At 40.8% G+C, this 72,089-nt stretch overlaps 1 protein-coding gene across 3 annotated transcripts; it reads right to left on the reverse strand.

Moving 5' to 3' along the window:
- Positions 1-9,185: 9,185 nt before the first annotated feature.
- Positions 9,186-57,836, reverse strand: MALT1 (MALT1 paracaspase). 3 transcript variants are annotated; one of them, XM_083354799.1, is made up of 18 exons: positions 57,626-57,776; positions 54,067-54,128; positions 53,566-53,721; positions 51,500-51,621; positions 46,190-46,340; positions 41,610-41,788; positions 39,756-39,852; positions 35,377-35,409; positions 35,021-35,047; positions 32,569-32,598; positions 29,247-29,450; positions 25,092-25,269; positions 20,501-20,575; positions 19,227-19,354; positions 16,615-16,764; positions 14,821-14,978; positions 14,371-14,496; positions 9,186-12,648 (listed from the first exon to the last, which is right to left on the reverse strand). In XM_083354799.1, exons 3-18 carry the CDS (start codon positions 53,651-53,653, stop codon positions 12,196-12,198), a joined length of 2,199 nt encoding a protein of 732 aa, XP_083210925.1. In that variant the 5' UTR covers positions 53,654-53,721; positions 54,067-54,128; positions 57,626-57,776; the 3' UTR covers positions 9,186-12,195. The 3 variants fall into 3 exon arrangements, with proteins under 3 accessions (XP_083210925.1, XP_083210923.1, XP_083210924.1); XM_083354797.1 differs by lacking the exon at positions 54,067-54,128 and having other exon boundaries at positions 53,566-53,729; positions 57,626-57,836; XM_083354798.1 differs by lacking the exons at positions 35,377-35,409; positions 54,067-54,128 and having other exon boundaries at positions 53,566-53,729; positions 57,626-57,836.
- Positions 57,837-72,089: the final 14,253 nt, after the last annotated feature.

Genomic DNA, 72,089 nt, shown 5'->3' on the forward strand with positions numbered 1-72,089 from the left:
TGTAGGGAGGAGCTGTTTAGTACCCATATCTATTTATCTGTCCTCGAGTCGGCTAAAATGTATATTCACATAGGTTGCTCTGCCCTCACAGCCAAGCCAAGGGATTGCCAAATGGTGCCACTGTCGTACAGATTTAAGATGGGATACAAATTTGTATCTTGGTTGGCAGAACCAGCGAGCACCAATTGCTTACCATAGAGACAACTCTGTGTCACGAGTTAATCTGATCTTCTCAGTTGATGTAGTAGTAGATGAAGACACTGAAAGAACACACTTTGGATATAGCCTGCTGCTCTTCTTATATTTCAGTTTTGCTCCAGACTTAATTGCTCTTGGATTCTGGATCCAATTTTCCTGGCATAAATGTTAGACAACAATGGAACAAACAGTTCAATACAATAGCATAGTCCTAGGAAAAGGGGGACACAAGCTTTCTTTCTGGTGTCACCGATGTGAAATGTCTGACCTCTTGTGGAATAGTTTGGGAATGCACTCATCACCTAAGTAGAACTGAAATCATAGGGGTGATCTCATGCTTCTGAAACTGGAATGTGTCTGTCTATTCTCCTATTGTTATTCCCGTGCACAGATATTGATAAACTTGCCAAAAATATTGAAGGTTACAGTTATTTAAACTTTGCCCCCCAAATTAAGGGCTAAATATTTCAGACTTTCAACACAGATATTTTAACTCCTACAGATACCGATTCTAGAGACATTAGCATTAGGCTTGTTTTCATTTCAGATACTTCAGCACATACATAGGTTCCTCACTGAAATCAATGGGATATCAAAAGATTAAATTTTATATAGTTAGATGGAGAACTAGAAATGCCAAGACACCTTCTCAGTGTCCTATCATTCATCACAGAATGCAAAAACTGCCAATCAACCACTTCCTTGTACTATTTTCGGGAGGCATCCAGTCACAAGCTTATCTTTAGACAATGACAATTTAGCAGGCTAAATAGCCCTTAGCAGCATTCCCACCAGTATAAGATGAATCTCTCGGGGCTTTTCTGAAATGTGGCTGAACATATCAGTCATGTAAGGAATAATACTTTACTTCAGGGATATTATATTTTTTAAAAACAAAGGAGACAGTGGTGTTCTTGGCGCACAGCTGCAAGACGTCAGGGATTCGAACAACAGGACTGATGACTGAGATTTAGCAAGTAAGCTAACAAAAGAAGAGAGCAATACACACGCCTCCTTAATTTTGTTTTTGAAACACTTCATTTGTTAATCAAAGTTATTGGGATCAAATTAAAGAGCCCTGGTGGTGCAGCGGTTAGAATGCAGTAAAGGTACAGGTTCCCCCGCACATGCATGCTAGTCGTTTCCAACTCTAGGGGCCGGTGCTCATCTCCGTTTCAAAGCCGAAGAGCCAGCGCTTGTCCGAGGACGTCTCCGTGGTCATGTGGCCGGCATGACTAGACGCCAAAGGCGCACGGAACGCTGTTACCTTCCCACCGTAGTGGTCCGTATTTTTCTACTTGCATTTTTACGTGCTTTCGAACTGCTAGGTGGGCAGAAGCTGGGACGAGTAACAGGCGCTCACTCTGCTACGTAGCACTCGGGATTCGACCCGCCAAACTGCCGACCTTCTGATCGACAATCTCAGCGTCGTAACCCACTGAGCCACCGCGTCCCTCTAGAATGCAGTGCTGCAGGCTAACTCTGCCCAAAGTCTGGAGTTTGATCCTGAAGGGCTCAAGGTTGACTCAGCCTTCCATCCTTCCGAGGTTAGTAAATTGAGGACCCAGATTGTTGGGGACAATAGGCTGACATTATAAACCACCCAGAGAGTGCTGTAAAGCACTATGGAGTGGTATATAAGTCTAAGTGCTATTGCTATTTGACACAAAGTATTAGAGAGACAGGAGCACGTTATGGCCAAGAAATCTGCAGAAGGCTAGATCAATAGTGACACCAGAACCAGTTCTGGAGAATTGGGTGGACACAAATAGTCTGTCAGGGAATTGTGTTAGCTGCTATCCATATGAAGTCAGAGACTTTGACCTGAACTTGTAGTTTTATATAAACAATTATATTTTACGTTAATATTCACAGCAGACAAGTTAGTCAGGCGCACAGGAACATCATGAGGTAAATTTTAAAACAGCATGCGGAATACTACAGAAGAAAAAGGCAGGGAAGAGGGGAACTCCACCTTTTACACCCACACAACCGATCATAGTGTACATAGCCTCTTGCAGGAGCCAGCACTCTCAAACCAATCAACTACAGCTGTGAGTTCTGGCCCATTGTACACTTTACTGTTCCAGTGACTAAATTTAATATTCTAACATAGGCCTTTGAAGTTGAGTCCCAGTGAGAGGGAAAAAGTACCACATTCCAAAAGGCAGGATTCCTTAAGGTTGGGAAGAACTTCATTGCAAAAAGTATCCATTGGGACACATTTCTTCTGGAGTTTCCAGTTTCCTTGAGATTTAATCACGGAACCATGGAAAGCCAGAGAGGATGGAGAATGATACAGAGAAAAGACAGGATACCATTTGAAGTCATGATAGACCCTGAAAAAAGAACTTACAACCTGGATTTGAAATTTCAATGACTGTGCCTCACCTCCTGCAGTCACATTTATGACTGTTTGCAGTGCCCTACAGTCAGAGGACTGATTTACAGTGTTTTTGTTGAAACTCGGCATTTGCTTCTTACTTCTGGCAAAAAAACAAAAAAGCCCCATAGCAAAACAATGCGTTTGCTTAACAACTGCAGCATTTGCTTAACAACCATGGTGTTTGCTTTACGACCATCAGCTGTAGAAAAAAAAAGTCCTAAAATTGGGTGCGGTCACGTGGTGACCCGCTTAATGACTATTACGCCTTACAACTGTAATTAAGGAGGCTAATGCCTCCTTAAGTAACACCAGCTGCCTGCAATTAGTGCAGGTTCGCATCCCACCAGGCTCAAGGTTGACTCAGCCTTCCATCCTTCCGAGGTAGGTAAAATGAGGACACAGATTGTTGGGGGCAATTAAGCTGACTTTGTAATAATGCCGCTTGGGGTGTGTGTGAAAGCCATAATAAGCAGGCATATACATAGAATGAAGGCTGCTGCTAAGCTTGTAAGCCGCCCTGAGTCTTCGGAGAAGGGCGGGATATAAATGGAATTTTAAAAAAATTAAAAAATAAAATAAAATTATGACTGTAAGTCGAGGATTACCTTTATTCAGTGCTTTTTTTGTAAAAGAAAAAGGTGCCAGAACTCACACATGTCATACAACCCGCCTTGCCTACCCTACAAGGTTCCATCCAAAAAAGGTGCCGGAACTCCGTTCTGAGCGTTCTATGAGAAAAAAAGCCCTGCCTTTATTCATATCCATCATCTTGTAACTAAAAAAGGGAAAGGATGCTCCTATGCCAACCCCAAGGGGAATTTCACTTACGGTAAATGCTTTTCTCTTTTGCAAGGAAGTTGAAAAACACATGCCCTTCATCAGACTGAGAACCAGTAAAAAAAAAAAAGCTGCAGGGGAAATGTTCTGCCTGGGTTTTACTTCAAAATCACAAATGACCCTGACTGACCTCCTTGCCGGCAAGAACGTTATTTGATGATCTCCAGCACTTACTAAGCTTTTACTCTGATGGGAATATCAAGAAAATTGCTGAAGCATCCAGCAGACCGTTTTAAGATCTTGAAACCTTCTCCCTCTTCCTCACAATACAGTCATTTCTTTTCTGTTTTAATATTAGCTGTTTTGAGTTCCCTATACGGTGGCTCAGTGGGTTGGGATGCCGAGCTTGTCGATCAGAAGGTCGGCAGTTTGGGGGGTCGAATCCCGAGTGCCACGTAACAGAGTGAGCACCTGTTGCTCGTCCCAGCTTCTGCCAACCTAGCAGTTCGAAAGCACGTAAAAATGCAAGTAGAAAAATAGGGACCACTACGGTGGGAAGGTAACAGCGTTCCGTGCGCCTTTGGCGTCTAGTCATGCTGGCCACATGACCAAGGAGATGTCCTCGGACAAGCGCTGGTTCTTCGGCTTTGAAATGGAGATGAGCAGCGCCCCCTAGAGTTGGAAATGACTAGCACGCATGTGCGGGGGAACCTTTACCTTTACCTATGGGTAGAAAGGAAGGGTATAATGTGAAATAATTAAGTGAATCTACCTATAGCGAGATCAGTTCAAATACTGGTATATTCTTCTGCAGATTAGATATATACAACTTGGTCCTTGTGATATCCAGATTTACATTTTTAATTTTAGAACCGAGGGGAAGAGAGATGATAATATTTAACATCTATTTGAAATTCTCTTATCTTTCTAAAGAAATGTTTAAAGCACCCAAGCCTTTTTTGCAGTGTTAATACAGAATGAAAAATTGAATTTCATGAGAAGGGGAGTCAATGCCGTGTAAAAAAACAAATACAATGTCACTTTCTATGTTTGTCTGATGTGAGCTCCATAAAATAATATTCATATATTAATTCATTCTTAAGTAGAATTTTTGATGCGGTCACCAAGAGTTGACACTGACTTAATGGCACATGATCAATTAATCAAAATATGTCCAGACTTCAAAAGCAACAACAATTTACTCCCACAAGATAATAAAAAATAGAGGCTGTTAATCTATTAAGCATGAAACTGAAGCATATTAATCATGGGTATCCAACCTTGGAAACTTCAAGAATTGTGGATTTCAACTCCCAGAATTCCGGGAGTCAAAGTCCACAAAATATAAAGTTGCCAAGATTGGATACCTCTGATTTAGAATTGAACGTAGAAAACGGAAATGTAGGAATCACATATTGGAAATAGATTCAGCTGATGCCATGACAATGCTTATGAACTTTATGCTGGAAGGACAGGTTCCCTATTTTTGTGTGATACTGTGCCACAAGTGTTCTCAACTTGTTGTCCTCTGTGATAGTTGGCAGCTCTTATTACCATCAGCTGTGCAGACTTTGGCTCAGTCCTGGCAAGACTGAGTGGCTTAGGGTCTGGGCAGGTTTCTGGAGCTAGGAATATACCATCTTTAGTGCTTGATGGGGTGGCATTGCCCTGTAAAGACACTGTGTACAATCTGGGAATCCTTCTGGGTTTACAACTCCTGCAGAAGGAGCAGATGGTAGTCGTGGCTTTGTGCAACTTTGTATTGTGTACCAGTGGTGCCTGTCCCTGGATTGGGAAGCTCTATTCTCAGTCACTCCTGTCTAGGTCACCTCTCAAATGGACTACTGTGATGCACGCTACACGGGGTTGCCATTGACAAGTATCTGGAAGCTTCAGCTGATGCAAAATGTGGTGGCCTGGACAGTTATGTGTGGCCCTTCAACTGAATATTATACCTCTGCTCAGCAAGCTGCATTCGTTGCCAGTCTGGTTCTAGGATTAATTCTTGGAAGGAAGGACTCACTGGAGAAGAGCCTAATGCTGGGAAAGATTGAGGGCAATAGAAGAAGGGGACGACAGAGAATGAGGTGGCTGGATGAAGTCACTGAAGCAGTGGGCGTGAGCTTAAATGGACTCCAGAAGATGGTAGAGGACAGGAAGGCCTGGAGGAACGTTGTCCATGGGGCTGCAATGGGTCGGACACAACTTCACAGCTAACAACATGACCGCTAAAGCCTTATTTGGGGCCAGGCTTCTCCTCAGTTACATCTACTTCCCATTATATCCCATGAGGCCCAGCAGGAGGAGGTCCTTTCAGGGGTGTCAAACTGCCGGCCTGCCGGCTGGACGCATCATCCGGAAGCCGCGCTCAACCCATTGCCGGCAATGGCAAAAAGGCTCCGATACATTGCGCGACGTCATGTGACATCACAAGTTTGACATATCTGGTCTAGGAGGACTAAGAAGTCCCTTTTCTGCTTGTTGCCTGCTCTTTGGAACATCATCCCTCCAAAGGGAGATTAGCCCCAACTCCCCTGTCCTCCTTGAAGGCCCTGAGGACCTAATTTTGTCATTGGGCCCATGGTTCTCATGGAGTATGGAGGCTGCAAAACAGACATCCTGTCTGTGGGTTTTGAAATGCACTCTCCTATGTTTTTGTTTTATTATAATTTAACTGTTTTAACTGTACTTTTTAATGGCTTTGTTTGTTTTTTGTTATTTTAGTTTCCTGTGCCACTCATTGCATACGTGAGATGACTAGGTACATAAATCTATTAAATAAATACAAGAGGTTGGTGGCAGTTGTATGCAAATGTATATGCCAAATTCATATGCAGAATGCCAGATATTGGCAATTCAGTTGTTCTGCCACAATCTCTGTTTCAGATAAACAACCATCAATGTTTTGGTCTGTCTATGGCTGTGAGTTTCTGAAGGCATCCAATTAGCTCCTCTGTGACACCAAATATTGCACCAAAGAACATTACCCTGATCAAGCACATCATGATCAGCAGATGGCCTTGTGGACTAAAGCTGAGCTTTGTTATACATTTTGCAGAATTTTTCTACTCATTACAACTCCACACAGAGCTTCACAAAGATTTTATAAAACAGGATTATATTTCAAGGATCAAGGAATTATGCAGACTAAATAATGGAGCAGTAATAAATGATTGGAAGATGTTCCCAAATGGATAACTTCCAGTATAGTAGTACCAGTGCTTTTTTTTTAAGGTGCCAGAACTCACACAAAGCTCCGACTCCAGTCAAAAGCCCTTTATGGCATGGAGAAGAAACCGCTTTAGGGAGCTTCCGAGGCGCAGATCACTCACCTGGAAAAGGTCTGTCTCCTCTCTGCCACGGTTCCTGCTGCTGCTCTGATCTGAGGCCAGGGGATGCATACACAGCCCTCCGCGGCCCAATCCAGGCTCCAGAGGCCTGGAAAAGACCTCAGGAACCCGGATCCATGGCCGTGGAGCGATTTTATGGGGCCTCCCTGTGGCCCGATCTGGGCTCCGGAGGCCTTTTCTAAGCCTCTGGAGCCCGGATCCATGGCTGCGGAGCCATTTTGCAGCCTTCCAGCGGCCCAATCAGGGCTCTGGAGGCCTGGAATAGATCTTCGGAACTCAGGTGTATGGCCGCGGAATGATTTTGAGGCCCCCAGCCGCCCTATTCAGGCTCCTGCAAAATCATTCCATGACCATGGATCAGGACTCCGGAGGCTTGGAAAAGGCCTCTGGAGCCCAGATCGGGCTGCTGGGGGGGGGGCGGGTGCAAAATCATTCCGCGGCCATAGATCAGGGCAGAAGAGATCTTTTCTAGGCCTCAGATTGGAGTGGCAGCAGGAACCGTGGCAGAGAGGAGACAGATCTTTTCCAGGTGAGTCCTGCGTGGCAGGAAGGGGGGGGAAGCATGAGAGTGAATGCTGATAACTCACTCACGCTGGCCACTTAGAAGGAACGGGTTCATCCATTAAAAAAAAGATGCCGTAACGCCATTCCATGCATTCTATGTCCAAAAAAAGCACTAAGTAGTACTAAAAAGGTAAAGGTAAAGGTTCCCCCGCACATGCGTGCTAGTCGTTTCCGACTCTAGGGGCCGGTGCTCATCTCCGTTTCAAAGCCGAAGAGCCAGCGCTTGTCCGAGGACGTCTCCGTGGTCATGTGGCCGGCATGACTAGACACCAAAGGCGCACGGAACGCTGTTACCTTCCCACCGTAGTGGTCCCTATTTTTCTACTTGCATTTTTACGTGCTTTCGAACTGCTAGGTTGGCAGAAGCTGGGACGAGTAACAGGCGCTCACTCTGTTATGCGGCACTCGGGATTCGACCCGCCAAACTGCCGACCTTCCGATCGACAAGCTCAGCGTCCTAACCCACTGAGCCACCGCATCCCCTTTACCTTTAAGTAGTACTACAATCCCCATAATAACCAAGAAGCACAGAAAACATACCAATTAGCAATGTTGGTAACTGTAATGCAACAGAAGTTTGAGAAGAAGTGATCTCAAAGAGGTCTTCAAGCTTAGACTTGGTCATTGTTGGGTGGCTCATGAGCTTAACCACAGCCAGGGCCAAGCAAATAGGTTACTCCAGATGCTGCTGTAGCTTAAATAAGGAGGGCACTGAATTAACTGGAGTTGGCTGGGAGAGCCCTTAATGATCCATGCTCTCCCGTCTGTTCCCAGCATTCCACTTTTAACAGGAATAACAAATGGTTAAATGGTCAAGAGTGGAGAGATTTGGAAGTTGACCACATGCAAAACTTACTTAGATGGCTAGAGTAGGGTATACTTATTTACTTCTTGTGGTTATTAAAAGGAGCTACTGACAGAGAATTGAGTATATGTACAAAAGTTTGGTCATCAAAATAGTCTCTAATCAGTTAACCTATGCAGGTACCAGGGACGCGGTGGCTCAGTGGGTTAGGACGCTGAGCTTGTCGATCAGAAGGTCGGCAGTTTGGCGGGTCGAATCCCGAGTGCCGCGTAGCAGAGTGAGCGCCTGTTACTCGTCCCAGCTTCTGCCAACCTAGCAGTTCGAAAGCACGTAAAAATGCAAGTAGAAAAATAGGGACCACTACGGTGGGAAGGTAACAGTGGTCCGTGCGCCTTTGGCGTCTAGTCATGCCGGCCACATGACCACGGAGACGTCCTCGGACAAGCGCTGGCTCTCTGGCTTTGAAACGGAGATGAGCACCGGCCCCTAGAGTTGGAAACGACTAGCACGCATGTGCGGGGGAACCTGCAGGTACCTAGTTGGCCAAAGCAGGCAAAATGACCTAATACTGATCTGGACGTACCTTATAATCTTTGTTATGCATCTCCATTGATACTATCAGTGCCAAGTTACCTTCCCCAAACAACATAGGGAAAGCATGCTTCCCAACCTCTCTTGGTGGCTATAGGAAGTGCCTGTTATTTTTTTCTATGTAGTGAAGTAATGAATTCTATCAGTGAGTGTTGGTGTACACTCTCTGATTGGGCTAATCAGCATATCTGCATGTGTTGCCTAAGCATCTGTGCGTGGGTGAGAGTCTACTCAGTGTGCTTTATTTGTGCAGCAGATACATATACATTTGAACATATTACCATTGTAGATGCATGTATTGCCTCCGTTTGTTTCTGCTCTCTCCTAGCGTTGCGTTTGTGATTCTCTCCATGCGTATTTGCTCCATTCTGGATCTTGGCAACATTTCAAACTGCTCCCCATCTGCTTCTCCCATTAAGATGCAAAAGAGTATTCCTCCCCCCCCCGCCCACCTCAAGATTCTGTTCTGCAACTGGCAGCCAGATCCAAGTAATTTTTTTATCTTGATCTTCATTTTGCTAGTTTGTCCTGCCACACAAAATTTCATCTCAATTCCAATCTGTTTTCGAACAGATAAAAATACAGAAGGGTACAGAGAAAGAATCTCAAAATCCTCTACAGAATTTCTTTGCAACATTCTGTTGTCTTGGAAAGAATAAAGTGCCCTGCATGTGTGCATGAATAAATAAAAACTCAAGTCAAGGAATTCTGATAAATTATTATATTTGGATCTTTGGGAATACCTTAAATTAACAATGTTAAGAAAAATAACAAATGCAAAAAAAAATGAAGACTGAACAAGAATTAATTTCTTAATGGGATATTTCGAAACCTCTTTTGAGAATAGGCCGATAATTATCGGTAAATACTATAAAAAGGATATGGATGAAATTGCTTAAATAACTAAAGCTGACCTGGTACTTGAAATAGAATTAAGAATAAGCACCACCTGGAACGTATGCTTTGTCCTGAACAAGGGAGATTCTATCATGTTCTGGAATTTCCGATGAACAATTTGGGGACAGACAGGGTCCAGCAGAAACAAAACCCAGAATATTTTGGTTGTTTGGGGTACTGGAAGAGCAAAATCTGGAGAAGACTCTTCAAAATACTGTGGCCAGCCAAGAAAACAAACACATGTATTAATTATCAAAACCAACCAACCCAGAATCCTCGCCAGAGGCACAGATGACCAGACTCAAATTAACCATACTTCAGCCACAGTAGGCAAAGATCTAGCTCTCTTATTGTGGGAAAGGTGCAAGGAAAGAAAGGAAGGAAGAAGGTCTAAGTTACAGCAGTGATGGGTGCATCACGGAGAAAATCCGACTATGTTATCACTGAGTGGCGGCACCTACTTGACATACACAATCATAGCTACATGTCTATGGAGATTCTCAGTCATCCAGGTCATGGTTGTCCCAAAGATTGCTTTTTCAAAAGGCAACTGGATTTGCCTTTTGAAAAAGCACATTTCAGAACTGAGATGCACCTTTTCAGAACTCAGAACTGAAGAAGCTTCTTGAATGAGAAGTGAAATGTCTTCAAAGAAAAACAATAGTAGTCCAGTTGCCTTTTGAAAAAGCACCCTTGGGGTAATCCTAACTACACAAGCTCAAAATGGGTTTCGTAAGCAGCAGAAGGTTGAGTAGGGGGCTGGACTAGAAGACCTCCAAGGTCCCTTCCAGCTCTATTCTGATTGAAGCCATGATTATAAACCCTAATGGCCATCGTGGCTTGATCGAACAGACTATGTTTAAAATAAACAATGACTTAGCACAATGGATACACCCCAGGAAATGAAAGAGTTGGTGTTCACATGATTATATCATTTTGGGGGTGGGGGCGGGCACAGCCAGTGTGGTATAAGGGTTAAGCCATATTGTCTGTCAGCATAAAGGCCAGGGTTCAGCCACGGAAGCTCACTCAGGGATGTGGGACTATCAGTCCAGCCCACCTCACAGGGCTGTTGCAGGAAAATGGGAGGAAGGAATGGTCTGTATGTTACCTTAATTTCTGAATGAAATGAGGGATATAAATCCAGTAAGAGTTGACACTGACTTGATAGTACATATTTTTTTTTAAAAAAAAGGACAAGTCTGATGCACATTGCTTTTTTTTTCTTTCTTTCTGCAAGTGGCAGTTAGCCTATCTCATTGGATCACTAGCCTATGTATTTATTTATTTGTTAAATTTATATGCCGCCTACCTCACTGTGGGGCCACTCTAGGCGGCTTACAACAATAAAAAAGATGAAATGAAGAGTGTGAACATAACAAAAGTTAAGATATTGGAAGAATAAAATAAACAGTGAAAGAGAACACCGCGAGAAATACAGTAGACTACAGGCGACTACAAGCAGTTCTTTGTTACTGTTCAAAGTTACAACGGCACTGAAAAAAGTGACTTCTGATGTTTTTCGCACAAACACTGCAGCATCCCCATGGTCACATGATCAAAATTCAGATGCTTGGTAACTCTTATTTATGACGGTCGCAGTGTCCCAGGGTCACATGATCACCTCTGGTAACCTTCTGACCGGCAAAGTCAATGGGGAAGCCAGATTCGCTTAACAACTGCTACTAACTTACTAACTGTAATGATTCACTTAGCAACTGTGGAAAGAAAGGTTGCAAAATGGGGCAAAATTCAATTAGCAACTGTCTCACTTAGCAACCAGAAACTTGTGGTCGTTAAGTCGAGAACTACCTGTATAAGCATAAGGTTACCAAAAAAGAAAGATGGACAAGTAGATAGCAGAGAACAAGGAGGGAGGGAATCCAGCAGCCATTTCCAGAGTGGAACTCCTCCATTTGGACTCCAGGCCAGCCAGCAGAGCCAGGTCTTCAGGCTCTTGCAGAAGGATATGGAGGGTGGGGGCAGATCTTAGCATGCCAACTTTCTTACTCAACTGCCGCCACCGTTTAACTGGCCCGCGCACTCTGCCTGCCTCAGCAGTAACTGAAAGCAAAGCAAGTTGGTGCTTGGTAGCCCTTAACTTCCTTTAATATCCGCTTCTTTGGATTGTAAGATCATTCTGTGATGGCTTCTTTTCAGACTCCATAATAGGCCAGTTTGCTTCTTCCTCTCAAAACGTTGCTTACACGCATGCCTGCTCTGCCCATCGGGATCGCCTGATTTTCTGCCTATTTGCTACTCCCCCTCTCCTCACTGCCTGGTGAAGTAGATGTCTGATGTCAGTCAGCACGTTAAAAATTCTGTATCTTAAAAGACTTGTGCTTGTTCTGACAATCAACGTGCTGGGTTATTAGGGAGTCATTTCCCGCAGGAATCTAGTCTGCTGTCACTAAATTCTTTTTCATCTTTTCCCTCACAAGGGCTAATACCTGGGAACGTTCCAACCTGAATTTCCGGTTGTCTGAAAACATTTTTAAATCTCTTTCGCCCTCAGCCAATACTGTAAGCCCAATGTATGGATCCAGACAAAGAGGTCACCAGGCCTTAGAATTTCATTCCAGGGCGGTGCCATTGAAAATGCTACGCCAACCTACACAAAAACTTGTTTAAGGCTCATGAGATAGTTTTAAACTTCCGGAGAAATCAGATTCGAGTTCGTCTGTGGTCTCCACAGGAATATTGCTCAGGTCTGAATCGGATGAGTGTGACCATTTTGACTGCCATCCCATTAATCTATCTGGAACCATCAAGCAGTGGCATCTTGGTGGCTGCCTCAGCCTTTCTATAAGAGAAGGACTTGATTGGACAAAGCCTGTGTAAGAATGCGGCTGATTAAGGTGAGATGGGCAGAATCCAGCTGCTTGCGTGGCCAGTGGCTGGGTGGAGGAAGTGTTATGAGGCAAACAACAGCTCTGGAAGCAGCTGCACTTGCCAAATCCTTGGTGAATGCGCAATTTAGCAACCAGCGGCTTGCCGATGTTAACCACCTTTCTTTCATCCACAGCGTCCTCAAGTCCCATGTATTCATAATGCAGACAAACAGTGAATGTTAAATCTTCCTATGATTTAAAGGGAGATATATTAATATTGATAGCTTTTTGCAGCAGGCATTCAGTGTAATTCAGAATATAATGATTGTCATCAAACATCTCTATATTTCTATCATGAAATTCCCAAATGGATACCTTAAAAAGAAAAAAAATGATGCTGGCCATCTATTTCCAATGTTGTGGCATCACCATATCTAGCACAGGGGTTTCCAAACCTGGCAACTTTTAAGACTTGTGGACTTCTACTCCCAGATTTCCTCAGCCAGCCATGTTGACTAAAGAATTCTGGGAGTTGAAGTCCACAAGTCTTAAAGTTGCCAGATTGGGAAAACCCTGCACTAGACATTAGAAATAGATATGATGGTCTTATGCTGGCTTGCTCTCCACTAGAGAACGTATACAACCAGACAAACAAATGAATTTCACAGAAATAATTTGCTTTGAGAGGGAGACATTCCATGGAAAATTAAATCAAGAAATAAATATATTTTTCCCTATCCAGTGTAACTCATGGTAGATCAGTATTCTCCAGAATAAACTCCAGTTGTCTCATCTTATATACAGAAAGTTGTACTGGATCACCAGCCATTAGAGTGATTTGCAAATCAAATTACATTTTTTTTGCTAAGTCACACTGCAATTTCAATGGGCAATTTCCTCATTCAAAATAGTACAGGGAGTCCTCGACTTATGACCACCATCACAACCAGAACTTCTATCACTAGCCAATGAGGTCATTAAGTGAGTCATTACATGACCACACCTGATTTTTATGACTTCTTTTCCACACCTGTTAAGCAAAACCAGCTTTCTCCAATGACTTGGCTGGAAGCTGGTTGGGAAGGTTGCAAAAGGTGACCAGGACACCACAACTATAGTGAATACATGTCAAGTGCCTGAGTCATGATCATGTGACTGCAATTTCCGTGCAAAGACCATCATAAATAAAGTGCCATTGTAACTTGGAATGCTGCTAAACAAATGGTTCTATGTTGAGGACTACCTACAGTATATCTCAAATTATACTTCATTCCCAAATCATTTCTTGGCCCTATGCATATTTAAGACTTGTTACAGAAGCCCGTATTCTTCGGTACTATTTCTTTTTCTAGCAACTTCTCCATACAGTTTGCTTTACTATTCCAGAGACCACTGACCCACATCCAATGAATGAAAGGTGAAACATTCGCCATTTGGTAGCCTTCAATACACATTTCTTCTTCTTTTTATGATGTTGTAGACTCTTTTAGTGGTGTGGATTTGGGGGTGGGGGGGGGCGCGACTGAATGGAGCTGAGAATTTACCGACCGGATGTTCTTCCTGATGCCTATGTAGAGTTCAGAGCAGATATTTTCTCCTTGCACCCTGATCTTCACTGCCTAGGATTGAACTCTCAACCTTCCAAGTGGGAGGCGAGCGTCTTCACCTCTAGGCTACCCTGCCACTCCTTCAACATACATACTTTGCTTCTAAAGCTGCAAGCAAAGGATAACCTTAGTAGGTCTAGAACAGGGGTCTTCAAACTTGGCCCTTTTATGACTTGTGGACTTCAACTCCCAGAATTTCTCAGCCAGACAAGCTGGCTGAGGAATTTTGGGAGTTGAAGTCCACAAGTCATAAAAGGGCCATGTTTGAAGACCCCTGGTCTAAACAATAATTGAACGGCGTTGCTGCCACTCAGGGGATGTAGAAATATAAGAAAGCAAACCAAATTTGCCTGCAAGTAATTACCTTTAGCTTCTGTAGTGAACTTATTCTTGTGTAGAGGCAGTGTTTGGGCAAATCTTTTAAAAGTAAATAACTGCCGGTTTCCTCAGGAGTTCCTTTATTGGCCTCTTTCGGATCCACATCCAATTCCTGTAGAAATTGAAAGCATTAAAATGAAAATGATGAGGTGGTTAGGTTTTGCAACCCCCTCTCCTTCATTCTCATCCTTTATATCAGGAGTCTCCAAACTTGGCAACTTTAAGACTTGCAGACTTCAACTTCCAGAATTCCCCAGCCAGCCATGCTGGCTGGGGAATTCTGGGAGTTGAAGTCCGCAAGTCTTAAAGTTGCCAAGTTTTGGGACTCCTGCTTTATTATCATGCCAAATGTGTTTCATGTTTAAAGCAAGATATTTCTGTTTTGTACATATCGTCTTCCCAACAATAAACGTGCCATCTTCTGAGACTAACTTACAAAGGGAAAATCGGTGACATAAGCGTTGCAAACAGTAATTTCAGGCGGCTTCGTTACAATTCTTGTGTAGATGATCATGACATTGGAGAATTCTGCAGCAAAACCAAGCTGGATCCGAACCCCGCATTGAAACTGAAGGCACATACTTTCAGAAAGCTCTGAAAACAAGCACATATTTGAAGGCGGTGATCCATACCTGTTTCTCTTTAAAAACAGTCCTGCAAATAGCATTGTTCCTCATGCCTATTAGTCATGATCTTCCCCGAATTGCAGAAGTTTATGGTAGTAGTTCCGCAGTTTCAGATATAGGGAAGTGGTTTCCAACCACTGGAAGATGCTATCATATATTTTTCTGCCTTGCCTTGTAATCCACTGTTTCCTCCTTCCTCCCCTTGTTTTCTTACTAATAGCACCCTAAAACAACCTGTTACAGAGGTGAGCAACAATGGCCCCTTTGCAACCTGTGGATTTTAACTCCCGGAATTCCTGAGCCAGCAATTCTGGGAGTTGAAGTCCACAGGCTGTGAAAGGGCCATAGTTTACTCATCCCTGCCCTTGAAAGTCTCAGATTGTGAAAGGTTGCCTTGTAGGAATAGCAAGTGACAATTAGCAAATCTGAAAATAATTAAGCAAGGAGGGGAAACTATAGCTAGGGGCTATATTTAGTAGTTTAGGACAGGTGTAACATTGGAGGGGAGTGTCAAATACAGGTAGTCCTCAAATTACAACTGGTTATAGCAAACCCTCCCCCAAAGGTATTTATGCCCAGGCTCCAAAATTCCAACACTCCCCCCATGCAGTCACATGACCACATTTCAGGTGCTTGGCCCATATTTAGGGCCGACTGCAGCATCCTGCAGCGAAGTAATCATGATTTACATTTTTGCTGAAAATTGGCATTTAATTCTGGTTTTTGGCAAAATGCCCCATAGCAAATAATGGTTTGGATTAACAACTTGACTCCAGAAGTTATGGGTGTTCCAACACTGGAGGTTTTTAAGAAGAAGTTGGACAATCCTACAATGGTGTAGGGTTTCCTGCTTGAGCAGGGGGTGGACTAGAAGACCTGCAAGGTTCCTTCCAATTGTGTTATTCTATTAATTGTGGTGATTTGCTTAATGACCTCTGTAAAAAAAAGTCATAGATCAGGTTGATCACATGGGTGACCTGTTTCGTGTCCATGATAACTTACAACTATAAGGAGCAGGCTCCATTGTGGCCTTAAGTCAAGGACTTCCTGTAAATAAAAAGTATTCCAGAGATGGGGATGATTTTTTATCTTTATTAAAGCTATACCTGTTGTAGTTTTTCCATGATGATTCAGAAGTGTAAATGGGGCAGGATTGGGTACTACCAAAGTCAATTTTTTTGGAGGCAATAAAACAATTGGGGGGCAACAAAACAATTGCCAGCTCCTGAGTAATGGGGTAATATTGGCAAAGTAAATTAAGCAAGGAAATAATGGCATTTCCCTCTATATTTCATTTCCTTTGCTCCTACCCTCTATCTCTTCTCACTTCTGCATAGTTCAGAAGCTGATTCATTCCAAACAAATAACCTAATTTCTTAAGTACATATTTCTAGGCCATGAAGGAGCTACAGATTTATTTACTTAATTTTCTGCTTTTACAAATAACTCAAGGCAGCAAACCTATCCAATAAACAGTTGTCTCTTATTTTTCCCACAACAACAGCCCTGTGAGGTGAGTTGGACTGAGAGAGGGTGAATGGCCCAAGGACACCTAGCTGTCTTTTGTGGATAAGCAGAAATGGTTATTTTCACATTTACTGTACCATGCGCTTTCGCCCACTGTAGATTGCGTGCCAGGGCTTCTGCTGAGGTTACAGTTTGCTGAATAGGATCAGTTAACGCTCTCTTTTCAGATAAGCTGCTGCGAATCTCCAAAGCTTGCTTGCCTTTGGTAAGATGACACTTTCCCATATCTAAAAAAAACAAAAACCACAAGCTCATCTTGGTTAATAATTATCATGCTGTTTCCTCCCTATGAAAATATTCATTTGGTACAATAATTTCTATACTGCTAACCTTAAGATTCTAGGTAATACACATTATAATGAAACAATATAAAACAGGTATCCCAGTTGCCTCAGTTCATACAATTTAAACCAGACAATACAACAGATGATAGTCCCAGAACATAATCCCTGTTTAAAATGGAGTTTCCAACTTTTTCTTGAAGGTCAGAAGAGAGCCAGACATAAAGGTAGTCCTCGACTTACGACCACAATTAAGCCCAAAATTTCTGCTGCTAAGCAAGACAGTTGTTAAGCTAAGAAAGAAAGAGACAAAAGAGATCCCACCTGGTGGGGTTTGGATTCAGCAGGGCTGTGAACTCAGCTGAGCTTATGAAGAAGAATATTTGTAGCTCAGGGTTGAAATGAGGGGTTCTTGGTGCTCTGAGCTTGGTTGGTTTTTTTGCAGATATTTCATTACTCAAACTAGATAATATCTTTATGTTGCTGATGATGTTACCTAGTTTGGATAATGAAATGTCTGCCAGGAAACAACCAAGTTGAGAAAGTATCAAGGATCCTTAGCTGAGCTTCATTGCCATTTTGTCTACTTAAGGGCTGATTCTATTCTATTCTATTCTATTCTATTCTATTCTATTCTATTCTATTCTATTCTATTCTATTCTATTCTATTCTATTCTATTCTATTCTATTCTATCCTATCCTATCCTATCCTATCCTATCCTATCCTATCCTATCCTATCCTATTTCCATTCCCATTCTACTGAATGGCAGGAGTTTTCTAGGACTGGGGTATGAGATGAAGGCGGCTTTCCTCTTTATAAAGGTAAACACTGAACTGAGCATTTTTGACGACCGTGTTTATGGATGTGCCATGTTGCCTTGTCCTGGTATCCTTTTTCTATTCTCTGTTTAGTAGGCAGGCTTGGAGTTCCCAGAAAATTGACTATCAAAGGAATAACTGACCGATGCTTGGCTTCCCTATTTAATTCACTACCTAATAGCTATACACTTAATACCTAACTCCTTGATTTTCTGAGATTATCAGAGAAATTAGTTCCTATAAAAGAAATGACACCAAACTAGCAGCAGACCGTAAACAATAGTTGTGACTAGCTGCAGAATCTACATAAAAGAGCAAAGAGAAGAGGGATTTCCTTCTCCACTCCTCTCTTACTTTGCTCCCGCAACCCCCAAAATCAGCTTCGAACACATGAAGGCACATTAAACATTTTTTCATAACGCTAGCAGCAAATTCTTAGACAGGTTTCGTTTCTATTTACAAAAGCTGCAAAAAGGGATGATTTTGAATAGAAAAATGACAGATGCATGCTTTGCTAATTCTTTCACCACCACCACCGTTTTCACTGAAATTACCCCATTTCCTCACACAGTTTTGCTCAGACTTACAGATGCTTGTTTAAAATATGTATCTGTATTCCAATATGGCAAAAAAATCTACTTGAGGGACAATTTGGAGCAAAAAAAAAACCCATCCAGGTTGATAAGGGAAAAAAGTAAGCTTATATAAATAAGGCATACCTGCTTTATTCCCTAGCTCAGGGGTAGGCAACCTTGGCTCTTTTATGACTCGTGGACTTCAACTCCCAGAATTCCTGAGCCAGCTGACTCAGGAATTCTGGGAGTTGAAGTCCACGAGTCATAAAAGAACCAAGGTTGCCTACCCCTGCCCTTGCTTTTCACACAATAGTCTCTTGGTGTAGAACCAAATGAAACACCAAGTTAGGCTATGCAAAAGAATTGCCTGTATGGATGACAATTGTAATTAATGAGTCAGATATAGGAAAGAATTTATGAACTGATCAAAACCTAAATGTAGGGTAATTTTCTGGAGTGCATTCTTGTACGTCACTAATGGGTTATATTTCTGGTCCACAATACCTTTCCAATAAAGCCTTGCTTAGAATTTTCCTTTTAAGTAGAGTATATAAAACATGGGTAGTCCTCAATTAACAATGGTAATTGGGACAGGAAGCTCAGTCACTAAGTATGCTGTCACATGACTGCACCAAATTACAGTGGCATTTTTGGTACTTCTGATTGTGATTGGGTGAATCTCATATGGTTGTTAAACATGTTATATGATAACTGTTTATGACTTTCTACCAGATTCCCCACTGACTGCATGTCCGAAGCCAGCAGTGAAGTTTGCAACTGGCAATCATGTGGCCGCAGGATGCTGTGATGTCATAATTACAATCCAATTGCCAAACACCTGAATCACAACCACAAGACCATTGCAGCAGCTGCAATAATGAGAAAAAGGTCATAACTCCTAGTTCAGGGCTGTCATATCTTTAAATTGTCACTGAATAAGCACTTCTTAAGCAAGGACTATTATACAATTAATCCATAAACATTTCTATTTATTTCTGGTAGGTTTTTCTCACCTTCTGCTACACCATCCAGCAGCACAGTAATTTTCTTGTCCTCTAATAAGCGTTCCTTCAAAAACTTCATGAAAATTCCATTGGCCAATCCAGAGTGCTGAATTTCAAATGCTTCTGCCCCTTGACACCTTAACAATATATTGACAGGACGTTACCACCATAGATGGAGAGGCATCTTTATTATGCAGCATCTAAACTACAATGTTAAACTTCTGAGGCAGTGTTGTTTCAGATGGTGCAGCAGGAATATTTTTAATTATTCAAGTTGACCAGATAGGTAGAAAATAACTTAGTATGTCAACAAGCCACAGACCATCTAATTGACTCTTTCAATGGATGGATGAATGAATTGGATTGGATTGGGCTGGATTGATGGAAAGATGGATGAATTGAGTTGGATTGGATTAGATGGCATGGCATGGAATGGCTTGGCTTGGACTGGATGGATGGATGGAAGGATGGACTGACTGTGCAGGCCAGCTTCATCCTTCACAGTGACCATTTGACATACAGGGAAATAGTCTCTACAAAAACCTATCTGCACATAATAGTATTTCTTTCTGAGATTGGATTGATGGATGAATGGATCCTTCCCACAAACTGACTCATAAGAGAAATGAGTAGCCATAGTGTCAGAGGGCATAGATGCCAAGTCTGAAAAAAGAGTCCTCCAAGTTCTGAAAACCAACAGTTTCCACAAACAGAATCTCATCTGGATTCTAGCCCATCTCTGTCATGGATACATTATATGGCATTAAGAAATCTCCCTCCATTTTTCTTCCATCGAAGAAGAATAGCTGCTATTTTGAATTTCTAAACATACTCTGAGACTTAACATGTTCTTTTCTTCAACACAGTGAGAAAACAATGTAGGTAGTGAGATGTCTTAAACTGAACTGAAGGCTTTATCTCCTCATTTTACCTTTAAAAGCAAAGTTATTTCTTTACTTCTCTTCTGTGGCAAGGAAGAGATGAGACATTCATAAGTTTAATATTTCAATATTTTATAATATTGAAAGTCATGTCCATGACTCAGTGACAGAGGAACGAAAAATCTCTCTTGATGCCCCTTCAGTGTTTAAATAATGATCATGAATGAAAACAGATTTTAACTTCCAACATACATATTATAAAGCTTTGCTAAAGCCCCAAGCAGAATTTTATTCATGTAATACCCATTTTAAAAAACAAAGATTACTCATATTATTATTAGTTAGAAATTGAAATAAGTTACCACATTTTAAAAAGATAAATACTTTAATAGCTATTCTTACGTGGCATATCCAAAAACTATGTTAGCTGTAACCTTCAGGGCATCCAAGATGAGAACGGTATTGTCATATTCATTCCTTCAATAAACATAAGAATAAAAAGGATAAAAAACCCACTGAATTGGAATAGAACAGTCAAACAAGAATAGAACAATTAATGTTTTTATGACCCATGTGTATTATTGTTAATTTCCAAATATTTTTCTTTCACTCCCTTGGAAGAATCTGCCAATGGATACTTAAGCAGAAGTGTGAAGTGCCTCCATCAGCTTGGTAAACAACTCATGTTGCTTTTTAATTGAAGGAGAGAAGTCCTGAAGAACAGAACTGGAATCTGAATTTCAGTCTTTCAAGTCATTTCATTTCTTTGGACGTTCATATATAGCAAGGACCCAAAAATCTCTTTCAGCCAGTGAAGAAAAGAGATTTACAATATTGGGTAATCACATAATGAAACATACAATCCATTCAGAAAGTAGTCAGACCCTCTTCACTTTTGTCAGTTTTGTTATGCTGCAGCCTGATTCTACAGTTGTTGAAACTAAATTTTGTTCTCATTAATCTACACTCAGTATAAGCTGACAGACTTATCAAAAGGTTTTATGACAAACACCCCAACAAACCAAAAGCCAGCTCCTAACTTGTGTTTGTTTACATTACAGGATCTGTTCTTTTGTAAGGGGGGCCAGGATGTCAATGCTGCAAACATTGACATGTTTTTGCACTGACAATATAGTTATTTTAATTGCTTCATTTGGGAGGGAGGAATCACCCAGAAGTTGTGATAAGATTGCAAAAAGCCGGGTACAGAATGGGAAGTGAAACCTCATATGTAAAACTAATTGGATAATGTGATTTATGACATGTAGATAAGGGCAGGGATTGTGTGTGTGTTATGATGGGTTTGGGGGGAGGAGATTTCAGATTCTGGCATCCCTCCATGAGTGCCGATGTTTCATTTCATTACTAAGACTTTTTAGATAAATAATATGCCTGCAATTTGTTTGATTTGTCTTATTCATTGGAACCATGACACAGTAGCCCAAAGTGAAAACAAAATTTTAGAAACGTTTATAAATTTATTTATAAATGTTTATAAATTTATTAAAAAGAAAAAAACTGAAATATCACATTGGCATAAGTATTCAGACCCTTTGCCACATCACTTGAAATTTAGCTCAGGTGCTTCCCATTTCACTTGATTGCTGCTATGTTTCTACACCTTGATTGGAGTCGACCTGTGATAAATAAACTGAATTGATTGGACATGATTTGGAAAGGCACACACCTCTCTATAGAAGGCCTCACAGCTGACAATGCATACTGTAGCAGAGCAAAAGCCATGAGGTCAAAGGAACTGCCTGCAGAGCTCAGAGACAGGATTATTACAAGGCACAGGTCTGGGGAATGCTACAATAAAATTTCTGCTGCACTGAAGATTCCTAAAAGCACAGTGGCCTCCATAATTACCACATGGAAGAGGTTTGGCACAACTAGGACTCTTCCAAGAGCTGGTTACCCAGTCAAACTGAACAATTGGGGAAGAAGGGCCTTAGTAAGAGGTGACCAAGAACCTGATGGTTACTCTGGTGAGATCCTATGTGGAGATGGGACAGAATTCCAGAAGGGCGACCATCACTGCAGCCCTCCACCAATTTGGGCTTTATGGCAGTGGACAGACAGAAGCCTCTACTCAGTGCAAAACACATGAAAGCCTGCTTGAGTTTGCAAAAAAGCACCTGAAGAACTCTTAGACTGTGAGGAGCAAGATTTTCTGGTCTGATGAAACCAAGATTGAACTGTTTGGCCTCAATTCTAAATGGTATGTCTGGAGGAAATCAGGCACTGCTCATCAGCTGCCCAATATCATCCCAACAGTGAAGCATGGTGGTGGCAGCATCATGCTGTGGGTTGTTTTTCAGTAGCAGGGACTGGGAAGATTGGTTACGGTTGAGGGAAAGCTGAATGGAGCAAAGTACAGGAATATCCTCAATGAAAACCTGTTCCACAGTGCTCAAGATCTCAGACTGACTTGAACCCTACTGAATATCTCCGGAGGGACCTGAAAATGTCTGTCCACCGACAATCGGCAACCAATGTGACTGAGCTTGAGAGGATTTGCAAGGAATGGCAGAAAATCCTCAGTTTTTTTCCTCTTTAATAAATTTACAGACATTTCTAAAATTCTGTTTTCATGTTGTCATTATGGGATACTGAGTGTAGATTAATGAGAAAAAATGAACTTCAACAATTGTAGAATCAGGCTGCAGCATAACATTGACAAAAGTGAAGGGGGTCTGAATACTTTCTGAATGCACTGTATGCCTCTGCATTCCAATTTTTATCTCACTTAGTGCTTGCTTCACGTCTACACCCTTATAAGCCCTTTCCTATTATGTATTAAGTATTCTACATATCAGACAGCAGCTGGTTTATTTTTATTTTATTTTAATTCCATTTATATCCCGCCCTTCTCCGAAGACTCAGGGCGGCTTACAAGCTTAGCAGTAGCCTTCATTCTATGTATATGCCTGCTTGTTAGGGCTTTCACACACACCCCAAGCGGCATTATTACAAAGTCAGCTTATTGCCCCCAACAATCTGGGTCCTCATTTTACCTACCTCGGAAGGATGGAAGGCTGAGTCAACCTTGAGCCTGGTGGGAACTAGACAGCTAAATCACCATTTCACTGTCTGGTTAAAATACTGTTATAATCTATTTTCATTGAACTGGTGTCCTGGACAGCTTGGTGCAATCACTCATATCCAGGGCTTTTTTTCTCATAGAAAGCTCAGAACGGAGTTCCAGCACCTTTTTTTGGATGGAACCTTGTAGGGTAGGCAAGGTGGGTTGTAAGACATGTGTGAGTTCCGGCACCTTTTTCTTTTACAAAAAAAAAGCACTGCTCATATCTAATTTACTACTTTATCCAGTGTCCTTGAAGAGACAGTTCAGAGACTTCAACTAATTTAGAATGCCACTGTTATTGTGGTGTTCATAAGTGTAGTCATATTATCCCTTTCCTCTGAGCTGACTGCTTATCTGTATGGTTGACTGAATAGCATTGGTCTTCAGAACTTAACATAGAATAACAGAGTTGGAAGGGACCTTGGAGGTCTTCTAGTCCAACTCCCTGCTTGACAGGAGACTTTATACCATTCCAGACAAATCATTGTCCAATCTCTTCTTGAAAACTCCAGCGATGGAGCATCCACAATTTCTGGAGGTTACCTGAGTAATTAGGCAACTACTTCTCAGTAGTTGCGTGCTTAGTCACTGAAATTATGCAATGAGCAACAGTGATTATGTGTGATGTTCAGGGACGGATGCACAAGTCAGAATTCTTTCTCTAATGATGCCAGCACTGCTGACTACTTGCCTATGGAAGTATGGCAAATACCTTCCGTGGTTTAATTTCGTAAGATGCAAATCAACATCCTGAAAAGGGCAAAGCTAATCTTATATATTACTAGAGCAATATAGCAGGAAACATATACTTAATGACTAGGGACATCTTTATGACAATTATAGCAACTCTTGCAAAATGCTCATTCCCATTCTGTTGGCTTTTCTAAACTTAACAGTTAAAATATAAACTTTTCTGCATTGGAATGCACCTATAGAAACCAATGGACTGAATTAATCATGACTGACTTAGATCCCATATCGGCTTATTCTAAAGCTGACTAAATGTCAATCCAATCCACTGTCGATAGTAAATAATAAAGTTGCTCAAAAACAAATGGCCTGAGCAGATTTACAGAAGCTTTGAAAATGTTTGAATTGGACTTAAATAAGTTGTGAACAAAGAATAATCAATATGTGCAACTCATTTTATGGATCACAAAGGAGAGGAGAGGTGGGCCTGTTCAGAATTTTAAAGACCATCTCCTTAGTGAACAAAAACAGAGTTGGTGGATGGGTGATGCCACACAGGACAAGGACACCTGTCTTTCCAGCTAAGTCTTCTAGTAATTTGAAAAGAAGTTGAAGGATCCTTAACAAGATATTACTATAACAGGGGTGTCCAATCTTGGCAATCTTAAGACTTGTGGACTTCATGGCTGGCTGGGGAATTCTGGGAGTTGAAGTCCACAAGTCTTAAAATTGCCAAGGTTGGACACCACTTTGCTACAGGAAAATAAACCCTGCTCTATCATATTGATTTTGAGCTTATATCAGCTGGAAGGAAACATTCAATGTTCTTAAAAAGCTTGGTTTGCAGCTGGTAATCATGTTATATCTACCATTTAACTTTGAAGGCAGATTAAGTCTCTTACACAACAGCGAAATATAACTCCCAGGAAATACTTCTTTAAAGGAGAATATCTGTAGCTCGGGGTTGAAATGAGGGGGTCCTTGTGTCAAGTTCAGAGTGCACCAAGGACTCCTTCTTTTTATTCTGTATTATTTTGCATTTGTTCTGAAAACCAAGTTTTTTAAAAATAATTTTCCAAGTACTGGAAAACTGTGAAACACGTATCTAGCTAGCTGATTTAACAAATGTTTCTTTCTGCAGAATCCCTATAGTTATGTATCTTGGGCCCTGAATTATCAGGATCGAATTCTTAAGTGATGAAAACAATATCATACCGTTTTCTGCACATATCCAGTAAAAATACGTTGAGGCCAGTATCCTTCTCTTGCATCAGTTTGAGGATGTTTTGCACACATAGACAGTTTGCAGCTCGATAGGGATTTGGAGCATCAATAGGAACCATAAAACTATTACCATAATTTTCATAGCCATGCCCAGCATAATATAGTAGACCTGGGGTGGGGGGAAACCAAAACAAATTTAACAATTGTACTAAGCAAGATTGCTAAGCAACCCTATTCATTTAATTTCACTGCTAAACAAGCAAGGAATCTAGGCTGAGATATTAGGACAGACATGTCAAACACAAGGCCCGGGGGCCGGATCCGGCCCACGAAGTGGTTTCATGCGGCCCGCGAAGCCATCCTGGAAACAGTGAGGGAACGGCCCCCACTGCCTTGGCCCTGGCCCAGAGACCCTCCTTCTGCCAGAGACCCTCAGATCTGTCCCACTCCAGCCCAGGCCCCCATAGGCACCCATGATGCGAACGATGTAGAGCTGGCCATGCTCACCCAGTAGGCCATACGCACTCTAGCCACGCCCACCCAGTAGGCCACGCCCACCCTGGCCATACCCACCCGGCCCCCTGAGGGCAACCGCAATGCTGATGCGGCCCTCAATGAAATTGAGTTTGACACCCCTGGATTAGGATAAGGACCTACTTCAGCTGATTGTAAAGGATGTTGTGCTTTAATGCAGCCTTCTTAACCCAACATAGTGTTGCATCAGTTTAAGGATGTTTTGTATTGAACCTCAGTGCTCATAATACCCAGATATCACTGCCGCTGGTTGCTCTAACACCATCTTCCCTTGATTTCTTTCAGAGTGCAAGGAATGTTCACTCAATTAAACAAGAAAAATATAATGCAGAAGCAGACCACTTCCGTACTGTGGCCAAGAAATCTGCTACAAATATCTGTTAAGTGCCCAGGAGTCGAGCTTATTTTGACAAAAATGCTTCTCTAAAGGAAGTGGTATTGAGCCTCTACGCTTTCCTGCACAATGCAGCTTGAATAAATGGAAGGGAAAGCTACTGAGTATTTTTTTAAAAAAAAATAAATCTTTAGCTATAAACTGTATAAAATTTGTGGGTATTGGAGAAGTTTGCTTCTATGGCTATGCAAAACATTTTTTGTTAAATAATCTCTAGATAATATCATGATATGGACTCTGAAGAATCCATGATAACAAATGTGGTTTTCTTTCTGTCGTGTTTGGATTTTCATATGTTGCGACCTAGAACTTTAAAAATATTTGATAACAATGTTAAAATATTTTTACATTTACCTGGCCCACCAGGAGGAAGGCAGAGCACGCAATGAGTTTCACTGATTAGGGACTGCCATCTAGTGACACCACGAAAAAGGGTTTTCTCACTGGTGGTTCCTTCTTTATGGAGTATCATTCCCCCTAGGTATGGTTGGCCCCCATCCTATTGCTTTTCTGAAAGGCCCTAAAAATATAGCTTTGCCAATGGGCCTGGGGCCCACGGACGGAGACGGATCCAATCAAGTGGCTGATTCGATTGTGTTGTTGCTGCCATGAGAAGGTTTTTTTTTAAAAAAAATCAGTTTTATTATACGGTGGATTTTCTAAATTTTGTAAGCTGTCTACAATTACCTATGTGTGAGTTGGGCGGCTATACAAATTCGATTCAAAAATAAGTAAATAAAAACCAAGAACACAATGGTAATGACACAAGCATGCCTGAGCCTGATCAGGAAGCAACTGCAACATCACATCGATAAGACGCAAGTGATCTGAATGTTCCTGACAAGCCTGCTTAAAAGGATTTTCAAAGAATGTGGTGGTGGTCTGAAAGTCTGTGAGTGCTATTACAATAAATCTTCCTGTCAAGAGTGATTGTTGGCTCAGCAACATGAAAAGCTAAAGGCATTCTGAATGTCAGATCAGGAAGAACTAAGAGAGTCAAGCGTAAAGCCTCTGATCAGTGAGAAAGCTGGATACGTAACAACTTCACATTGCGTGCTAGCATCTATTGCAGAGACACGTCCAACTCGAACTGATACGTGATTATATTTATGTACTATCAGGCGCTGGGCTCTTCCTATCCTCCCTGGTGAAGTATTTGTAATGACAACTACGAAAAATAGAATAAACTGGTGAGATTTCAGAGACATGCATTTCTCAAACAGTTTGAAAAAGTAATAGGCATGTAATAGGAGTATGAATGATTTGAGAGGTCGTAGCCCACAGCCTCTTCATTTAAAAGATTGTGCCTGGCAAAAAGACACGTGAGAGGGATGCATTTGATAGAACAGACCATGCTTGATTAAACAAGTATACACAAAATGAACGGGGGCGGGGGAGAAATTTACAGCCTGAAGGCTGCATTCCAACTTAGAAACGGTCTTAAACACTAGACCCAGGGCTTTTTTTGTTATAGAATGCTCAGAACGGAGTCCCGGCACCTTTTTTGGATGGAACCTTGTAGGGTAGGCAAGGCGGGTTGTATGACATGTGTGAGTTCCGGCACCTTTTTCTTTTACAAAAAAAGCACTGACTAGACCACAATGGTGGGAAGATAAAGTCAAATCAAAATTTGTCTTATTCATTCGTTACATTTGTAAATGGGCATTCCAAATTTTATAACCGATAAATTTATTGAACGGCATTATCACATTTTAAGGCCACTTCTTAGGTACTTCCTAGTAGCATTATTAAAAATCCAAGCATGAATCTGTTTAAAATTCAGTGCCCAAGCATAGTTACTTAGGATGAACAGCAAGCATCGTGACATGATCTAAAGATCTATTTGAAATTCAGTGAACATAGAGCCATCCAATGAAGCAGATCTACTCTGGAAATTATCAAAAAAAAGTTAACACTGACTGAAAGACTCTTGAGGGCGTCAGATTACCCTGAAAGGATCCTAACAAAATGTAATGGCCAGACCATCACATAAAATCAACATAAAGTAGGACTTTGCAAACAGTAAAATGCGAATTGAAGATAATGTTACTTCTTTTAGAAAGTAAACAATAACAAACCATTCATACCATTACGATTAAAAGTTAAGAGACGCTCACACACAAAAAAAGGGTCAGGTCAGGAAAAAATTATAAACCAGGATCCAGTCTGGGTCAGTCACCGAGGTTTAGTCTTCCAAGCTTTTGGACTTGAGAAGTTTCCTGATGGTGGACTCCAGCACAAGTCTGAAAGCTCGGAAGACTAAACCTCTGGTCCTGGTGACCGACCCATAATGTTGGATCCCGCAATATTATCCCGGGACACGTATATTCACTTTCATTCATAATTTATAAACCAAATGGAGACACAGATGAGGCCTATCATCTGTTAGAGAAGGTAGCCACAGACTGCATTTCTGCCTAGAGAGAGGCCTGAGATATATCCTTGTTATAAATTTTGGACAGCAATATGGAATATGGCTTGCCCACCACGGTGAATGGAAGCTTCACGTGTTGAACTTCAGCCACATTCAGTGCCAATTTAATCAGGATGGCAGTTTTACTTACTGTACACAGGTAGACCTCATTTAACAATCAGTCATTTGGCAACTGTTGTGACAGACCCTCCCAAATGCTACTGTCAACCTGGTTCCTGAGTTCCAATGGCTACACACAACCCCATGGTTACATGACCTCATTTTGGGTGTTTTGACAACTGACCCGAACAACTGGTTGCACCATTCCGTCCCCATATGACTGTGATTTTTGACATCTTTGATTGGTTTCCCCCCAAAACACCCCTAGGAATACATTGATTTGATTAACCACCGCCACATTTGGTTAACAACCACTTTATTCACTTAAACAACTGTGGCATTAACTTAATCACTGCCATAAAAAAGTCATAAAATTGAGTCTGATCACATGAGTGCTTGACTTACAACATCATGACTTCTGGGCTCCATTATGGTTGTAAGTCAGGGACCACCTGTGGTAGATGCCTACAACTAAACACATTTCTTATATATTTTATAAAATAAGACTATTTGTTTACTTTATTAGAATCAGAATCACAGTGCTAGAAGAGGCTATTTATGCTATCAAGTCCAATTCCCTCCTGAATGCAGAATTCAAATTCAACCAAATAAGGTAACCATAGAAGATACATTCTGGCAAAATATCAAGCTCATCTTGTTTGGCCACCAGATCACACATTCTTACCGTAGACACCTTTGTCCAGGAGCAGTAAGAATTCATCCACTGCATTCCGCATCTCAGGCTCGGTCAGATCCAGCAAGGAGACCACTTTAAAGTCCATCTGCCTCAGCAAGTTGGTCAGCTCATAAACATCCACTAACGGAGCCTTGAGCTTGGGATGGTTATAGTAGCTCATGTTTCCCATCAGCAGTGCTACCTTATCTACCGCTACAAAGGCAGAAAACAAAGCATGTTTCTAAATAGCTTTTCCATAGTATGCATGCAAGGAAATTACATGCAAGGTAATTCGTAGGCAGACTTCATGGTATCTTATACATAAGTAACTCCCCATAAAAATATGTAATGAAGCGTACTTAGAGAGAGGGAGGCAAAGCATGTTAATATCAACTACAGAAACAAGGGCAAATATCAGTCTAAGATTTGATTCAACTTCAGGTTCACTTCCTGCCTTGTTTTAACAGAATAACAGAGTTGGAAGGGATCTTGGAGGGATCTTCTAGTCTAACCCCATACTCAGGCAGGAAACCCTGTATCATTTTAGACAAATGATTGTCTAATCTCTTCTTAAAAACCTGCAGTGTTGGAGCACCCACAACTTCTGGAGGCAACTTGTTCCACTGATTAATTGTTCTAACTGTCAGGAAATTTCTCCTTAGTTCTAGATTGGTTCTCTCCTTGATTATTTCCCATGTACTGCTTCTTGTTCTGCCTTCAGGTGCTTTGGAGAATAGGTTGACTCCCTCTTCTTTATGGCAACACCTTAGATATTGGAACATTGCTATCATGTCACCCCACAGTCCTCCTTTTAATTTCTTTTCTCCCCCCCCTCATGTTCCTTTAATATTGCAGTGTAGCTCAGAGCTTTTTACATCATGACAACCAAAATTGGATGCAGTATTCCAAGTGTGATCTTCTCAAGGCATTAAAAATGGTAAGAATTAATCATTTTTCTGAAACCTTTGCAAACCAATTTCTTTGCCTTGGACTTATATTTACAGTTTATCCTCGCAGCTTCAGCGATTAAACAAATAGTTTATAGATGAAATACTGTACAATCTGTCAAGGTCTATTTCAATAACAGCCATTTCACAGAGAGAGTTACAAATGACTGCACACTCTAAAGAGTTCAATTATCACCTATTTGGGGTGGTTGATACAGCACAGAGGAATTTAATACGGGCCTATTTTTATGGATAGGATTTCATCCAAAAAGAAAGTATACATTAGCAACAGCCTGCAAACTATCAGATGTAATATAAACAACAAATAGCATGAATTGTACTTTCAGTTGGGAATTTCTGCATTTTATTAAATGCTCTCTTATTGTTGATCAAAATTGTGAATAAGAATTCCAAATTCTTGACTCATCTTTGAATAATCTCGTGCTTTCCTGAACAGTTTTTATAATAATGGTGGGAGCATCACTTTTAAATCACATGTGCTATTAAAATATGTAGATTTATCCTTATTACCGGTATTTATTTAGATTCATATTCTGCCTTTTTCCCAGGAATTTAAGGTAGCTTACAGGGATATCTCTCCATAGAAGCATAATAAAAGACCTCTCATCTGAGTTAAATTTTCTTTATTTTCTTTCTTTATGACACATTCAGGTTGGTACAGCAGTGGGAAAAAGACTGATGGTACAATTTCTGAATGTGCGAGAGCAAATTCCACCTTTGTATTTGCTTAATATAATTGCAATAGCCCAACTAGTTTCCATTGCAATGAGGATCTTTATGTAGCATCATACAAATAGTTTGCATTTTATTGTGCTTTTTTTACTGACATTTTATTGTTCATGGCTGTACTTAAATCCCCTGTATAAACCATGTTTGTCTGAAATCAATTATTTAATTTAACTATTAGGAGTTCTGAAGTTAAAAGAAAGCATTTTTTTTTAAAAAATGAATTATTTATAGAATTCAATAATTTTTGAACAATGATGAAGGTATTACCTATAAAAGAACATGAATGTTTTAAAATTTAATTTAAATTTTTAAATTTAAAATTTTAATTTAATGGGTTGCTGCAATTGTATTAAACAAATGTAGTTAATGATGGGATTTGCTCCTGCAAATTCAGACTTTGTATCATCAGTCTTTCTCCCACTGGTGTACTGGTCTGGACCTGTCAACTTTGTGTAAAGAAAATTCAACTTGCACGAGAGTTCTTCCATTAGGCTGCTATGGAGAGGTACCCCAGTAAGCTAGTATAAATTCCGGGAAGAAAGGCAGAATATAAATCGAAATAAACAATAAGTAAGGATAAATCTACATATTTACATTTGTATACCTAGATTAGAAAAGGGATGCGGTGGCTCAGTGGGTTAGGACGCTGAGCTTGTCGATCAGAAGGATGGCAGTTTGGCGGGTCAAATCCCGAGTGCCGTGTAACAGAGTGAGCGCCTGTTACTTGTCCCAGCTTCTGCAAACCTAGCAGTTCGAAAGCACGTAAAAATGCAAGTAGAAAAATAGGGACCACTACGGTGGGAAGGTAGCAGTGTTCCGTGCGCCTTTGGCGTCTAGTCATGCCGGCCACATGACCACGGAGATGTCCTCGGAGAAACGCTGGCTCTTCGGCTTTGAAACGGAGATGAGAACCAGCCCATAGAGTCGGAAACGACTAGCACGCATGTGTGGGGGAACCTTTACTTTTACCTTTTACCTAGATTAGAACTTATTTGTTTCCTTATTCCTTATTCCTACTGCTAGGCAAAGACAAAATTAGGAGGGTGGAGGAAGTCACAGTCCAAATCATTATGAATTAGGAAGGATACTGTGGTACCACAAAACATGAAATAAGGAGATTTGGTTAGATAATATATAACATGGACCAGATATGCAGACACCATCAGACAGCAATAGGATATTCACATCAAAGTATTACAAATTACAAATACAGAATCTTTTTACAAAAGTCTTTTAATTCATTGTTGAATATTGAAAATACTGATTTTTTTCCTAAACTTGCCTAGAATCATATTGCTGTATTTCTTTTTTGCTTGGATAAATGGGGCAATCTGGTATTGAGAAGTGAGTTTTTGGAGAACGGGAGAACTTCTATAATTTGTTGCGGAAGACTTTTGGCTTGGATCAGTGTTTCTCAATGCTGGCAACTTTTAGGTTATGTGAACTTCAACTCCCAGGAATTACCTGGCCAGCCATTCATATCTTAAAGTTGCTAGCGTTGGGAAACACTAGCTTAGATATGCATCATCTTTGTATTATAGCGGCTGGGAGTTACTGTATTAATGAGATGGATGGCATTTTAATAAAATAAATACATATTTGCCTGGTTGGAAAAAAAATATTAAGCTACTTACCAAACTGTCTTTCAGTTGGTTGTTCAAGATCTGTTTTGCAAAGAAAGAATGAAAAAAGTTTTGGACATCGCCAATGTCAATAAAATTTACAAATAATCAAATGTTTTTCAGCTTGGATCACTCTTGCTCTTAACAAAGGAAATGTTTGTTTTTTTAATTTTTAAAAAAGTTATATACACTTAGAGTTATCACAGTTTTACTTCCTGTTGGAATTCTGTTTACGTCACTTTTAAAACTGAGCATTACTAGACTGATCTGTGTTATAAAGTCAAAACATTATTGGATAAATATTACAGGTAGTCCTCAACTTACAAATTGGGAGCAGAATTTCTGTTGCTAAGCAGGGCGGTTTTTAAGGTGAGTCAGGCCCAATTTTACATCCTTTTTTGTCAGTCTTGTTAAAATAATCACTTCAGTTGTTAAGTGAATCACATGCTTCTTAAGCGAATCTGGTTTTCCCCCACTGACTTTGCTTGTTGAAAGTCAGATGTGAAGGTTGTAAATGGCGATCACATGACCCAGGGATGCTGCAGCCATTGTAAATACAGGCTGGTTGCCATTTTGATCCTGTGACCGTTGAGATGCTGCAATGATCCTAAGTGTGAGGATCAGTCATAAGTTTTTTTGTGTGCTGTTGTAACTTTGAATGGTCACTAAACAAATGGTTGTAAGTCAAGGACTACCTGTATGAAGGTTTCACAAGTAAAATTTCAATCTTCCCTATTCCGAATAAATAAATAAATATTGAAATAATTATAATTTTCTGGGCCTGGTAGAAGTAGCTGTCTGTTTTTTAGCTACCTGCTAGAATGACATAATTATATTTTAATTTAATTAATATATTATATTAAATAATTGAATAATGTTTGGAGTTTTGTGAAATGTGGGTACGATAAAATCTGTTCAGAAAAACCAATGTTCCATTTATCAGGCCAATATAAACAACAAATACAGACACATAATAGACATAGCACTTAGACTTATATACCACTCGATTGTGCTTTACAGCATTCTTTGTGCGGTTTTACAAATGTCACCCTATTGCCCTCAACAATGTGGGCCCTCAGTTTACTGACCTCAGAAGCCTGGAAGGCTGAGTCAACCTTGAACTCATCAGGATTGAACTCTTGGCTGTGGGCAGTTAGCCTGCAATATAGTACTGCATTCTAACCACTGTGTCACCATGGCTCCTAATTGATGGTAGCCACAATCTGTTTCCAATATAATTTGTGAAGCCCTCTTTTGATATTTTTATCTAATGGTGGAGAGAAATATTCCTAATAATGTTAACATCTTGGAATTTTTAGACTTCTATTTCCAGAATGCCAAAATCAGAATTAAGCCCCAAGAAATTAAAAATTGGATCCTAATACTTACTACAGTCCTGCTGTTCCCAAGTGTTGCATAAGCTAAGGAAACGCCTTGCAAAATTATTTACTCTCATCTTATCAGTCATGAAAATATTCCAATAATGCTATTTACTGAGAACTTAATATGTAAATCAGAAATATCTTTCCAAGCTCATTATATAATCCTAATGTAGCTTTCAGGGATTCTAATTCCTGCTTTTGAGCTAGTAAAAGATTCTTGTCCATTGGTAAATTAAAATCAGCTTCTATGCCAGATGTTGTTTTTCGTTCTTCTATTATTACAGAATAATTCACAACATTAAGGATAAATATACACCCATAAAGACATATCATGCAAAAAAAAGTGGCTCAGAACCCACAGCAATATTTGTCAAAATTCAAATATGTAAGAGACCCAACATGATTTTTAGACAGGGAACAAAATGCTTGGCATAATTCTTAATGGAAGTATCATTTAATAATTCCTTGGAATTACAAAGCACTTGATTATATACCTGTACTAGTTTTAACATGATCAACAAAGTGTGATTCATTTCAAACTATCTTCACTTAGTATCTGGATCATCTTACCATATATAAATAATACAGTAGCTGATATACATTAATAGTTGATATATATTTCTTAGGGTTTCTCTCCACGGTTAAAGCAGAAACTACCTGTACATAGTCACTCAATGATTCAAGTCTTTAGCTACTGAAGGAGAATTCTCCTAATGAACTTAGGAGGTCAAAATAGCTTTGATTCGGCCCACCATATGAATAAATCAACTTATTACATTGGCTATACACTTAATTTCTACTTTTAGTTGGACAGCAGGCCAAGGAAACATTTAAATTGGTGGATAGCCTGAATATATGTACAGGTTGACTATAAACTCAATGACATATTTAAAGATTAAAAAAATAATAAGCACTATCAATAACAGTATTAAGCACATTTCTATTAATGAGCAAAGATCCTAAAGATTTTATATATGTTATCCAGGACAATATACAGTACATGAACATATATGAGCAAAGATCTGCAGTTTTTATATGTTATCCTTATATGTTTTATATATTATCCTGTACAATATACTTACCAGGTCTTGCAAGGTTATTTACTTCCTCTGAAAGGAACAAAGGAAAATGAACATACAGGTTAGATAAATATATGAAAAGGGATTTATCAATTAACCAAAAATTAAAATTAAAAATAGAAGGAAAATGTTTTTTTTAAATGCTTACAAAGTTAGTGGCAAAGAAAAGGACTGGCTTTGTATAATTAGTAGATGTAAAGAAGAAATGAAAAGCACGTGCAAGTATATGACACTATATTATATTGGCATTCATAGACTAATACAGCACAACATTCCGTTTTAGCTACAGATCCCAGAATCACCAAATTGTCAGTATTTAGGTTTTATCCGAAAGCTGTATGGTATTTGATTAATATTACCTTCTGTGCATTCTACTGGAATAGATTTTCCACCTTGAGTTTCAAGAGAAAAGAATGCTATAGTGAAGCTCCTGATTTTATTCATGACAGACAATACACATAGGAGGTAAGTTATATTTACATGTCCAACAAGTCCACAGCCACAATCCATTACTGCATAATTCATACTTAAATGAGTCTGTCAAACTGTGAGAAAAATGGATCTATTTTTTTTGGCCTAAGCATCTAATAATGACAGATGCAATATTCTTATGAGGATATTTAAAATTTCAAACTTGGAAACCAAAACCCTTGAACAGAATCACAGAATAAGTGTATGGGGTTTTTTTGCATCAAATTCATAAAGGACATGCATAGGCATTTAAAGTATTTTCTTCACTGCAGACCTTTATTTTTCTAAGAACATGGAGCCAACCTCATATTTATAATGGAAAAGCAAAGTCAGTTATTCCACTGCCACTGTTCAGAGATCCAAAGGGAGCGAGCTTAAGCAAATGACCTTGTCTATCACATAGGCAGATATGCTATAGATAGAGGGCATATGGAATGGACCTGAAGAATAGGAGGAAGAGCTGCTATGGGACAACAGGCAGATAAGAGGGCATCAGCCAGGGTTGAGAAAATAATGAGTAAATATTTCAGACAGGCTCCTCCCTCGTTCACATGAAGAAGGGAGGGAAGGGGAAATGTATTCAGACTTGCAAGATTCTATTACGGCGGAGCTTTTCAACCAGTGGTACGGGTACCACCTGTGGTACATTGGCACCTGGCAGGTGGTACGCAGCCATCCTAGAAAAGTGGTAGCAGGGGAGGGGAATGAGCTGCACCAGTGGCAGCACCGCACAAACCTGAGGGAGAAAAGGCTGGAGCTGCAGGGCTGTCAGGGCTCAGCAGAAGCACCAGGATCAGTGCCGCTTTCCAGCTGATCGGCGCTTCTTCGGGGCTGTCAGGGCTCAGCAGAAGCACCAGGATCAGCGCCAGGGACCAGCTGGAGCTCGGCGCTGATCCTGGCGCTTCTGCTGAGCCCAGAAGAAGCGCCGATCAGCTGGATTGTTGCAGCATCTCCAGGGTCTTGTGATTTACATTCAGATGCTTGGCAACTGATTCATATTTATAACGGTCAGTGTCCCAGGGTCATGTGAAGTGACCAAAACCTGCTGCAACCACCAGCAGATGGGGGGGAATAAAAACCAAACACCCCCCACCCCACCCCCGCTGCCAATCCTTAACAGAAATGCTGACAACAATGAAAACCTTGGACAGGAGGAAGAGTGCCACCAGGTGGGCAGGCAAGTGTCTTGCTCGGCTGTGGCTTGGGGGGCACTTTTTTCAGTGCCATTGTAACTTCGAACAGTCACTAAGCGAACTGTTGTAAGTCGAGGACTACCTGTACTTTATCACGTTTTTCCCTTTTTTATGGTCATTAAGTTTTGGACACCTTGCAAGGCGACTGGTGGTACTCGGATGTTGCCATATCCTAAAAGTGGTACAATGGGTGAAAAGGTTGAAAAGCCCTGTATTACGGTACTATAGCTTTACAATAAAACAGAACCAATCTACATGGCACTGGTTTCCTAGTCCTCAAAGTTCTGACACATATAAATTAGCATGCCTGGCTGAGAGTGATAAAGAGAGGACACAGAATATTGAGTCGTCCAACCAACAGTGACTACAGCACATTATAAACGTAAAAGGTCTTGTAGAACAATGAACTGTAAATAATATAAACAACTGTAGATAAATGCAGGGTGTTACAGAAGGACAATATAATCTCAATTCTAGAGCAGGTTTTGACTGTCTACCTATTTGAAATCCAGTCTCTTTCATACAATTAGAAACTAAAAGTTGAAGCAGGCTGTTGTAGCCTGACTTAAAATTGATCATGCATGTTTTATGTAACAGTACACATAGATAATATGTTATACTATATATTTTCCTTTGCGATGCATAAGTTAAAAAGTAAAAAAAAATATGAAATTGGTGTTTTTCCCAATGGTGTTTTTCCAAAAGGCAATTGGACTTCCTTGATTTTTTCCTTGAAAACTTTTTGCTTCTCATCCAAGAAGCCTTTTTTAAAAATATACTTTATTGATTTTTTAAAAAACATAAATCACAATAATTGGTGAACAGTGTGTTGTCTGGGTTACATTTGTAAAACAATCATTAACAATTGATTTCTATAATCCATAATCCACATAATGGTTTTACTTGATTTCCTCTTTTCCCAAAATATTCTCTTTTGCAAACATTGAGTTAATACAATTCTTATTGTTTTGATAGATAACAATTAAATATATAATTTTTCCCAATATTCCTAAAATAATAATCGCATTAATATAATATTTCTTTTCTATCCAATTATTCTGGTTGCCTTATCATAGATCCTGTTACAGTCCTTATTTTAATTTGTTTCTCCCACCAAATTCTAGGTATTCTTACTGGTTAAGATCTTCTCAAAAATTAATTACATTTAAAAATTTAACTCTATTTTTCCATATGAACCATCTCACACTTTTACATTTCTTAAGAAACAGATAAAACAATGAAAAAAAGAGAAAGGGGAGCAAAGAGTAAAGAAACATAAAAAATAATGTACTATTTAAAATATATATCCCTCCTAAGCTAATATATATTTATTTCCTAAATTTATTATTTTTAACCATAATTAAAAATATGTTTAATCTTTAAACATTTCATTTAATACATCTAAGTCATCTAGTCCTTTAACTCTTATTCAAAACATTTTTATCCATTATAATTTTCTTAAATTCAATCACATTTAAGTATCTGAAACATTTCCTTCATCTCTAAGTGATCTCAAATTTTTTATATTACTCATATCAAGAAAGAGAACAAAAAAGGGAAAAAAGCATACTATATTATTTAGGGAATTCATCCCTCTTAGAATGACATATATATAATTTTTTTTTGAAATTTATAATTCTCTTTGTCTACAGCCCAGATTGTCTTTTTTTGTCAGCTGTTCTTTGTTGTTAAAACTTTGAAGGTCACAAACACAGATTAGCTTTTCCCAGGTTTTGCCAAGTCTTATATTAAAGTCATAGCTGTCATAGTCTTCATCCACCACTAGGTGCCAGCAACTATTTGTTTTTCAATTTCCAAAATAAACAATTATCTTTAAAATGAGAGTCTTAACCATTCAAACAATTTTAGATTTACCCAGATTTAAGTTTTAAATTACAGGTTTTATATTTATTTCACTTCCATATATTTTAATCCTCCATAAAAAGATTAATTCGTTGCTTCCGTTAGTATAAGGGTGCAACGGAAATCCTCCTCCTTCCCTTTCAGAGCTATTCTGCTTCTTAGGGATCTTTTCCAGAAAAATAAATGTAGAATAGAAAAGAGAAGATCGAATTCCACACCCAGTTTCAAGCACGCTGTTCACAGTTGTGCTGGTTAGTGTTTTTGGATTTCGGTTGCTAGTAGCTTGGGCTGGTCGATGCAATATGGTCAGCCTTTCTTCTGTTGGATTAGAAGGCTTTCCCCAAGTCGAACGGAACGGCCGCCGCCATTCCAGAATCGCTGGAGCACCCTTCTTTCGTTGCTTCTCTGGGGTGACTTAGACCCGTTTAGGGTCCCCAGGCAGGGCGAAATTAGCTGCGGGGATGCAGAGAATCCACAAGTCCATGACCGGTCGCTACCGTACAAAACTGTGAGTCCCCCAAGAAGCTTCTTTAGTTGTCTTACTAAACTGAACAAGCTTTTTGGACGAGAAGCAAAACATTTTCCAGGAAAAAAGCCAAGAAAGTCCAGTTGCCTTTTGGAAAAGCACCGTTGGGACAACCATGACCTGGATGACTGAGAATCTTCATAGACATTACGGGTATCCTACTTATATATCCTTAGCAGAATGCAAATAGTAGGTAATATTACTGACATTATATCCCTTTCCCATACAACATGAATAAACATCAGGAAATCAAGTGAACATACGGTAGCATGCTTACAAATTTGATAACCAGCATAGAGATACTGTCATTTCCCCCCTGCCCCTGGCATAAAGTTTATCCTATGCTGGTGGCAATCTTATCTCTTCCAGAAATGACATTCAGAGGAAAACAATAATTACACAGTTTGAGCAAGATCTTCTGCAAGCGAAAAAAAATCTATAAAATAATTATGATTGTTACAAGAATGGCAACTGTATCGGTGCCCAGTATCAACAAATAAGAACCTAACGAAGTTCAGACCTTAATTTTCTATGGAATAATTTCTTAAGATATATAGAAAACAAGTCCTATAAAAACTGCCATGTTAATTATAGCCGATCCCATGAGTAATTTCTTATGTTGATATCCCAAGCTCAATTACATGTCACTTTACTACTTAATTAAATTTACTATAAGACTTCTTACCTATAGTTACTTTCACTTTTCTGCTTTCTTCATTTTCTCGATTGTTGTATACTCGACACCAATATGTTCCTTGATGTTCAATGTCTACGCAGGATACCTTCAAGAGTACCATACATTTTCTAGTAAGTTTACCGTATTCTCCGAAGTTCATTTTTTTTTATTCCAGCAATACTACTGCATACATTTCAATAAAGTTTGCATTCTGGCAGCCTGAATCTGAAGGTACAAATTCTACAGCTTAATTCAGTGAGAGGAGAAACTTTTGCAGACAAAGGCTCATGTAATGGAGTGTATCGCCATTAAAAAAAATCCTTCCTTACAGAGGAAAAAAATGTTGTTGCAGGTTTTTAAATGAATTGTGCCTGATTTTACAACCTTTCTGACCACAGTTGTTAAGTGAATCTGGCTTCCCCATTGACTTGGCTTGTCAGAAGGTTGCAAAACGTAATCACATGACCCCGGGACACTGCAACCGTCATAAATATGAATCAATTGCCAAGTGTCCAAATTCTGATCATGTGACCACGGGGATGCTGCAACGACTGTAAGGGTGAAAAACAGTCATACGTCACTTTTTCAGTGCTGTTATAATTCAAACGGTCACTAAACAAATGGTTGTAGGTCGAGGACTATCTATATATCCCAATACAGAATGCTGGTGCCTATTTTTCCCTTTAAAATTTACACTACGTTAAATATGCACACATCTTTCCAAACTTTGAATCAGTCATGCCACAAGAGAAAACAGGTAACTCTATTTGCTATACAAATTTAAGGGGAAATACAGGTAGTCCTCAACTTACGAACTGTGCCCAACATTTCTGTTGCTAAGCAAGACATTTGCTAAGTGAGTTTTGACCCACTTTACACCCTTTCCTGTCACAGTTGTTAAGTGAATCACTGCAGGTGTTAAGTTAGCAACACGGTTTTTAAGTGAATCTGGTTTCTCCGTTGACTTTGCTTGTCAGAAGGTCACTAAAGGGGATCACATGAACCCACAGGTAATCATCATAAATATGAGTCAGTTGCCAAGCATCTGAATTTTGATCACATGACCATGGGGATGCTGCAATTGTCATAAGTGTGAAAAACGGTCATAAGTCACTTTTTTCAATGCCACTGTAACTTCGAAGGATCACAAAACAAACTGTAGTAAGTCAAGGTCTACCTTTAATAACTTTCTACAGTCAGCATTAATGCCCAAAATAAAACTATTCAATTGTTGTTTGTAACTTATGATTAATGATTGTAACTATGATTATGACCTATGACCTATTACTTGTTATAATTACACTGTGAGCTTGTGTGTCCAATCACACTTGGCCAATAAAGAATTCTATTCTATTCTATTCTATTCTATTCTATTCTATTCTATTCTATTCTATTCTATTCTATTCTATTCTATTCTATTCTATTCCATTCCATTCCATCCCATCCCATCCCATCCCATCCCATCCCATCCCATCCCATCCCATTCCATTCTATTCTATTCATTCCATTCCATATTAAGCATTTCATAAAACTAATACTAAATTAAAGGAGGTCATTGCATCAAGGCTCATACATAGTCTTGCATCAACTTTGCAGTCATGCTAAATAATTGAAAGCCTTGGGTTTAGCCTTTCAGCCAGTAAATACTTTGGGAAATAGGATACAAGCAATTAAACTCACTTCAGAGTACAATATTCCACAGAGAACCAAGCAACTATTATCAACATGCTAATGGCAAAACATTAGGGGGTTAATGAACATTTTATTTTATTTACTGAATTTCAGAGTTACTCTTGAAGAATTTATTTCGTGCTATCAACTCCTCATCACTGTAGCTGTGGGGAGGGGAGCAAAAGGACTCACCACATAGGCCTTTTTCTCTCCATTAGGAAGTGGGAATTCCTCCTTGTACCACTGGTACTGTGGCATAGGATTTCCTGTGGCTTCACACTGAAGAATTAACCTTTCTCCAGCCATCAACTTCTGAGATTGCGGATGCAGGCAGATGTGTATTTTCTTTTCAGGCAACTTGAGGTAGCTTCCTTAAAGTGAAAATGTTTAAACATTTGTGAGATAAAAATCTTTTCAGCAAAGCAAGAGAGATATGCCAGATTTGCAGAGCAGAAGCAAGTCAGCAAAGAACGGAAAATTTCTTCACCCACAACCAGTTCCTTCCCAGCGACTTCCTCCTTTATTTGCTGCATCTAATTTAAAGGAAATGGATGGTTTTGAGAAGAAAGCAATAAACAGTGTGGGCTTGTTCCTTTAGAGCAGTGGTGAGGAACGATGGCCCCTTTATGACCTGTGGACTTCGATTCCCAGAATTCCTGAGCCAACCAAGCTGGCTCAGGAATTCTGGGGATCGAAGTCCACAGTCATAAAGGGGTCATTGTTCCCCACCCCTGCTTTAGAGAGGGGTGTTAGAGTAAATTCAAAACACTAAATTGAGAAAGTAAATTCAAAACACTAAATTTAAAAAGGTACTGCAGATAGTCCTCAACTTACAACTGGTTACTCAGTGACCATTTGAAGGTACTACCTCCACAAAAGGACTTATGACTTGGTTTCGAGATTTGGATGCCTGTCCCCTAACCCTACCCCCCCCAACATGGTCACAGGACTGCATTTTGGACACTTGGCAACGAGCCCACTTTCACAGCCATCTTCCGTACTCTGATTTATGGTGTTTTTGCCAGAAACTGGCCTTTTACTTTGTGTTTTCGGCAAAAGACACCCCATAGCAAACAATGGATTTGCTTAACAAAGCTACATTCCCTTTATGACTGTCACATTTGCTATTATTACTACAGTCGTATTGGGAGTGCCAAAGCACTTCCAGGTTGAAGGGATTAGCCAATTATATCATCATTGCCCAGTAGGGTGCTCTTACATGCCCCTGTTAAGTTGCCCACCAAAGTGGTACCTATCTATCTACTCACAGTCTCCTGCTTTCAAACTGCTGGACTGGCAGGAGATGTAGTCAGTGGTGGGAGCTCAGCCCGCCACATGCAACCACTGGGTCTCAAACATGAGCTTGCCAATCATCAGCCCAGCATCCTAACCAAGTGAGCAACTGCATTCCTTGCCATATTTGCTTAACATCTCCTGCAAAAAAGTAGTAAAATCGGGGTCCGGTCACATGGCAATCCACTTTATAACTGTCATTACTTGGGCTCAATTACAGTTGTAATTCAAGGACTACTGTAGTTGCTTAGGTGATTTTCAATTCATATTAAATTATTTGCCATGTTCATGTTCTGAGAACTTCTCAGTGGTTAATACATTTTCCACTATTAAAGCAAAATATATTCCTGTAGGTAACATATATTAATGAGTAGATGCTAATTCATTGCAGAAGTACTTGATTATGTATGGTAGAAATGAATTACAAATATGGCTTCACTCCTATTTCATGCACCATAAAACCTACATATAAAAGTGTTAGTAACTACTGCCTTACTTAATTACATATTCCTCTTTAATGAGAAATAACCTTACTAGAGTTGTAAAGTACTGTATTACCTTTTTGGACAGGCAATTGCTTAAGTAATTCTCCACCAAGATATACAGTATCTGAGGAAAACAGTTTAGTGACTTATCATTTTAATATTACGATTAGCAGTCAAATGATACTGTCTTGCAAGAGTGATCAGAAATTGCACTTAATCCAGAACAATACAGCTAAATTAGATGGTACAGAGAAGAAAACATATGAAGCAGAAAGCAATATCTTAATCAAGGACTTACCAAAGAGAAAAAACCATACCCTCACCAAGCTTCTGTATACACACAGTCCTCGACTTATAAAAGTTCATTTAGTGACCTTCGAAGTTACAACAGCACTGAAAAAAGTGACCTATGACCGTTTTTCACACTAATGACCATTGTAGCATCCCCACGATCATGTGATTTACCATAGTTTCCGGCGTATAAGACTACTTTTTAACCCATGAAAATCTTCTCAAAAGTCTTATACGCCAGGTGCTGAAAATTTAGGGACAGGGCTGGCTGGAAAACCTGGAGTGGATCTCCCATTTAGTCTGCGCAGGGAAAGCGGGACCAATTGGAGAAGAGGCTGCAGTCTGTGATTTTTTACAGGATGGGGTCTGGGCGTCTATTCTTCTAAAGTTGAAGAGCAGCTGTAGTATATCCCAACTTGAAAGGCAGGTGGGGAAGGCAGCAGCCAGAGCAGCGGCTTAGCTCTAAGGACACATTTGACTCAGGAACTGGGCGGGCTGGCTGGAAAACCTGGAGTGGATCTCCCATTTGGTCTTTTTTTAAAAATCCCATTTATATCCTGCCCTTCTCCGAAGACTCAGGGTGGCTTACAATTTAAAGCACAAATCAATGTGCTTAGCAATAGCCTTCATTCTGTATATATGCCTGTTTATTAGGGCTTTCACCACCCCCCCAAGCAGCATTATTACAAAGTCAGCTTATTGCCCCCAACAATCTGGGTCCTCATTTTACCTACCTTGGAAGGATGGAAAGCTGAGTCAACCTTGAGCCTGGTTGGATGCGAACCTGCACTAATTGCAGGCAGCTTGTGTTACTTAAGGCTCTGCGCAGGGAAAGCTTTAGAGTGAATTAGGAAAAGTGAAAAAGTGAATTAGGAAAATAGGGAATGGCTGCTGGAATCAGGGGCTGCCATAAAGAAGAGGGAGTCAAGCTATTCTCCAAAGCACCTGAAAGCAGGGCAAGAAGTAATGGATGGAAACTAATCAAGGAGAGAAGCAACCTAGAACTAAGGAGAAACTTCCTGACAGTTAGAACAATTAACCAGTGGAACAACCTGCCTCCAGAAGTGGTGAATGCTCCAACACTGGAGGTTTTTAAGAAGAGACTGGACAGCCATTTGTCTGAAATGGTATAGGGTTTCCTGCCTTAGCAGGGGGTTGGACTAGATGACCTCCAAGGTCCCCTCCAACAACTTCTTCTTCTTCTTCTTCTTCTTCTTCTTCTTCTTCTTCTTCTTCTTCTTCTTCTTCTTCTTCTTCTTCTTCTTCTCCTTCTAGTTTAATCCACTTGCACTGTTTTATGTTTACATGTTTGATGACAAACAGCCTTATGTTTATAAGTGACAGTTTTCCTACTAAGCACCTGCATGTCATAAGCATTTGAATTAAAATTACCATATTAAAATCAAATCTGATGTTTTTTAATTTTTATTTGGTGTGCGTTGGAAGAGGGGTAGTCTTATACGGCGAGTATAGCCCAAACCCTATAATTTAAATGTAGGGGGTCGTCTTATACGCCAGAAAATACGGTACATTCAGATACTTGATAACTGGTTCATATTTATGACGGTTGCAGTGTCCCAGGATCATGTATGTGATCCCCTTTTGTGACCTTCCGACAAGCAAAGTCAATAGGGAAACCAGATTAACTAACAACGGTGTTACTAATTTAACAACTGCAGTGATTCATTTAACAACTGTGGGAAGAACATTTGTAAAATGGGACAAAACTCACTGAACAAATTTCTCACTTAGCAACATACCTTTTGGGCTCAATTGTGGTCGTAAGTCGAGAACTACCTGTATAAACAGGGATACACTCATTTTCTATGTAATATGCTACCTATTTGAGTAATGTAACATCTGCAAGCAAACAAGTAAGCCCACAGAGTGCCAAGGACCACAGTTCAATTCTGAGCTACAAATACTCTCTTTTACTGGACAGCAATAAGCATATCTCAATCTTACATCTTTTGAATTGGTTCCAAGTGTTATTGGGCTCAATTCAGGATGTAGATCTTATCAACAAAATGGATTTAAATGCTTTCTTGAAGGATCAGAAAAGCCATTTGTTACTGATTCATTCAGTATTAGATGGTTTTTAATATATGACCTAAAACATGTGTTTTTCAGAAAGTTATATGCATAGCTAATCAACTTGCTTTAACATGAACTTTTATACTGTGTTAAGATCCTTCTGACTAAAAGGTAATCTAAAAATAACTTAAAAATCACTAAGAAACAAGCAATGAAAGATTTCCAGGCAAATACTGAGAAATAATACATTTTAGGCTTTAGCAAGTCTTTAAACTTGCATGGACATGTGCCCCTCCAAAAGTGCAAAAAAGCTAGAAAACATTATCTCCAGGACAGATGCTTTTTAACTCAGCTGTTGCAGTCAAATATACCAGCATGGGCTCATTAAAAGTTTTTAGAAATCTATTGTAGTTATAGCCTAACTTGACAGAGATTTATGAATTGTGTTTCCTGAAACTGCAGCCATAGAGAATAGAGAGAATTCCACAATCAGAGACTCTATGACCTCATAATCAATCACAATCATCCCTAACCCTTATGCCAAGAGAAAAAAAACTGCAGAAATATAAAAACATTACTGTTACAACTTTAAAATGAAAGTAGGAAATCAGTACGCCGCCTATTTACACCTTCTTGTCATTTCTACCATGTTCAAAGTCTGTAACCCACCATCAGAATCTCTTTGGCTATCACAAACATCCAGCTGTGCCCACTGGCTGAATTCATAGGAAGAATCATTGTTCACTCGACATATGTATAATCCTGCATCTCCTGCAGTCACTTGATTGAATATCAGTTCTGGGGAATTCCCATTTGGAACCTGAATTAGGATACAACAACAACAACAACAAAATGATTGCACACATTGCCACAATAAGGAAGATATAGCTGGTTTGGTTGATTGTTTGTTTAAACTTAGAGTGACTGGCAAACTCAGCCATTGTTCTATGTTGAGCATTATTTGTAAACCAATAGAATAGAGGTTCAGCAAAGATCAGTTTGGAATTCATGCATGTTCATTGCCTGTTTGAAACAAATTAACCAGGAAAAATGAAATCTTAAGCACTCAAAATTTTAAAATATTATTGATTTAATTTCTATACCATCTCAATCCAACTTACTCTTGTCCTGTCTCATCTAACAATTATATTGCTATGTTATCTAACAATTAATCTTCATTTTGCAAGAAACTCAGCATAAATATTATCAACACAGCTATAGTGTTAAACTAGATTAAGATGGAAGACAAAGATATGGTAAAGGCTGCCTGATAAACCTCTAGATGAGCAGGGAGTTAATTGATGGTCTCTCCAGTTCAGGACCAAGACTAAGAACACAAAGAGGAGCTTCTAAGGCATTCTTGAGATTTAGTAAATACGAGCCAGCAATGTGCTGCAGCTGCCAAAAAAGCCAACACAGTGCTAGGCTGCATTAACAGAAGAACAGAATCAAGATCACGTGAAGTATTAATACCACTTTACAATGCCTTGGTAAGGCCACACTTGGAATACTCCATCCAGTTTTGGTCACCACGATGTAAAAAAGATGTTAAGACTCTGGAAAGAGTACAGAGAAGAGCAACAAAGATGATTAGGGGACTGGAGACTAAAACATATAGGGAACGGTTGCTGGAATTGGGTATGTCTAGTTTAATGAAGAGAAGGACAAGGGGGGACATGATAGCAGTGTTCCAATATCTCAGAGTCAAGCGATTCTCCAAAGCGCCCAAAGGCAGAACAAGAAGCAATGGATGGAAACTAATCAAAGAGAGAAGCAACCTAGAACTAAGGAGAAACTACCTGACAGTTAGAACAATTAATCAGTGGAACAACCTGCCTCCAGAAGCTGTGAATGCTCCAACACTGGAAGTTTTTAAGAAGAGACTGGACAGCCATTTGTCCGAAATGGTATAGGCCAGGGGTCAGCAACCTGAAACAGTGAAAGAGCCACTCGGAACCGGTTCCCTCACAAAAGGAAAAACTGGGAGCCGCAAAAAATGTGTGCGCATGTGCGTACATGCGTGCATGTGCAGAACAGGGTTTGACTGAAGAGTGGAGCCAAGGCGAGATATGCACTTACCGTGCATATTTGAATTGATTGGTTGAACTTTTTTAGTCCCACTTTTTTTTGGGGGGACTGCACATGGCAGAGGACTGGGAGCCGCAGGAGACGGCTGAAAGAGCTGCATGCGGTGCCGGAGCCGCGGGTTGCAGACCTGTGGTATAGGGTTTCCTGCCTGAGCAGGGGGTTGGACTAGATGACCTCCAAGGTACCTTCCAACATTATTATTATTATTATTATTATTATTATTATTATTATTATTATTATTATTATTATTATTATTGTATGTTGACTTTTCATCCATCCATCCCACTACCTTATAAGTCATACCAGTTATCTCTAGGCAGTTTACAAAGCATAAATAATTTGTAAGGCAATGCAAGGCAATAGAAATCAAGGAAATAACAGTAAGATTGTTAAAATCCACATCAGGGAAACATAAAACCTCTTACATAATAAAGGATAGATCAACAAGTGAGGTAAAAAAAATACTCTGCAGGAAAAGCCAGACCTTGGAGGCTTCCTGAAGACAAGAAGTTGGGGCCATAAATAGTTTGGAGAAAAGCTGTTCAAAAAAGCAGGGACCCATTTCTGACACATAAAGACACTATAGCCTAAGATTATACATTAAAAATAGCATAGAAGTGAAACACCCATTTGTAGCTTTGGCTCAAAGAATTCAATATATCCTTTAGGTCAGGGGTCTTCAAACTTGGCCCTTTTATGAATTGTGAATTTCAAGTCCCAGAATTCCTCAGCCAGACACGCTGGCTGAGGAATGACTTGTGGACTTCACGTCCCAGAATTCCTCAGCCAGGCACGCTGGCTGAGGAATTCTGGGACATGAAGTCCACAAGTCATAAAATGGCCAAATTTGAAGACCCCTGCTTTAGGTTCTCTGTGATTGCCAAGGATTCAATTCTGTAACATGATTTATCCACACTCAATTAACTATTACTTTTAAAGTGCTTCATAGAATTCATTTCTTAGTTCAGAAGGGTATTTTCTATAATGGAAACCCACAGATATTTTTTCACCCCCAGAAATTAATTTAACTTAATACGTTGAGGTCAAAAGGAATTGTTGTGACTCAGGGTCAGCCTGTGGGTCCAACAGCCGGCTCCGATGTATCGGAGGACTCAGATGTGGGGGAGGAGGGAAACGAACCGGCTGATGATGATTTGGAGACTTTGCAGAGTCCTCAGCCGGGAACCTCTGCTCAGCTGTGTGAGCCCGAGAGTGCGGAGGATGATGACCCACAGCTGGCCCTGTTCAAGGACGCCCGACGCAGGAGGTAGTCGAGCAGGGACAAACAAAGAAAGGCTATGGGACTCCTCGGGAGGAGGCACAGGGAGACCACGCCCTGAGCTCTCTATAAAAGGAGTGTTTGGGGAGGGGCTGGTTGCTGAAAGCAACTCTTTTGCTTGAGAAGATTAGCTCTTGTGTGTTTACTATTAAATCTTGGCAGAAGCCTTTTAGCCTTGGACGCCTTCCAGTCTCTTCTTTTGAAATAGGGGTTGAGAGAAGAGGGCTGGTTCAGAACAGGAATGACAGCTCATAGAACAATTGCTGTTATGATCAAATCCATAGAAAGGGCAATATTATTATTCATAGTATCGCTTAGTTAGACAGAGAAGCAAATGGTCACAGCAGTTCAAAGAATAAAATAGTGGTATTATAGATTTTTTAACAATCAGATTGTCACATTGAACATGGTCAGACCGACAGTAAACAGCCCAAACAAAGAACTGCTAAGAGCACCACACCAACACTGTCAACATAAAATGAGAGCAAAACTCACTCCCTATGAGCACTGATAATGTTACCTAGTTTGGGTAATGAAACATCAGCAAGAAAACAACAACCTCAGAAGGCACCAAGGACACCTCATTTCAACCCTAAACTACAAATATTCTCCTCTATTGAGACCAAGATTGTTAACCATGAACCTATTGAAATAAAATAAAGTTTGTGAAACTACCAGGATACCTGGATGTAAGTAACAACTCCTTAGTGGACTCGGGGATTATATCTTTTAAACAACAGCCAGATGATGCCATGAAGACACTGTAGCTTCCTAGTGAGAAAAGGCTTTAATAATACATGTTGCCTTATTAAGACTTAATACTTTAGTACTGTACAGGTAATCCTTGAGTTACGACTGCAATGGAGCCTGCCCGTTATAGTTGTAGCTCATGATGGTCAATTTGATTACTTTTTGACAGTCATTAAGCTAATCTGTGGGGTTTTTTTTAATCCCATTTATATCCCGCCCTTCTCTGAAGACTCAGGGCGGCTTACAATTTTAAGCACAAACCAATGTGCTTAGCAATAGCCTTCATTCTATGTATATGCCTGCTTATTAGGGCTTTCACACACATCCCGAGCGGCATTATTACAAAGTCAGCTTAATTGCCCCCAACAATCTGGGTCCTCATTTTACCTACCTCGGAAGGATGGAAGGCTGAGTCAACCTTGAGCCTGGTGGGATGCGAACCTGCACTAATTGCAGGCAGCTGGTGTTACTTAAGGAGGCATCCCACTGCTCCAACGAGGCTCTTTTGTTAATCAAACCAATGGTTCACTATGGCATGGTTTTGTGGAAAACCAGAAATGGCTGTTTTTGACTAAGCCACATAACATGCGGCCACATGACCGTGGGACACTGCAAACGGCCATAAATGCAGTTGTTTCCAAGCACCCAAAGTGAGGTGATGTGCAATTTCAAGTCGAGCATACCACCCAGATAGGTATATTGGAACTTTGTTTAGAGCTGTGGTGAAGCAGTGGTTAGAATGCAGTGCTGCCGGCTGACTTTGCCCATCTCCAGGAGTTCAATTCTGACTGGCTCAAGATTGACTTAGCCTTCCATCATTCTGAGGTCAGTAAAATGAGGACCCAGATTGTTGGGGGCAATATGGTGACTCTGTAAACCGCTTAGAGCCAAAAAATAATAGCATAGTAAAACACTATGAAGCATTATACAAGTCTATTGCTATTAGTTGCATGTCAAGAACAACCTACGGTATATAGATTGAATACTTAGAACTGCAGTCTAATATGACAATACATTTCCATACACATAACATACTGTTAATTCAATTAATTAAATACCTATTTTTGATGTGAAGTGTACTTTTGAGAATGGGAAAATTTCATGTTATACACCCAGATCAAAATAAAATCAGTGAAGTTATGTTCTGCCAAATACAACTGTTTACTAGGAATAAAATCATTTAGTATCTACAGGTCCTTATTCAATAGTGTTTGGTGTCATAGAAATGTTTTGTCCCCCAAAAACAGTTATATTCATATATTCATATTCATACACTATAAACATCTATTCAACAATGTTTTTATGAGTGCTGCCAAGATCCCTGCAATATGCTGATTTTCCTGGGAAATTACTGTTCCTCAAATATGAAAAAACCCATTTCTTTTAAAAATCATAGGCACTGAAAAAATGGTATGTTGGCTTTAAGAAATGTGGTTATTTTACTGCATATTTTATCCCACTTATGCTTTCAAGAATAAGAACTTGGAAACTGGTTTGTAGTAGGCCAGTGGCCAGTACAATGTCATGGTGTCAACCCTTGATACCACAGTGTCAACCCTTGATATCATGTCAAAACTTAACACCTTGTATGAGATGGATGATGGAATAAATTTGAATATTAGAATAAATATGGATGAAATGGAGGTTAAAAGTCATAATTCTACGCTTTCTTTTTCCTTTTGTCTGTCGCCTTCCTTATTTTCTTTTATGTTTAATTTTCTATATTTTAATACTTTCAATGCTTTTATTATATTGAAAAAAATGTTAATAAAAATATTTTTAAAAAGACAATTGCACTCAATATGTTCTAGAATTTTCTACATTTTAGAAGCTACCACTTACATTCTAGTATATTTATTTACCATTTTTTTCTCTTTAAACCACTGATAATGTAGGAGAGGATAACCTGTTGCCCAGCAGCTTAGTTTCACCATCTGGCCAGATAAAATAGCTTGGGATTCTGGTTCTACAATGATCTTTATACCTATGAAAAAGATAAGAGTAATCTAATTAGTAAGCTATTCATGTAAACACACTGAAGTTTGCTTGCTTGCTTATTTAATTGTTTGTTGGCTTTGTAAGGCTGTCTAATCATCAAAAAAAAACTCAAGACTGCATACAGGACAAATTGAAAACACAATATAACAGGAAAGGGTTTAAGCAAATCTGAAAGAGCTGGCAGATATGCTCTCAGAACCACTGAACAAAACCTTTCAGAGATCGTGGAGCAGAGGGGAACTGCCAGAGTAGTGGAAAAAGAATTCCAGTGTTCAAGAAGGAGGGAAAAGTAGATCCAGGAAACTACAGCTTGACATCAATAGCTGGGAAAATCCTAGAAAAGATAATCAAGCAGCAATGGAAGTGATGTTTACATCAATATCAAAACATCCAGGTATCCTATAAAATCTTATTCAATGAAAATAACATTTCATTAATTAGGCTCCAGTGCGTTTATATAGAAAAGGCATCATATTGTTTGAGATGCAGTGAGATTAATGCTTCAATTAAGCATATGTTCATTTACTGTTCTTTGTTATTTTGGGGGAAGAAGTTACATGTATCAACTCAGCTATGAAATAAGAAGTAATATTTACTGATGTTCACATTCTTTTTAACTGTATTTATATCATGTGGAAATTGACTTTGGAACAAAGCAGATGCTCCATTATTGAACATTATAAAAAATAAACTTTTTTTTTTGCAATCTATGGACTTCAGACTTGATGTTATTAGCAACTTATAAATGAATAACTTACCTGTGTAGATTCACTATGGATTACCATGTTACATGCATGTAACATTTAATTCACAAAAAGCAATTTGACTCTTCATTGGCAGTATCCTGAAGGCTCTTTCTTACAGGGAGGCAAGGCTTAAATAGCTGTACACTAAACTGGAAGATATACAGATATTCCTCAACTTACAACTGTAATTGAGCCTGCAATTTCAGTCACAAGTCGTGATTATCATAAAGTAGGTCATGATGCTGCCCACTTCTACCACAAAGAAGAGGGGGTCACGTTAGTCACCAAAGCACCAGAGGGCAGGACAAGAAACAATGGCTGGAAACTGATTAAAGAGAGAAGCAACCTAGAATTAAGGAAAGACTTACTGATAGTGAGGACAATTAACCAGTGGAACAGCTTGCGCTCCATCACTGGAAATTTTTAAGAAGAGGCTAGACCAGGGGTGTCAAACTCGCAACGTCACGTGATGAGTCATGACATATCTCGACTTTTTTGCCATTGCTGGCAATGGGGTGGGCGTGGTTTTGCTATGATGCATCCTACCGGCGGGCCGGCAGTTTGACAACCCTGGGCTAGACAGTCGCTTGTCTGAGATGGTATAGGTTCTCCTGCTTGAGCAGGGGGCTGGACTAGAAGATCTCCAAGATCCCTTCCAACTCTACTCCACTCTACTCTACTCTACTCTACTCTATTCTATTCTTATTGTGGCAGTCATAAATCAAATGCAGTGGTAGTTAGGCCGTACCCACTGTTTGCCATGGGGCATTTTTTTTCTGGAAATGGGAAGTAAACCCTTGTTTCAGAAAAACAATAAGCATGGTTGTGACTGCAGGATGCTGCAAACAGTTGTAAAGGTGGGCTGGTTGCTGAGTGTCCAAAATGCAGTCATGTGACTGCAGGGGATGGGTGGTTGCATGTCAGAACTTTGAATCCACATCATAAGTCATTTTTTGAGGTCCGCTGTAATTCTGACTCGTTCCTAAATGACTAGTTGTAAGTTGAGGTCTGTCTGTCCAAGAACAGAAAGGTTGTCATCATTTCTTTTTTCCATGACAGTCAGAGTGCAAGGTCAATTTGATTTTCTTAGTTGTTAGATGGAAGCCAGTATAATTTAATGCTTTAAGTATAAGATGCAACTTGCACTAGTAAGATTACTAAGAGGTGTTCTCACACAATCTTACTTGGACTGAGCAACTGAAGTGCCTCGGTATGTTGTAGGGACTGCAGCAATTCTGTCAGCTCCGAAACAGTACAGCCTCTTTCACCCATCAGCTGAAGGAGACTCCAGCTGGGACTTCCTTCAGGATCCAGAACTTGCAGAGAACAATGCTCCAACTCTAGAGAACTGCAAACAATGACAACAATAATAGCCATAATAAGGCAAACCTCTTTCTGTACATACAGTTAATTATGTGTAAGATCTAGATCAGTGTTTTTCAGGGTTGGTCACTGTAAGATGTGCAGTCTTCAACTCCCAGAATTCTAGCTAGGGAATTCTGGAAGTTGAAGTTCACACACCTGAAACTTGCCTAGTTTGAGAAAGGCTGGTCTAGAGTAAAATTGCAACTCTATAGCTCCCAAAAAGAACACTATAGCCGAGAAAAATCAAGTTGGCCTTACATAATAGTCAGAGAAGAAACATCTATAGGAAGTTGCTTTCTCCTCTCCTTGCCCAACCCAACTGACTCATCCAACTGATGAGTCCGGTGCGAGGGGAAGACTTTCTGCAATGATCTAAGAGAGGCTAAAAAAAGCACTAGGAAAACACAGATGAGCCATCTTAAAAAGCCCACATTAGATCACACAGGCATATTGATTTAGGAGGTAGGTGTAAAATTTGAGAATCTTTAAGCACATGATTTCACTCACTGCATTTCAACAAACAAGAATGCTGGGCAATAGAGAACATACTGTAAATGTAGGCTATATCATAAATGAGTGTGATAAAACATAAAAGCAACCTAAAGAAAAAACAGAAGCAATAGCTAAATGATGGTTTAAATATGTAGAGAGTTTTTAAGGCTATCGCTTGAAAAACTCTTTCAGCGATAGCTACACTCTCCAACTGATCTCATTGGAAGATTAACTTAAGACGATTTCTGTCTTTAGGCCAGACATGTCAAACTCACGATGTCACGTGATGTCACGCAACGTATCAGAGAGTTTTGCCACTGCCGGCAATGAGGTGGGCGCGGCTTCCAGATGATGCATTCGGCCTGTGGGCCGGCAGTTTCACAACCCTGCTTTAGGCAAACAATAATAAAGTAATTACTCAGAAGTAACTCCACATGTTGTTCTTGGGATTGATATCAGCCAGTAACTGGGAGCTTAAGTCAGTGTAGAATTTTCCAATGTAAAAAATAAACTATTTCTACATCTTGCACCCTCAGTCATTTGGCAGCTCTAATTGCACCAGTTGTGATACCATATATGGATGCTTTTCAAGAATAGCCTCACGTACGGTGCATTGCAGTGCACCAAGATTGGTTATAACCCCAAGGCAGGGCTAATTGTGCAGGGCTAATTGTGCCCAGGAAGAGCTGCACCAAAGTGTAATTCTCACCACAGCTGCTATTTGCAAACCCAAGGACAGATGGAAATCGAGTCATACTCTCAAACTGCTATCTTGCTCCTTCTGGGGACAGCCACCCCATTCAGAACATATGCATTAGGGCAGGGGTAGGCAACCTCGGCTCTTTTCTGACTCATGGACTTCAACTCCCAGAATTCCTGAGCCAACCAAGGTGGCTCAGGAATTCTGGGAGTTGAAGTCCATGAGTCATAAAAGAGCCGAGGTTGCCTACCCCTGCATTAGGGAATGTTCAATTTGATGAACCTGGCAGATTTGAGTCTGAGCTTCCTTAAGAACATTCCTAGAATCACAGTAGCAATTATGATAAAAAAAAAGTGAAATGACAGAACTTGGAGGAGACCGCAAGGATAATCAAGTCTGACCCTCTGCAATCTACAAAACCCTTCAAAACACTGAAACCATCCACAAGAGACAGCTGCCTAGCTTTTTAAAAAAATCCTCCTGAAGTGGTAGGCCTCCCACCCTCCATGGACAGGCAGATTGTTCCGCTATTGTACAGAACTTAGTGCAGGTAGCAATCATTCAAAGTTATAACAGCAACAGAAGAAAAGTGACTTATGACTGGTTCTTACAAACATCGCAGCCTCCCCAAGGTAATTACGTTCCACATTTGGACACTTGCCAGTCGGCATGTATTTACGAAGGTTGAGGCATCCCGGAGTCATGTAATCACCATCTGTTACATTTCTAGCCAGTTTCCGACAAGTAAAGTCAATGGAGAAAGCCAGATTCATTTAATTACAGCATGATTCACTTAACAACTTCAGTGATTCTTTTAATAACAGTGGCAAAAAGGTCATAATTGACTGCGACTCACTTAACAACCATCCTGCTTATCATTTCAATTCTGATCCTAATTGTGCTCATAAGAATGTTTCCTTCTATTTAAGCAAATAGAGATAACTGCAGCTTTTGCACCTGTTATTTCTTGCACTAGTTCCTCTACCAATGGTTGCAAGATCATCTTCCCTCTGGTACCTTATTTATTAGATTTTGATCCTGTCTTTTTTCATTTCATAAGTAACCCAAGGCAGTGAACATACATAATACTTCTTCCTCCTCCTATTTCCCCCCCCCAAACAACCCTGTGGGATAGGGTGGGCTGGGCTGGGCTGAGTATGCCACAGCTGGCTTTTGTGTGCCTAAGGGAGAATTAGAACTCACAGTCTCTTGGCTCCCAGACCATCATCTTAACCAAACTGACCAATATGTAAACCAAACTGTTTCATATACAGGCAAATCTCAGTTCCTTGTAGAACTAAGGACCTTTGATTCTTTTCTGGACTGCACTTCTTGACTATTTCAGTTCCAATATCTCAGGGGTGGCCACAAAGAAGAGGGAGTCAAGCTATTCTCCAAAGTACCTGAAGGCAGGACAAGAAGCAACGGGTGGAAACTAATCAAGGAGAGAAGCGACCTAGAACTAAGGAGAAACTTCGTGATAGAACAATTAACCAGTGGAACAATTTGCCTCCAAAAGGTGTGAATGCTCAAACACTGGAAGTTTTAAAGAAGAGATCGCACAACCGTTTGTCTGAAATGGTATAGGGTTTCCCGCCTGAGCAGAGGGTTGGACTAGATGACCTCCAAGACCCCCTCCAACTCTGTTATGCTATTCTAAACCACTTATAGCCGCGGTTCCTTTGACTTCTCACCAAAGAAGAGGTAAAGGTAAAGGTTCCCCCCGCACATGCATGCTAGTCGTTTCCGACTCTAGGGGCTCCGTCTCCGTGGTCATGTGAGATTGCACAACCATTTGTCTGAAATGGTATAGGGTTTCCTGCCTGAGCAGAGGGTTGGACTAGATGACCTCCAAGACCCCCTCCAACTCTGTTATGCTATTCTAAACCGCTTACAGCCGCGGTTCCTTTGACTTCTCACCAAAGAAGAGGTAAAGGTAAAGGTCCCCCCCCCCCCGCACATGCATGCTAGTCGTTTCCGACTCTAGGGGCTCCGTCTCCGTGGTCATGTGGCCGGCATGACTAGACGCCAAAGGCGTAAGGAACGCTGTTACCTTCCCACTGGAGTGATCCCTATTTTTCTACTTGCATTTTTATGTGCTTTCGAACTGCTAGGTTGGCAGAAGCTGGGACGAGTAACAGGCGCTCACTTTGTTAAGCGGCACTCGGGATTCGACCCGCCTGCTGACCTTCTGATCGACAAGCTCAGCGTCCTAACCCACTGAGCCACCGCGTTTACTCCCAAGCCTCTACAAGAACAAGGGTGTGAAAAATTCCTTCTGATTCGGACCACCAGAAGTTGTCTGTAGAAAGCCCTCAACCCGGATGGAGCCAGGCGCTCCATCTTTCTAGCCGCTGCCTCTGAACGGCCTTCCACCCAGTCCTAGGAGACAAGACACAGCCGGGAAGACTAGCTCAACCCTTCGTCTTTATTCCAGGATCTTCGGAAGCCTCCCAAGCTGGCGGCGGCGGCCGCCACTCCCATAGTAGCTGGTGTTCAGACGCGCCTCCTTAACGCCTCGCAGGGGAGCAGAGAGAAGCGCACAGCTCTCCCCGGAACGGAATCCCCACGGTCATGGAAGGGCCCGGCCTCCCTTCAGGGCGGCTTCGGGGGTCCCTCTCTCCTTCCGCCTCCCGGGGACCCACCCACCCACCCTCTCTCTCTCCCCCCCGGCCGAGCTCCCTCACCTCAGCCGGACCCCGCCGCGGCTCCCCGCGAGCTGCGCCAAATCCCGCCAGCCCTTGCCCGGAGGTGCGCGGTCCAGCAGCTGGCTGAGGCTCCTCAGCAAGCGCTCCGCCAGCCGGTGGATGAGCACCGGGACAGCCGGCAGCGACGCCGCCGCCGCCGCCATCCCGGCAGGAGCGAAGCGGAGGTCCGGCACACCGGACGGCTCCGGCAGGCGGGGAAAGCGAAAGGAAAGGGGAAGTGTCGCGGCCGCTTTCAGAGGCGGGGTCGGAGGCGAGGCGGAGGAAGAGGCGCAGGCGGGGAATCTCCCGTGTAGCAGGAAGCCCGAGGGCGGCGGCGAGTCCCACGTGGGAGCCCCGGCAAGCCTCAGGGTCGGAGAGAAGTGGAAGGTTCAGGGCGGGCGGATTATTCGGCGATCGTTGCCGCGTTCCAAAGCTAGGCAGGGCCAGGCCTGGTTATGACTTGGATGGGAGACCACAAGGAAATCACCAAGGCTGCAGGCTTTTACTGGGAAGTGCAAAAAAGCCTCCCGGGTGAAGGCAGTGTTAGTTAGGCGAGCCTCAACTGGCTTCTGTTTTCCGGCCTGAATGATCAATAAGTCACGCTGGAACGAGGAAGGCAATTTTCAGCTGTTTATTTCTGCAGAAGTAGAGAGCTACAGGCTGGGGACAGAGGTCCGAATCTCTCGAGCCCCCTGAATCAAAGTTGGCTTAAACCAGGGGTCCTCAAACTTGGTCACTTTAAGACTTGTGGACTTCAACTCCCAGAATCCCCCAGCCAGAATTCTGGGAGTTGAAGTCCACAAGTCTTAAAGTGGCTACGTTTGAGGACCCCTGTACAAAGTTTTTCTTTCATAAAGTTAATGTTTACATTTGGTTGATCACTTCTGCCCTTGCTGGTACAAGATTACATTTGTTACATTTAGTATAAGGTAAAGGTTCTCCCCCCCCCCCCCGCACATGTGTGCTAGTCGTTTCCAACTCTAGGGGCTGGTGCTCATCTCCATTTCAAAGCCGAAGATCCAGCAATTGTCCGAGGACTTCTCCGTGGTCATGTGGCCGGCATGACTAGATGCCGAAGGCACACGGAACGCTGTTACCTTCCCACCGTAGTGGTCCCTATTTTTCTACTTGCATTTTTACGTGCTTTCGAACTGCTAGGTTGGCAGAAGCTGGGACGAGTAACAGGCGCTCACTCTGTTATGCAGCACTCGGGATTCGACCCGCCAAACTGCCGACTTTCTGATTGACAAGCTCAGCGTCCTAGCCCACTGAGCCACTGCATCCCTTGTACAAGGTATAAAACCTTCTTAATCCAATCTATTGTCAGAGTTTCCTGTTGCATATCTGTAATTAGTTTCACAAGGCAGCCTGTGAAGGGGTGGGGGGCTTAAACAGTGTGGTAGGTAATATACCTCCTCAGGGTGCCGTTGGTCAGGGAATGTCGACTGGTGGCCCCCAGGGGGAGAGCATTCTCTGTGGGCGTGCCTGTCCTCTGGAATCAGCTCCCTGTTGAGCTCCGGATGGCTCCCGACCTTCGCTCCTTCCGCCGTGACCTGAAGATTTGGCTATTTGAACTTGCCAGCCTGGACTGAGAGACTGGGATTTTAGATCTTAAATTTTAAAAAGTTTAAATTTTAGAATGTGTTTTATTGTTTGGGGCTATTGGTTTAATTTCATTTTAATTTTTGTATATTATGTGTTGTTTATAGTGTTTAATTGCCCTGTACACTGCCCCGAGTCCCTTGGGAGAGGGGCGGTATATAAATCCAAATAATAATAATTTTTTATTTTATTTATTTTATTTTAATTCCATTTATATCCCGCCCTTCTCCGAAGACTCAGGGCGGCTTACAAGCTTAGCAGTAGCCTTCATTCTATGTATATGCCTGCTTATTAGGGCTTTCACACACACCCCAAGCGGCATTATTACAAAGTCAGCTTAACTGCCCCCAACAATCTGGGTCCTCATTTTACCTACCTCGGAAGGATGGAAGGCTGAGTCAACCTTGAGCCTGGTGGGACTCGAATCTGCACTAATTGCAGGCAGCTGGTGTTACGTAAGGAGGCATCAGCCCACTGCTCCACCAAGGCTCTTTTAATAATAATAATAAGAAGAAGTTGTAACTTTAGGTAGCTTGTTTCTACGTAATTTGATAAATTCCTGTGTTGAGAGAAAAACCATCAGGTCCAGTCCAAGCTGGGAGTAAATAAAACAGAGTAAATAAAATAGGGGATAAGATACTGGAAATAAAGTGGAGGCTGCTTAGGAAAGAAGGTTCTTGTTTATTTAGTCGCCACACACTTCAGTGACACAGTATGTTTCTGGGATGGCTGACAAAATGGAGCTGGGAGTGGGTGGGTTTTTATACCTTATTGGGCTTCGTATTGGAGGTTGTTCCTGTTCCTGTGCGATGTATTTTGAACTGAGCTTGAGTGCCCTTTTGGCATTCTAATGGTGGTGGGTTAATCCAGAGGTCCCCAACCTTTGGGGCGCTAGGGACCAGTTCCGTGGAAAGAGGTTTTTCTGTGGACAGGGGAGTGCGTGGTTTTGTGTGCTGCCTGCATCCTGCGGATGGGGTTTTGCTTGTTTGTGCGGACTGGTTGCTGGCATGCCTTGGCCCGGTACTGGTCCACGGACTGGGGGTTGGGGACCCCTGGTTATTTATTTATTTGTTTGTTTTTATATACCGCCCTTCTCCCGAAGGACTCGGGGCAGTGTACAGAGCAAGGTAAGTATACAGTAAAAACAATAGTAAAACAAATGAAACCCCAAAATCTATCAGGACAGGCCGGCTTGCTGGAATAGGTGGGTTTTTAAGTCACAGCGGAAGGTGCGAAGGTCGGGGGCCATCCGGATTTCGGCAGGCAAGCAGTTCCAAAGGGTTGGCGCACCCACTGAGAATGCTCTCCCCCTGGGGGCCACCAGCCGGCATTCTCTGACCGGTGGCACCCTGAGAAGGCCCTCTCTGTGGGATCGTACAGGATGGAGGGGTGTAGACGCTGGCAGTAGGTGCTCCCGTAGGTAATCCGGACCCATGCCATGTAGGGCTTTGTATGTCATCACTAGCACCTTGAATTTCACTCGGAAGGCAACTGGAAGCCAGTGCAGCTCACAGAGGAGAGGTGTAATATGGGAGTATCGGGAAGCCCCCAAAAGTGTTCATGCAGCTGCACTCTGTACCAGCTGAAGCTTCCGAGTGGCTTTCAAGGGCAGCCCCATGTAAAGAGCGTTGCAGTAGTCAAGGCGAGAGGTCACAAGTGCATGGGTGACTGTACGCAAGGCATCCAGGTCCTGATAGGGTCGTAGTTGGCGCACCAGGCGAACCCGAGTGAAGGCCCCCCTGGTCACAGCTCCTATGTGATCTTCTAAGGAGAGCTGTGAATCTAGGAGGACACCCAGGTTGCGGGCCCTATCAATGGGGGGCAATAACTCACCCCCAATATTAAGGGATGGAATACTCTGAGTATCCTGGCATGCCGGTATGTACAGCCATTCAGTCTTGTCCGGGTTGAGTTGAAGCCTGTTCCTCCCCATCCATTCCCGGACCGCTTCCAGGCAACGGGACATCACATTGAGGGCATCACTGATGTGGTTTGGAGTAGAGATGAAAAGCTGGGTGTCATCAGCATACTGATGGTATTCTACTCCAAAACCACGAATGATCTCACCCAGCGGTTTCATGTAGATGTTGAACAGGAGAGGCGAGAGGACCGACCCCTGAGGAACTCCACAAACGAGAGGCCTCGGAGTCGACCTCTGTCCCCCTGCCAACACCGACTGCGAGCGTCCCAGGGGAAAGGAGGAGAACCACCGAAGAACCATGCCTCCCACTCCCAGTCCCCTGAGGCGCCGCAGTAAGATACCATGGTCGATGGTATCAAAAGCTGCCGAGAGGTCTAATAAGACTAGGACAGAGGAATGTCCCCTGTCCCGGGCCCTCCAGAGATCATTCATCAGAGCGACCAATGCTGTCTCCGTGCTGTAGCCCGGCCTGAAACCCGATTGGCACGGGTCTAGATAATCCGCTTCATCCAGGACCTGAGGAAGCTGATGCGCCACCACACTCTCAACAACTTTCGCAAGAAAGCGAAGGTTGGAGACCGGACGAAAGTTATTCAATGTAGCTGGGTCCAAGGTGGGCTTCTTGAGGAGAGGTCTCACCACTGCCTCACCCTAACCCTAACCCTAACCCTAACTCTTTCAAGGTCATGTTCCTGTTTTAGTTTTCTAATCCCATCAACCCAAATCTCCTTGCCCCCTAGTCTTCCTGAATACGATTATCAAATCTGCATTTCTAAAAGCTGGCCTGCTTAGTTTCTGCCTAAGATTATTTCTTTGGGAAAATAGAATATTCTGTCTTTTTTAATATCCCCCAAAATATTTCCTCCTTGGTGTGTGTATGTGTGTGTGTGTGCGCGTGCGTGCTGATTTCCTACACCTGGCTGACTTGGTGTTGAAAACATTATTTGGGACCTTTTCTTCCGAATGGGATTCCTTCCCTATAGAACTTAACTGCTTTAGCTGTTGGTCCCTCTCGTTTAGGAGTTAAGGAAGACTTTCCCTGTTGGAAGGATTCCGTTATTTTATATTCTTCGTCATTTTATATTCTTAAGCTGTCATCAGGATATTAGACCCCCTTTGTCCTTTCGCCATCTAAATTGACAGGGAGGCATCCGGGAGCCTAGAAGGAAGCTTAACTAGTCACAGCAACCTTGGTTGTGACTCAAAAGAAAAGCAGTGTAGTTGGATGGGAGATTATGAGAAAAATCCACTTTTTTCAGTGCTGTTGTAACTTCAAATGGTCACTAAGCAAGTAGTTGTAAGCCAAGGACTACCTTTATTGATATATATATATACCACCCATCTCAATGTGAAGCAATTCTGGCTGGCTTATAACAAAATAAAAATGACATTGTATAAAAAAAACATTAAAAACATAACGATAAATATTACCATAATTTTAATCAAAGATAGCTAAGGAAGAAAGCAATATACAACAGAGTTGAGGTGGACCCTTTTCTTAATCCACTAATCACCTCCAGGATGGAAAGCCCCACTGGTGGGATTCAGCCAGTTTGCACCACTTTGGCAGAACCGCTAGCTAATTTTTTGTTGCCCGGGCCCAGAATGGACTTCTGGAAGCAGCATCTGCATAGAGATCTGGTTGTTCACATATTTCAATTCCACCCCTGGAAAGGCCCCATCAGAATCCCAGGGCAATCGGCAGAGCCAAGTGGACATGATAGCAGTGTTCCAATATCTCAGGGGCTGCCACAAAGAGGAGGGAGTCAAGCTATTCTCCAAATCGCCCAAAGACAGGACAAGAAGCAATGGAAGGAAACTAATCAAGGAGAGAAGCAACCTAGAACTAAGGAGAAACTTTCTGACAGTTAGAAGAATTAACCAGTGGAACAACCTGCATCCAGAAGCTGTGAATGCTCCAACGCTGGAAGTTTTTAAGAAGAGACTGGACAGCCATTTGTCCGAAATGGTATAGAGTTTCCTGCCTGAGCAGGGTGTTGGACTAGATGACCCCCAAGGTCCCTTCCAACTTTATTATTATTATTTTTGTTGTTGTTGTTTTTGTGATGATGATGATGATGTTTTAAGGCTGTTCTAGAAGGCCAGAGGATGGGGGTGGATCTCATCTCGAGGGCCAGGATGTTCCAAAGGGCAGGAGCCATGGAAGAAAAGGCTCTTCTCCTGGACCCCACCAGCTGGAAGTTCTTGACCAACAGAATCCACAGCACGCTTGCTGGAAGTAGAATGGAAGGAACTTCTCAGAGTACTTAGAGCAAGCAGGCTTAGTCCACTTTTTTCCTCTAGTGATTACTAGACAAAGTGATTACCCAGGATGTCTCTAAAGTGAACTGTAACATTTCTGACAAGTGGTTAAACCACCGTTCTAGCAATATCTCAAAACCTCCCTCCTCTCTTAGCACTGACTGACAAGCCACTTCAGCAGGAGTAGCCGGTAAATGTCTTTCCCCACTAACTGGGAAATAAAGGAGAATATTTGAAATGAGGGGTGCTTGGTACTCTCTGAGCTTGCTTATTTCCTTGCAGACGTTTCATTATCCAAACTAAGTAACATCATCGGGACTAGCACTGATCATGTTACCTAGTTTGGGTAATAAAATGTCTTGAAGAAAACAAGCAGGCTCAGAGAGCACCAAGGACCCTTCACAACTGGGAAATCTACCAAATTCTGCACCATAATTTATTTATTTATTTATTTTATTACATTTATATACCGCCCTTTCCCGAAGGACTCAGGGCGGTTTACAGGGTAATTAAAAAAACCAAGATACAAAAGTTAAAAACAAATTTTAAAAAAATTTGCCTCACTCTAAACTGTTAGGGTTCAGAATAAGACTGGAAGCCAGCACAGTTGGCATAGAACTAACCGAAATTTCCATATTATTTTCAAAGGCAACTCCATCTGTAACACATTCCAATAATCTTGCTGGGAAATGATCAGCGTATGAATAATTGTTTTCAGACCAGTGATATATTCCTTTGTTTTATTAAAGCTTAGGCAGAGGATAAAATCTTTTAAATGTGATTATATCGATTGCTGGTGCCTTTTCATATAAAAGAGCTCTTTTTTGGCACTGCTTTATCTGCACAAGATAAAAATATCTTTTGCAAAATGACACGCAGAGCATCTCTGGAATGGACAACTCCTAGTTCCACAGATAAAAGGGATTATGCAGCTTTTCTAATTTTTCTCTCTTTAATGGATTTTTATTTCTGCCTATATGTTAAGAATAAAGGCCAAAGACCCAAGGGGGAGCTAAGGAAAGGATGCAGATATCAGCTGGTTTACATATACCTCTAAAGCTCTGTTAACGAGGCAGGAAAATTGCTCAATAACCACCTCAGTTGGAAGCTCAATTAGGTTTGCAGTGAACCAAGTGAAGGTTCCATAAATTGAAAATTGTTTATGTAACTTTATTGCAAGATTGATTGGGCAATAAAGGTTTACATATTGTTTATACTAGTTCCAGAAATCTGTAGGCTATTAAAATCTGATTTTAAATTTGTAGGCTTTTGGAGAGGCTGTTCTTTTGATTATGTATTCATAGAAATGCATTGCTTTGTTGTCGCAGGCTATTTTCATTTCTGCTGACTAGCTAAGCCAATGTGTTTCAGAATTAATTTTCAACATTTCTTCCGGTAAGGAAGGCCCCTCTAGGTATCTTTATTGAATGAGGTAGAAGAGATTTCTTCAGCCCTGTCAAACAAAGCTAAAAACAGCATCAGAGAGAAAGATTGGGAGAAAACGTTACACAACCCCAGGATACCATTTTCTTATTTTAGGAAAACCTAACATTGATGTTCTCCATTTCAGGGTCAAACTTCCCTCAAGTATATGAAGATCAGTCAAACACTGATTGTATATCATATGTTTGCTCATATGTATTGTGCTCCTGCCCTTTGAAGCATCAGGCACCCCGAGATCTGATCTAGAGATCTTGGCCAAATAAAGTATTTAATTCAATTTCTATTTGCAGGTCTTTGTATTTTGTTATTCTCTCCAATTCTTTCTCTTCTGCTCTACTTTCTCCAGTATTACCACATCCACTCTCCAGAATTTTTTGTTCTTTCTTATCAACAATTGTTAAGTCTGGAATGTTTATAGGGCAGGTGCCTGTCAGAATAAATTATTATTGTTATTTATTGTTTTAATGTTTAAGGGCTTGTAATGTTCATCGGCCACCCAAAACTGCTTCTAGGTGCGTTGGGCAGCATACTGCACAAGTCTAATAAGTAAATAACTATCTTGCATTTTACTGCTCTATACATTTTCAGAGTTATTTCTTGTCCCTGCATTGTCTCAACAGAATCTTCAAACTCTCACACTGAATTTCTCCCGCTGATCTCTTTAAATCTTTATGAGTGTATTCTTAGCTTCTGGTAGCAATTAAGTCCCTCTAATTAGCAGTATTTTCCACTGATCCCTCTCCACTTCAAACATTTTTAAATGAAATGTCAGGACCAACATAGGCAACCAGAGATGTTTAAGGAATTAATGGCTTACAATTTATGTATTTTTTTATTGCTACTCAAGAAAGCAGATATGGAAAACACATTTATGAATTAAATTACTTGTCAAAAATTAATAGTGCCTAACAGTTCTTTTTTTAAAAAAAGTTTTTTAAAATAATTGAATAAGAAAAGATGTTGTACAAATGGATGGGCTTAAAGAATCTAATCAAGGTCTCCTTGGGGAAGATCACCTGCTGTGTTGTGATTAAATAGTCTACCCTGTACGGACATGCAGTGATATGATCACACCCAGCAAAACAACATTGATACTTTCAGCCTTCCTGGTTACAAGTGAGAATTATTTACAACTTGTCAAAGAGGAGTACTACAGCAAAAGAGCGAGCCACACATACCCTTCCACAAACACCCTTCCAAAGTAAGTGTGTGTTCCATTTACTATTTCGTTTAGCAGAAAGGCTGCGTGGCTGTTGTAGAGTTGAACGGGATTTCTCTGTTGTTACAATGAAGTTTGAAGGGCTGTTTTTTTTTCTTGTCTTGTATTAAAATATACTACAGTTAACCATCCTTGTTATCAATTATATAGTAAATGATCTAGGTTTTCCTTTAGGGTTTAAAGTATCTTCTTAAAGTTTCAGGACATTCCCAAATATCCAAAAATAGTATTGTTAAATCTTTCCTCAAATGCCAGATAAAAGTAATTCAGGGGGGTGGGGGAAAAAATCAACATCCTCTTTTGATTCTATGTAAACAATGACTACTATTTCAATAACTGTAGTTACGTATTAATAACCTTGAAAACATCCTTTGCCTTTTGTAGGTGTCATCACATAAGATACCTAAAATTAACAAGATTTTGTTAATGTATATTTCTGGATATACTTTGCATTTATGCCAAATGTAGGCTAAAAAGAAATTGCACACGTTGAATGTATCATATATAGTTACAAGATGCAGATTTAAAAATAGATTAGGATGGGATCATCATGTCTATGTGCCTGACTAGTTTTCATTTGCTCCCCTTAAATTAAATTACACACTACCAATATTTCTTCTATTTAAGTTATTCTCTGCCTTCACTCAGTGTTGACTCACGGTGACTGCCTGGACTAATAATGCCTGCAGTTTTCTTGGTAAGATTTTCAGAAGCGGTTTGCCATGGCCTCTTTCCTAGGGCTGAGAGAAAGAGGCTCAAGGTCACCCAAGGCAAGATTAGACCTCTTGTTCTCAGAGTTTCTAACTTGGTGTTTTAACCACTATAATAAACTGGCTATAATAAACTATGTGCATGAGTATATATGTGGTGTCTGTATATGTCTTTATGCATGCATGCATGTGTATGAGTGTGTATATATATATATATATATATATATATATATATATATATATATATATATATATATATATATATGTATATATAATGTATAGTTGCATATATATATTTATAACTCTCTGTGTGTATAGTTGCAAATAACCAATGCTTTTCAAAAAAAATATTGTAATGCTTTTAAAGTTCAATAGTTTAAAAACTACAGGTAGGGTAATACCAACCTTCTTTCAGATTATGTGATTAAAAAGGGTTTTTTTTGTCTTTTGCATCAGAACTCGTAAGTTCTTCAAGGTAGCGTCTCCAACAGCTTGTATATTTCATTTATTGATTTAATGTGTTCTATATTAACACAATATTCTTGAGTTACTCAATCTTTCCCTCCAGTCTTTTCCCTCCAAGATTAGATTTGAACTCCAGAGATGCTCCTTTTTCTGACATGGTATGGATACACCTTAACTATTGTTAATTGTTCAGCTAAGTCATCTCTGACTCTTTCCGACCCCATGGACCATAGCAAGCCAGGTCCCTTTATCCTCCGCTGTATTCTGGATTTTGTCCAAATTCATGTTCATTGCGTCAATGATACTATCTAACCATCTCATCTTCTGCTGTCCCTCTTCTTCTTTTGCTTTCAATCTTCCCCAACATCAAGGTCCTTTCCAATGGCTCCTCTCTTCTCAATAGGTGGCCAAAGTATTTGAGTTTCAGCTTCAGTATCTGTCCTTCCAAAGAACAGTCACGGCTGATTTTCTTTAGGCTTGACTAATAAGGATAGTATGTTTTAATTCACTTCAGTGATGTCTGGTGATGCTGGAAAATGCTATCAGCCGTTAAGGGAGGGGAGTGTTTTTCCTAAAACCTGACAAACACTTTGAAGCAGTATTCCAGTACCTGAGGGGCTGCCGCAAGGCAGAGGGGGCCAGGTTGTTCACCAAAGCACCAGAGGGAAGGACGAGAAACAATGGTTGGAAACTGATCACAGAGAGAAGCAACCTGGAATTAAGGACAAATTTCCTGACAGTAAGGACAATCAACCAGTGGAACAGCTTACCCCCAGAAATTGGGGTGTGTGTGTGTTCCATCAATGGAGATTTTTAAGACATTCACCTGTCTGAGATGGTATAGGTTCTCCTGCTTGAGCAGGGGGCTGGATTAGAAGACCTCCAAGGTCACTTCCAGATTCTATTCTATTCTATTCTATTCTATTCTATTCTATTCTATTCTATTCTATTCTATTCTATTCTACTCTCTACTCTCTACTCTCTACTCTACGACTACCTACTTCAAGTGGAATTGACCCATCTGGTCTATTCAGCCAGAATGAGGTTTTTTTGACAATGGTCCCCTCTAGAGAGCACCTTACTTCCAGAGACTTGAATTGCACTCTCTATAACTGTTTCTCAAAGGGCTGTGAAAACAGAGCTCTCCTGCAGAGCTTTTAATTACTGTGCTCTAATGAAGAATGAGAGAAAATGGAATTAATGGATGTGAGGTTTGTTTTTATGGTTTTATGTATTAAGGTGTCGGCAGAAGTTCAAGGAAGTCAAGATAATAGCTGTGATTGTATGATCAAAGCCTCATTTTTTTATGTGCTTCATACACACAAGACATGTAGAAAGGAGTTGGGGCTTCTGTCATGGTTCTGACAGAAGCTCTTCAAAACAACTTTGAGGCATTGTTTAAAGAATCTTTTATTCGAGAAACAAAATATCGGCACTACATAGGTAAAGCCAAAAACTGAATTCTCCTCCCCTGGGCACAAAGTAGCAAAGCACAATTCCCTCCTCCAATTAACAGTCATAAATCACATCCCCCAAGTATCTTGAAGCCTGGGCTTTCTCCCTGGCCCTCCAGCCCACCAAATCTTTATCAACTCTGGGCACAATAATTTTGGATTCCCATGGCTGAATTATTATTATTATGACTAACTGGACTCTCATCCACATCCCCCCTCTCAGCATCAACTAACTCTAAAAGTGAAAGAGAATAGATGGCTACATTTCCATCTGTTGTGAAAGCAAGAACATCTGATGTTAGCAACATTGACAGCTTCATTCCAACAGTTGTGGGTGCCATCTTGATCTTTTGACCTGAACCAATACTCCTGATTTCATGTTCAGCTTTTCTAAGCCATCAGGCACACTTGTAATAACAATAGCAATAGCACTTAGACTTATATACTGCTTCATAGTGCTTTACAGCCCTCTAAGCAGTTTACAGAGGCAACATATTGCCCCCAACAATCTGACTCCTCATTTTACCAACCTCAGAAGGATAGAAGGCTGAGTCAACCTTGAGCTGGTCAGAATCAAACTCCCAGCAGTGAGCAGAGTTACTGATTCTAACCACTGTGCCACCACAGTTTTTGTAATGGCAACACAGCAATACATAAATACATAAACCTTCAAAGATAAAAGGTGACTGCTGGTCAAAATGGTTGCCCTTAATTTCCAGAAATAGGACAAAAGACTTCCCTATATAATTCTCCATTCAGACTTTTCAGAAAGGCTGATGAATTCACTTTTATTCTGAACAAATAATATTAATTGCAGCTAATTGATTAACTGTTCAACAATTATTTAATTTTTTTTTGGTTACACTAGAAGCCATAATCTTGGATCTGAGAATATAATTTTTAAAAGACTAAACAACCTGCCAAAGCATTTGAGGTTCAAATCTCACGGACTGGGCTAGTATATCACAATAAATCATGCTTTATTTGATCATGTTAGTTGAACAAACTATGGTTGATTGAATTTGCACCTCACACTGAGCCACAGGTCATGATTTACAAGCTGTGACAGCTGTGTGTGATCTGTGTAGCCCTTCACTATGGTGCCGCTGGCTTCTCCACACATTACAGATAATATTACAGAAACATCTGTCATAGGAGGTGTGTGTACGCTCATATAATGTTACCTTATCTTGCAGGCGGCTAAAAGAATGATCGAGCACATTCAGAGAACAATGGATAAATGGGGCCTGTCCTTTTGAATAGCTGTGCAAGGGCATTAGAGGCAGGAAAGCCTTTCCCCCCCAGGCTTTCCTTTCTTTAAACACACCAGAATGAGAAGATAAGGAACACACAGAAACCAACTCCCACCAGTCTGAATGAGCACATAAAGAAGGCTTGAATGATTGGGTGCAGCTGCCAGACCTTGATTAAAGTAACAGGTGGTGCAAAGCCCAACCAGCATGCCTGGTTTTAATGCTCTTCTCTTTGAGTTTCCCAGGTTTCAGAAAGCATAAGGGACTTGCTTCCTCTGCACCACCCCCATGGATCAAAGCCATTATAGGGCTGTATTATTACAGCCCTTCGGTCTTTTTACATCGGATCCCAGTTCTTCGTTACTATTATTCACCCAACCACCTCTTTTAAATGGGTTGTTAGTCATTCTGTTGTTTAAAAAAGAATCAAGCACAAAATTGGTGTTCTTTTGCTAACAGTGGATGCATTTTTAAAGAAGGGAAGAAAATAGCCTTGCTTTAGAAAACCCTCTCCCATGCTGATGAGGTTATGTAAATTGCAGGACATTTAGCATTGGCTTCTCCGTGCATTTTTAAATCTTTTCCTATACCTGTTTAAATCCCACTTCATAGGCGTCTGATTTACCGGTAGCTGTCAGCCTAGCTACATTTTATATTAGAAGTAGACAGTGCTTTTTTTTTGTAAAAGAAAAAGGTGCCGGAACTCACACATGTCATACAACCCACCTTGCCTACCCTATAAGGTTCCAACCAAAAAAGGTGCCGGAACTCCGTTCTGAGCATTCAATGACAAAAAAAGCCCTGGAAGTAGATAATGTGGTGTTCACATATTCCTTCCTTTGGGCCCACCAGTTCCCCTGATTCATCAGACTTTTAATTATTTAAGAAACCATTAAAATTATTGGGAAGGTTTAAAATTAAGTGCTGCAAAGTACAATGCTGATCTCTAGCAAGATTTCTATTCAGGACAGAATGGGACAACTTGTCTCAGCCAACTCGCCCTGGCCAACTCAGCACGGCCAACTCAACATGGGACCACTGACTAGGGGACAATTCAATAATTCTATTTAATTATTTAAAACAATTAAAATTAAATTTTTTGGGGTCATGCTTTCTTCCGGTGGCTCCGCGGCGACGGAGGGAGCCTTCCCGGGCTGCCCGCGGCTCAGCTGGTGCTTTTTCGCCCGAAACAGCGCCGATCAGCTGTTCGGGCGAATCTGAAGCCCCCTCCTCGGGAGAAGAGGAGGGGGTGAGCCCCCAGGTGGGGGTTGAGTTCTCCGGGGCCGCCTGAGCTTGGAGCTTGGGCGGCCGAAGGATTGAACTCCCCCGTAGCCTGGGCTGCTCCCAGCTGACCAGCGTCTCTGCTCCGGACTTCATGGAGCAGAGCCAGGCGTCTGCGACCATCCCTGCTTGAAGGAGAGACTATGAAAGGGAAAGAGCAGGCAGAGCAGTACAAGAGGGAAAGATGAAGAGATGAAGAAGATTTTATTTTACTCTCAAGCTTGATGGACTTTGTTTAAAACTTAAAGTGAAAGTGCGTCACAATTGTAAGTAAAAGATGGCGGCTAAACCTCCCCCTAGAACTTTTCGGAGTGCTGGAAATTCTCCGGTGCAACAACAATCATTGCTGCAGGCGTTGCATTCTCCTGATGTATTGACATCAAAGGATCTTGAAAAACATACTCAGTTAATTTTGGAGTCAATGGGTGTTAAATTTCTACAGATGGAGGAGAAATTGGAGAAATTGGAGCAGAGAATGGAAGAAAGGATGGAACAGAAACTTAGAGAAATGAAGGTAGACATTTTGTCCTCAGTGCAAAAAGTTGCTAAATGTGTGGAGGTGCTGGATGATCAAGTGCAAGACTTGATTCAAAAGAATGCTTTATTAGAAGCAAAAGTATTGGAAATTGAAGATTTAAAAGACAAAATTGACAGTGAACAGAGCTTGGCCCAATTTTACCAGATGCAGTTTGCTGTGAGAATTAGAGGCCTAAAAGAGGATATTAAGGAAGATTTAAAGCAGCTGGTTTCTGAGGCTTTTGAGGGAGTATTGAACCATCCAGCATCTGAATTAAAACAAGGTATGGACAAAGTGTTCCGTGTGAATTCGTGGATTGCTAAACAGAGAAAGTTGC

This window comes from Vipera ursinii (genome assembly GCF_947247035.1).
Source record: "Vipera ursinii genome assembly, chromosome: 2".
NCBI lineage: Eukaryota > Metazoa > Chordata > Lepidosauria > Squamata > Viperidae > Vipera > Vipera ursinii.

Excerpts from the sequence above, each read along its gene's own strand:
- MALT1 (XM_083354797.1), bottom strand. The coding sequence starts at position 57,789 with ATGGCGGCGGCGGCGGCGTCGCTGCCGGCTGTCCCGGTGCTCATCCAC. Across the intron at positions 29,451-32,568 it reads ACCAACTGAAAGACAGTTTG|CGGTAGATAAGGTAGCACTG; the intron begins GTAAGTAGCTTA and ends CTGCCTTTGTAG. Across the intron at positions 14,497-14,820 it reads ATGTCACCGATTTTCCCTTT|GAATTGGATGTGGATCCGAA; the intron begins GTAAGTTAGTCT and ends CAATTTCTACAG.